The sequence below is a fragment of the Mchenga conophoros genome, linkage group LG15 (assembly GCF_057382185.1).
Source record: "Mchenga conophoros isolate Kocher_MC1m ecotype Shallow Benthic linkage group LG15, M_conophoros_male_GT1.1, whole genome shotgun sequence".
In the NCBI taxonomy this organism is placed as follows: Eukaryota; Metazoa; Chordata; class Actinopteri; order Cichliformes; family Cichlidae; genus Mchenga; species Mchenga conophoros.
The window spans coordinates 21,117,338-21,168,691 of NC_140540.1; the positions used below are offsets into that span (position 1 = coordinate 21,117,338).

At 44.7% G+C, this 51,354-nt stretch overlaps 2 protein-coding genes across 2 annotated transcripts in view; both read left to right on the forward strand.

Moving 5' to 3' along the window:
* Positions 1–7,699, forward strand: part of LOC146558244 (plasminogen-like) — a 13,517-nt gene extending 5,818 nt beyond the window's left edge. Inside the window, 9 exon segments of the mRNA XM_085247757.1 lie at positions 753–927; positions 1,544–1,665; positions 1,754–1,867; positions 3,847–3,946; positions 4,225–4,293; positions 4,393–4,533; positions 4,618–4,724; positions 5,272–5,408; positions 6,993–7,699. Of these exon segments, the coding sequence (XP_085103883.1) occupies positions 753–927; positions 1,544–1,665; positions 1,754–1,867; positions 3,847–3,946; positions 4,225–4,293; positions 4,393–4,533; positions 4,618–4,724; positions 5,272–5,408; positions 6,993–7,151 (1,124 nt within the window). The 3' untranslated portion in view covers positions 7,152–7,699.
* An 8,820-nt stretch (positions 7,700–16,519) lies between these two features.
* On the forward strand, positions 16,520–49,327 carry LOC146558245 (plasminogen-like). Its single transcript, XM_085245953.1, has 13 exons — positions 16,520–16,648; positions 16,841–16,961; positions 19,634–19,769; positions 38,452–38,558; positions 38,868–38,982; positions 39,067–39,206; positions 39,473–39,587; positions 39,672–39,811; positions 40,078–40,192; positions 40,277–40,416; positions 45,393–45,507; positions 45,592–45,731; positions 48,457–49,327. The coding sequence occupies exons 2-13, from the start codon at positions 16,913–16,915 to the stop codon at positions 48,459–48,461; spliced, it is 1,317 nt and encodes a 438-aa protein (XP_085102079.1). The 5' UTR covers positions 16,520–16,648; positions 16,841–16,912; the 3' UTR covers positions 48,462–49,327.
* The last annotated feature ends 2,027 nt before the right edge of the window (positions 49,328–51,354 follow it).

Here is a 51,354-nt window from a genome sequence, read left to right on the forward strand (position 1 = left end):
GTACTTTTGAGTTAAAATATATATTTATAATTTTAATAAATGACAAATTAAAAATGCATGAACATTTTTTTGTATCGAAAAAATATCGAACCGTGACACCAAAGTATTGAACTGAACCGAACTGTGAATTTTGTGTATCGTTGCACCCCTAATATATATATATATATATATATATATATATATATATATATATATATATATATATATATATATATGAAAAGGATCCACCATAAAAAAAATTTCCTACCATAAAAAGGAATTTACCATAAATTCCTTTTTATGGTAAAACCTGGTAAAATGGTAAGGGTAAAATCTGCAGCTTGTAGCCAAAATACAAGAACCAAGTTAAATGAATATCACCATCTTCCAGCACCTGCTACCTTTGAAAGGCATAAGTAAAAGGAAGTGTAACAATAAGCAATATATTTTATTTCTCTCACCCCAACCGGTCCCTGAGCCTGGTTCTGCCGGAGATTTCTTCCTGTTAAAAGGGAGTTTTTCCTTCCCACTGTCACCAAAGTCCTTGCTCATAGGGGGTCATTTGGGTTTTCCTCTGTATTTGTTATTGTAGTGTCTACCTTACAATATGAAGCACCTTGAGGCGACTGTTGTTGTGATTTGGCGCTGTATAAATAAAACTGAATTGAATTGAACAAAATGTTTGTAATAGGGTTTAATGGTCCATAAATATACATCCTTATATGTTTTACATAATATAATAAATATATGTTTGACTTGTTTTTTGTCCTCAGCTACTGAGCCTCCCACCTTCATCCCAGAGATGGATATAGGTGATATAGGCATCACTGATATAGGTGTAGCATACCGGGGAACAATTGCTGTAACTGTGACTAGCAAAACGTGCCAGAGATGGTCATCTCAGACGCCACATAAACACCACCAAATCCCAGAAAACTGCCCTTACAAGTAAGAGTTGTAACCAGACATCAGTGTCCACTCTCTGTGATATTAATGTTGTGAAGAAAATATTAGTGGGTATTTTCAATTTGTAGGTTTGATTAATAGTTTTCAGCTGCAACATGGGAATCACAGGAGAAAAACAAAGATATGATAATAAACCACAAGATTTAGAAACTTTTTTTCCCATAATGAACTCTGTCTATAGTGTTTAAGCCATTAGAAAGCAATGTCAAAGCAAAATCCCTGTAAGAGTTTGACATGAGAAACGTGAAGAATCGCTAAGAGTTATCTCTTGTTAAATGGTAGAACTAAAATAGTCCATGAGTTGTTGTTTCAGGGTCTATCCAGTTTATACAAGAGAAGATGTAAAAATTGAGTCAGTACCTTTAAGGTTATGAGGAGTGACTTCATCAGCAGTGGTGTCCTCTATCAGCCTGATATACATTTGTAAAGTCTCTTTTCACCATGTAGTCAACATTTTGGGGAAGTAATTTGTACAACTTAATTTCAATTTAAATAATCCATCAGGTTACTGTAGATTACTAAAACTTCATTAACATGCCTGCATTAAGTTTGTTTTCATTGCCTCATTGCTATGTTTTTCCATGCTCATCTTTGTCAGAGGTCTGGCTGCTAACTACTGTCGTAACCCTGACAATAAGTTGTTCCCCTGATGCTACACAACTGACCCTGACACTGATTGGAAGTTTTGCAACGTGCCACTGTGTGGGGAAGCACCTACTCCAGGTATAATATCAGTCAGCTTGTTTCCTCTTTCTTTTTCACACAAAAATGCATCCAGGAATTTTTTTTCTTTCCTTATCTCCTGCTGCGGATCCTCCAGTGACCCCCGCAGATGAGAAAGATTGCTATGAGGGGAACGGTTCCAGTTATTGGAGTATAACATCAGAGACCATCAGTGCTCCATTGGAAATGAGAACAGCGGGTATTGGAGAAGGGGGCATTTATAGTCTGAGGTCGTAAGGGGCGTGAACGAGGTGTGGTCCCGCTCCTGAAATTCAGATGATATTTTCCACAGAATGATAGATGTACATCTTAACTTGTTATACCAGAAATTAATATTACATTTTAAAAAAACTGTTTAGTAGGTGGATGTTCTGAAGTATCAGGTCTTTTTTTGCAACAGGGACCTCAGAGAGAATCTAAAAAAACATACTAGAAGACAACGTTAGAATAATAGCCACTAATGATTCCCTGATTCCATGATCCCATTCTGCTTTTTAAATATCCTAGGAACCACCGCCAGCAGTCTGAGAGTGAAGTGGTCTGTTGGGGTGATAGAACTAAAGAAGTTACTGAGATGAAAGGTGAAACATCTACAAGAAAAACTTAAAAGAAGTCCAGTCGCACCATCAAATATTCTCGAGAGAATGAATAGCTGTTCCATAAAAGGACGAATATTGCATCGTTCCTTCTGCATCTGATGTTTGACAAATGGATGAATTCCCCTTTCCACTACCCTGGCATAGATTTGGCCTGGGAGGCCCAGGAGTGGGATCTCCCTGTAGTTGGTTTGTTTCAGTTCCTGAAAGCAGACATTTTATCAGCCATTTGGGTTCTTTGTACTGTTTTTTGTTTTGTTTTGTTTTGGCTATTTACTTTGTTTTCTGTGTTATTTGCTGTGTTATTCTATGTTATTTGTGTTAATGCTTTCAGGAACAGAATTTTTTGATTGCGCCAATGGTTTAAAAGTTATGGTAATTTGACCTAAAAGTTTGACTGACAAACGGTGGAATGGGGTTTTAACAGGTTAATCATCCCAGTTATCTTGCTCCAGGTGATGAGCGAGTCATCACCGTTGTTTCCAGACTCTGCATCCTCTACAGAAAGCTTATCAGTGGGCTTCCAAAGGTACTTGAAGTATTCCTTCCAGGAAACGATTATATCCTCAGTTGAAGTCAGGTAGCACCTTACCTGCAACTTATAAATAGAACACCACTTTCCCTGCCTGAGTTGCTTTGCTTGACGGTTTGCCAGGATCACTACGAGGCAGACTGAAAGTCTTTTCCCATTGTTTAACCAAACTTACACCCAAGATTTTGCTTAAGCTCCCCCCAGAGCTCTGCTCCACTCAGCCCACAGACTAACCAACCGTGATAGGACTCAGCTTTATGGCTCCATTCACCTCCGATGTCCAATCGGGGACTTCCACCACGACAAGCACCAACCATATCGTAGCTAAAGCTCCTTAGAGCACCCTCAGCAATGGAGGTGCAAAATATGGTCCTCAATAATGATGGCGTGATGAAGCTCCATGAATGTGTTGAATCTTTCCGGCAAATTGCTTCCCCAAAAGGCAGATCACACGATGCCCTGTTTAACAGCTCATTTGGAAGTAATGTCATCTGCTGGTCATTCGATGTACAGCAGGCCTGCTGTGATAATACATGTGGGCTACATACCAGTGGATATGCAAACGTAATTATGTATCAATTACAGAATATCCCAGTGAGATCCTATATAATATAAATATATAAACACATACACACACACCCCTAATTAACCATCCTCTCTGAGACTGATTTAAGATCTTTGTTATTATTGGGCAATAGTATGTCAATTTATTTGCATTTCTGGTAGCTTCATAATGTCCTTAAAATCTCCATTCATGCTCTAGATGATCCTCAGAATCACCTCAGATCCAGGTCGTGCAAAAAACTTATTTCCAGTTTGATTCTGTGAATCAAATAAATAATAAACAAAGAGATGATAGATAAATGAATAAATTGAGTTACGTCTCAAAATAAGAGAATCTAATTTGGTCAATCCAACAATTTTTCTTGTGGCTTACAAGGCTGTAAAATCTTCTCTTTTATTAATTAACACCAATCCAAACTAACTTTCGTGCTTCACTCTTTTTGTGAGAATTCATGATAATAATAATGACTACTTTGCAGTTGAACTGAATTGCTATCAAACCAAAACGCTGCCTTCGTAGTATGGTGGTCAGTGGCTGTGTGTCAAAGCCTCACTCGTGGCCCTGGCAAACTGCCCTCCAGACCAAGTGAGTATATATGTTCAAAGACAACTTTCATTTGTAAAGGACTTTCAATTTCCTCAACAAAATGTGCAGATATTGAGAAATAAAATACTGTAACATGTCACTGCTGATAAACAGTTAATTTAAGTATTTTATTTAAGTGTTTATAGCTTTTACATTCAAACCTATTTACATGTCAATTGTCTGATTTTTCTTTATTTGTCAATTCACTTTTTGCCGATTTTCCCTTTTGTATATGCTGCACATCTTCTGAAATAAATCTCTGTTTCTCTTTCTACCAGTGAAAGAATCAACTGTGGAGGAACTCTGATCCACCCTCAGTGGGTCTTAACGTCTGCTTTGTGCTTGAGGTTAGAATAAAGTCATCGTTAACACCTGAAAATCAAATTCTGCAATTACTCAAAAATTGATTAATTACTCCCTTTGTTTCTACATATTATACACTGCAGCTCCAGTCAGCCTTCAGCCTTGAGGGTAGTGCTGGGTATGCACTCACTTAGAGCCACTGTGCCATCGAGACAAGTGAGGATGCTTGAGAAAATCATGACTGGACCAGATGGATCGAATATTGCTCTGCTCAAACTAGCAACGTCTGTATGGGCCTAATTATCCTAGGTGAAATCAGATTACACACACACCATTGATTTTGTGTGTGTGTGTGTGTGTGTTTTCAGACCTGCGGTGATAAACAACCAAGTGCAGCTGGCTTGTCTGCCAAAAAAGGACTATATAGTTCCTGGTGGAACAATGTGTTATGTTACTGGATGGGGTAGGACTCAAGGTACATTTGTGTGTGCTCTTGTGCGTCTTTGTAAAAATTCAGAGTTTCAGAGTGAGAAGAAATAAATCAGACTTTTTAGATATACAGTCAGGGAAAAATGATTTGAACCCCAGGCTATTTGGACTGGACTGGTTCCCCACCGTTCTCATTATCCTTGAAACTCCATGAGGTGAGATCTTGTGTGGAGATCCAGACGGAGGGAGATAGGCAGTTATTTTATGGTTCTTCCATTTCCGAATAAATGCACCAACTGTTGTCGCCTTCTCATTCACCTGCTTGGCGGTGGTCTTCTAGCCCATCTTTCACTTAACATTGCAACAGTTTAATCAGTTTAATCATTTGCAGAACATTTTTTTGTTAAACAGGTCTTTTTTTCTGACAAAATGTACTTTTGAGAGGCTCAAAAAATACCAGCATGCATTAGATATAAAACACAAAGAGCTGATAACAGCATTATTCATTACGCAAACAATTCCCACAGTAAAGATATCACAATACATTTTATCTAGATGATGAGGAGAATAATTGCAGAGGGCTGTGTCGACAGGTATTGGAGGTGGACGCGTCCTGGAAGAAACTGGTTTCCCTGTGATCGACAACAAGATCTGTAATCGCGACACTGATATAGTTGCAGACCACGAAATATGTCCTGGAAATACAGAGGGAGGAAAAGCAAGCTGCCAGGTATGACAAAGTAAAAGATATAAAAACTGGGCAAAGTTCTATAAAACTGTTTGTGCACTGTTGTCTGCCTCAGTGTGTACTCTGTTTTGATAACAGTATTGCCTCAGTTTAGTGACCTGATATTTTTAATAGTTTTCTAGAAAATAGATTTTTTTTTCTGTTATAGATTTTAAATAGATTTTACTATATATACACCAGTAGAAAATAGAAAATAGATTTTTTTTTCTGTTATAGATTTTAAATAGATTTTACTATATATACACCAGTAGAAAATAGAAAATAGATTTTTTTTTCTGTTATAGATTTTAAATAGATTTTACTATATATACACCAGTTTTTGAAAAAAAAAAATCCTCGGTGAAATTTAACTCAGTTGTCTCAAATATTACATTTCAGTCAAAATTCAAGGTATATATTTTATTTCATTTCATTTATAACTTGTGACTGTCTAACAGACAAATATTAATATACAGTGACCTCTGGCTGAAAGCTTTAGTTATATTTATGGAAAATATCCCAAAAATAAACTGAAAAGATTAGATCCTTTTCAGATAAAATGGGAGTCAAACTGATGCAGTAAATATTCTTTTATTGGAGAGAAAACTGTGCAGTATAATTTACTTAAGATGTTGAAGATATCAGAATATTAAACAGGCTATTGTTTGGATAAGAGGCTGTAACAGGAGAGAGATGATACAGAAACATGACATTCTTATAAAATCAGCTTCGTCAGAAACTAACCAAAGCACATGTTTTAAATGTTTGAAATAAAAATGAACTGAACTGAACTGAACATATGACCCGAGCCACGTTAAGTGGCGATATCACTAACGTCACGTAACTTAGCTGAAGGTTAGCTAAATTTAACTTTTTAAGACTTTTCACTATGCTAACATTTGTTCCGCTCAATATATTTATTGAGATAAAAACTCGGTACTTACTTTTAAAAGTTTGTTTCCACTTTGCTTCGACCGTCCGCCATTTTTTACACAAAATTTCCTTCAACCTTTGACTTGCAAAGAATCCTGGGATATGGTCAGCCACGAAGGATACACCCAACTCGTCCTTCACATCTGGAGAAAAGGTAGGGCCCCATTTGGAGGAGGCTTCGAATTTTGACAGCCTTTGTTGCGTCGCTGTGACATAATTGGCCTACAAATGCGGACTCCGAAGGATGCTGCCCCTGAATTTGGACACATACTTTGTCTGTCTTCGTATCACTCTCGCTCCCTCACTCTTTCGTGTCCCCGCTGTCAGGTCATCTGTTGTGTTCACGCCCTGTTTCCAGGTATCCACCCATCCATACCAGGATTTCATTTTCATGTTTAGTTTTTCCACTTTAGGTTTCTTTTGCACCTTTCTAACAGCCACAATGAACAGCTCCCTTTTCGTTAAAATCTAGTTATGTTCCACGCTTCATTTTGTCTGCGTTTGGGTCCGCTCTCCTCTCTCCACACGCAGACTCTGACACTTTCTTAGCTTGCTTTTAGCATCAGTTAACCTAAACACCATCAAAAAGATCTGTGTGAGTAAAATAGTAAAGTATCCACTATCTAATATCTATTTTGTGTTTCCTCCCTGTAGGGTGACAGAGGTGGTCCTCTGGTTTGTTATGAGCAGAACAGATTTGTCCTTCAGGGTGTCACAACATGGGCTGAGTGATGTACGTTGGGCAGGATGCCCAGTGTCTACGCTCGAGTTTCTAAGTTTGTGGACTGGATCGATGCAACCAAAGCCAACTAAAAGCTATCATCTGTAATGTGGTTGTTGAGGATGTCTTAACATCTATACTGTGTTCTGTAACAGCATGGCTCCAGTAAAACTGTGATTCTTCTTCCCTGATTAGCTGTTAACTCCTCCTATATTTAATGTTTTAGCAACTTTGATTTGCATTTTCTGTTAACACTAGAGGGCCATTTCTTTGATGTCCATCAGCGTAAATATTCTCCTCTGCCAAAACCTTTGCTGCAATCTTCTGCCATCTTCCCCGTCCATATCTGACAGAGAATGCTGACTGTTGTGTTGAGCTTCTTTGTTCAATCAAAATTAACCCACTACTTTCTGTAAGATGTAGATATCTACTCCTCTCTGTCCTGTAGCTCTGTTAAATGTGAGCACTGTTTGTAGTCAGTCCTGGAACTGTCATTAAAAAACGTGATGACTGATTTTGAGTTATGTACAATTCCAGTGACGGGTGGATGAAAACTGAATTTCACTGACTTTCGATGTCCAAAGTTAATAATATTTTGTATGAATGGCATAGTCTATTCTTTACTGTAACACCATATAACACCACCTGGCATTATTTTAGTAATAATAAAAATGTATTCAAAACAGTCATTGTTTCACTTTGGAGCAATCACTACTCAATGCCAGAAATGTGTACTTGATTAGACCTTTCACTCTTCTATCCATAGTACTGGGGACCTTGGCAATTGTGTAGTGGAGTGTAGTATTAGTAATTTGTGTTGTTTCACAGTTGCATTTGGAGACTTAAGGTCACCTAATGCTTGCATACCAACCTTTGTGGTTCTCTCTGTCCACAGGTTTCATCAAAATGTCAACAAGATCTGATGGTTAGTTTGTTAGTTTACTATTATTACAAAAGAGTATCAAGGTCTTGTATGAGTTGCATTTCAGTGCAGGTACAAACGCTATACATGTTCATTTACACTGGAGGACTAAATAACCAGGAACCGAGGAGACCAGATGCTAGGACACAGAGCCATTGCTAGGGGGTCTCCCAAAGTTCATTCTATTCATCTAAAAACTTGGTCCAGACGGACAGAATGAACTTTTGGAGATTTACTTACCTGGATGATTGAGCATGCATCAAGACATAGCTAGGGGGTGTGCAATATGAATAAAAAAAGAATGCTTGGACACTGCTAGCATAATGGACAGGTTTTTGACAGGGCTCCCACACAAACGCAAAGCAGAAGATGAAGCATCGCCAAATATGTTTCCAAACCAACTTCCTTCCAAGCCAAAGACTAGAAAATATAATGAAACGTATCTTGCACAACGGTGAGGCCAAGGTAGGCATCCCCAACAGAATTTGTTTCGCGTTGGGAGCACGCACAGTTGCTTCACAGTCCTGGGTCTCTTTGTTGTAGTTTTTATTTCATGATGTCCCAAATGTTTTCAACTGCTAAAAGCACTGCACTGGAGTCAGGCCAGTTCAGCAACTGGACTTTTCTACTCGACGGCTATGCTGTTGGAACAGCTGCAGTATGCTGCTTAGCATTGTCTCTCAGAAAAATGCAAGGCCAAGGTATGTTGCTATAAAATCAGTATAAACCTTTCATCACTGATGGTGCTTTTCCAGATGTGCATACTCATAAGCACAGATGCACCTCCATACGATCAGAGATGCAGACTTTTGAAAGTACCAGTACTAAGCCAGATGGTCCGTCTCTGCTTAATTCCAGATGACACAGCATCCATGTTTTCCACTGTGCTTGAGTGGATTTTAATGAGCTTTGACCCAGAGAATTCAATTCAATTCAGTTTTATTTCTATAATACCAAATTACAACAATAGTTTCATTGGGGCACTTTATGCATAAAGTAATAGTGATAAGTGATTATGCATAAAGGTAAAGGCCCTATCTTACAATTTAAAGCTGCAGTGATTGCAGCATTTCCAGATGTGTCGACTTTTGCATGACTCTGCCAGTACTGTAAACTGTAATTGTGGATGGTGTGATGAACTGTGCTCACAGACAATGATTTCTACAAGTGTTTGATAACCAGTGGAGTGATTTCAATGACAGAATCGTGCCTGTTTTGAATGCAGTGCTGCCTGGTAGCATTCTGATGCCACGATCCTATATGATGTTTTGCTTTGTCCCTTGCTCACAGAGATTTGTGCAGATTCTTGGACTCTTTTGATGATGCTATGTACAGTAGATGACGAGATATAAAGTAGACTGGCAATCAATTGCCCATCTTTACTTTAGAGGAACTCTAACTCTTTTTATACCCAACCATGTTACTGAGCTGTTACTTAACTAGTTACAAAATGTTCTTCCAGCTGTTTCTTTTACTTTTCCAGCATGGGTTCGGAGTTTATTTTAATAGTTATTGCTCATGAAACAGTAAAAGGACTCAGTTTAAACATTTGATATGTTTTTTTATACTCTGGATGTTAAGAAATTATGGGTCAATTTCATGATTTGAAATCGTTGAGTTCTGTTTTCATTTACAGTTTCCCAACCTTTTTGGAGTTAGGTTGGGAAACTGTAAGGTTGTGTGATTGCAGAAGTATCTCAATTCCAGATGTTTATGTATGTATTTGTTTTTTTTTACTTGTTCTCGGAACCATACCTAGAATTTGACTAAAATGCTCTAAAATATAACAATAATTATATTTTTTATCTTAATGAAGAAAAGTGAAAATTGAACACTATGGACTTGTCACTAGGGACTAAGATATCACAGAAGCGGGTCTGGATTCAGGCACAGGACCTCAGAAAAACATTTAACAGTTTATTTACAAGAGAAAAACACACCAAGGGCTATCTACAAAAATGTGGGGAGGGAGAAATCCAGGGGTCCTTTAGGGTGGAAAAATCACACATTAATCCTCTTCAGTCATACACAAGGATGTCCTCTTCAGCCACACACCACTCGAAACACTCACATCAAAACTTCTGGAAAAACACGGGCTGGGACAGGTCCAGGGGAATTTATAAACCAAAGGAGAGAACAAATCAATAGCCAGAAACAACAACTAGAAAAGGATAACTTAGCGAGAGTTGTGTTCTAAAGCCTAAGTTTGAGTATATTGCTAATCTAACCACATGTATGTCATGTATGCATAGGATAACCTATTACATGAATATATCTTTGTCTTTTGTGGCTAGCCTTGTATATCCTGACTCCCGTATTCTTTTGAATGAAGTTTGGCTGGCTGCTGAATTGTGTACCGACGCACACACACAAGAAGAGCAGTACGATAATTATAGATGACTTTAATTATTCAACTAAAAGTTATTACAGTAAGCCAAAGAGTAAAACTCAAATAGGGGAACAAAAGGGTAGTATTGTTGAGTAAATTAAAAATTGAAGTATAATTTCAGAAAATAAAAAATAACTTTGGCAATATTGTTTACTCATTAAACTAAAATAAATGTATTACAAATAATAATGGATTGCATTTATATAGCGCTTTTCGAGAACCTCAAAGCGCTTTACAATTCCACTATTCATTCACTCTCACATTCACACACTGGTGGAGGCAAGCTACAGTTGTAGCCACAGCTGCCCTGGGGCAGACTGACAGAAGTAAGGCTGCCATATCGCGCCATCGGCCCCTCTGGCCAACACCAGTAGGCAAGTAGGGTAAAGTGTCTTGCCCAAGGACACAACGACCCAGACAGAGAGCCCAGGGATCGAACCGGCGACCTTCCGGTTACAGATGCGATTTCCAACCCCCTGAGCCACGGTCGCCCTAATGTCTATGTTCTTCAATTGGCAAACACATCAAGCATGACATGGTAGTGAAGCTTAATTTAGAATGTGATGTCTAGTTATGTGTGAATGAAGGGCCTTCAGAAGGTGTTTAATTTTGCTCCTGACAAATACTTATTGATATTAACTTCATAAAAACATACAGATGAACTCAAACTAATACAAATGGAGATAAAAGTTAAAAAAAAGCAAAAATAAAAGTAAAAATTCTAAACCATTACAACTAAAATCCACTCTGTGAACTAATTGAAATTAAACTGAATTAAAACTGAATCTTTTGCTCATATTCAAAGCTTAAATAATGATATGCTTAAAACAAAGAGCATAATGGAATACAATAGAAGGCACAAACTCTCACATGATATCTAAAGAAGTCAGAGTTTAGGGGTAGTTTTTTAAACCTTATGTGATTGGCAGAAGGCTGATCATTACATCCAACAACAGATAAACCCTCCAAGTTCTCTCTCCACTCTCTAACCGATGTTGTTTAATAACTAAATAAAACTGGGAATTAAACAACACTTGGTACTGTCACGGCTGCCGAGGTGAGCCGTGTGGAGTTGGAAGAAGGACCCAAGATGCAGGCAGTGGATGAGATACCGGTGGTTTTATTTACAGAGGTGTAGTGGCAAACAAACAGTGGGGCATAACAAATAACTAAAGACACCTAAACTGGGAGAACTAAAAATAACAGACCTGAGAGCATATGACAACGGGATGAGAAGCAGAGAGACGCAGACGAGGAACAGGACACCGTGGAACACAGGGTAACAGACTGACACGGCGTTACACAGATGAACCGGCAACAGGCAGGAGAACACACAGGGCTTAAATACACACACCAGTAATCAGGGGATGAGAGGCAGGAGGGCAACACAGCTGGGAGGAATCTGAGCTGACGGGACAGGGGAAACGTAAACTGAGCACACTCACATATGACACAGACCTTCACAATAAAACAGGAAACTCAGACACATGGAACCAGACAAGACATTGAACTAAACAGACAGATTCACAAACAGATGGGGTGACACCATAGACAGACAGATACAGACGCGGACTCAGAGGCAGACTGAATATAACACATAGAACTTCAACAATCATCATCAAGAAAATGATAACGAACAAAAAGCGCTGGGTCACCAACCCAGGACCATGACAGTACCCCCCCCCCAAGGGCTGGCACCAGACAGCCCAGCAGAAACACAAACCAAAACAAAACAGAAAACGACCCGACCAGGGCGGGCGGAGGGGGCCCAGGACGGAGGGACAAAGTCCAAAAAGGCCCAGATGGTCAAGTTCAGGAGGCCGACCATGCGAACAGCAGCGGGGCAGGTCCGGATACCGGCCACGCAGTAGGCAGTGGCGTGGAAACAAGTCCGGGGGCCGACCGTGCGGATGGCAACAGCGGCGTGGAAACAAGTCCGGGGGCCGACCGTGCAGACGGCAACAGCGGCGTGGAAACAAGTCCGGGGGCCGACCGTGCAGACGGCAACAGCGGCGTGGAAACAAGTCCGGGGGCCGGCAACAGCGGCGACAATGCAAGTCCGGAGGCCGGCCACGGTGGCGAAGACGCCCAACATCAGCCCCAGCTGACGAGGCAGGACGCTGGACGGGCTCCTCAGGCCCCCCAGCAAAAACAGTCTCAGAACCAGTGGGCACTTGAGCCCCTGGCACACACAGAACAGAACCAGCAGGTGCGGAGACCTCTGGCAGGAACGCATCAGAACCAGCAGGCACACGGGCCTCTGGCAGGAACGCAACAGAACCAGCAGGCCCACGGGCCTCTGGCAGGAACGCAACAGAACCAGCAGGCACACGGGCCTCTGGCAGGGACAGAACAAGACCAGCAGGCACACGGGCCTCTGGCAGGGACAGAACAGAACCAGCAGGTGCGGAGACCTCTGGCAGGAACGCAACAGGACCAGCAGGCACACGGGCCTCTGGCAGGGACAGAACAGGACCAGCAGGCACACGGGCCTCTGGCAGGGACAGAACAGGACCAGCAGGCACACAGGCCTCTGGCAAACACATAGCGGCCTGCAGCTGCGCAGAGCATTGACCCTGCTCAGGCAGCGACAGCCGGGTGCAGTCCTCAGCTGGCTTCTTAAACTCCAGGGGTCCAGAGTCTTTTTTTTTTTTTTTTTTTGCCTGTCCCGTTTGGCTCTTTTGCCATCAGAATTGTTGTCTAAAGGCAAAGAAAGATGCCCAACGGATTTACTTTACCAAATTGACCATCCCAGCCTTGCCATAATGGTCCATTTGATTCACCTTTTATTGTTTATTTTATTTTCACTTACTGAACATGGGACAGACTTGACTGGGGGAAAGAAGGGGAGAAAGAAAGAGGGAAAGAGAAACAGCTGAGAAGAGGGACGGGGGAGAAGGGCAAAAACCAAAAACCAACAGAATGAGCAGAAAAAGAAAAAAAAGAAGAAAAAAAGAAAAAAAATGCATATATCAATCACCTGGGTCACCTGCTGAGAAAGAAAAAAGAAAACAAGCAGAAGAGAACAAGAGTAATAGAATAAACAACATCACAATGATATATGGGAATATGACAGTAAATACTAAATATTAAACATTATTGTGCAGCACATAAGATCAAAAGAACACAGTGTGCTTTGAGGTAGGAGCCAAAAAGGGTGTAGTTTGTGGGTGTGATCACCCGTGTGTACACCTGTGAGCATGGACGCGCTTGTTTTTTGTTTTTTAAAAGGTTCCTTCATGTAATGATCTGCTAGAGGGTGTGGGGGGGCCACAGCCCCGTCCTCCAGGGCATGAAGCAGGTATGGAGGAGATCAAAACTCCAGACATCCAGAGGCCCCCAGAACACAAGAGACCAAGGAAGACCAACAGAGGGGCAGCCGCGCCACTGTCCCAGAAAGAGCTGAGGAGAGTCCCAGATGAGGGCTCACTCAGCAGCCGCGGAGCAGAAGCCAGGGGGAGTTGCAGTGACGCGCCCGTGAGCTCCGCCGGCAGCCAGCCGTGCCTGAGTGACCGAGCCCCAGGCCGAGAGGCCGGGGGCACCCCACCTCCGAAGTGGCCCGAGCAAGCCCCAGGCTCCAGGCCCCGATAAGCGGCCGCCAAGGAGTGAGCCGGTGTGTACCTGGACGCCCATCCCCGGACACAAAGAACCACCAACACACCGACGTCTGAGGGAGTCCGCCACTGGCAGGGGAAGTGGTGGTAGGGGGAGATAGGCCTCCATACCTTGGAGGGCCTAAGATGTCCCCAGAGAGGTGGCGCCTGACACCCAACCTGACATATAGACACAGAAATACAGGCACACACATATACAAACATCCATTCCCACCCTCATGCTCTCATATACACTTACTCCACACTCAACCAACGTGGAGACAGACATAAAGAGACGCTGTACACACGATCACACTCCCCAAGCGTACTCTAAGCCCCGGGTCTAGGTACCCTTGCCCCTGGAGGGGGGGGAACTGCACCCAGACCCAGGTGGTGTTACCCTTTTCCCTGCGGTGGGGGGAGGCAGACCGCCCCGACTCCGCAGCAGCAGGGAGGCCCCACACTCCAGACCACAGTCGGACGGCCAACTCCTCCTCCTAGCCCCCCCGCTCCAGCAGGTCGCAGAGAATGGGGGTGAGAGAAGACTCCAAACCTCCCTCCACCCGCTCATTGTAGTGTTGATGCATGTGTGTTCTAAGGTGCATTTAAAACCCAGGAGGGCATGGAGCTACCTGCCAGAGAGCAGCAGGTAAGCACATGGTCCCTCCTGCTGGCCCTCAATGTCTACGTGTATTTATCATTGAGAGGTGGGCAATGACGCCAGGGGTGGGGTGTACACCCTGATGGTACTTTGGATTCCGTGTATCGTGCCCACCCCCAAGATCCTATATGTATGTGTAATGAGAGTGTGAGTAGGAACGCAACAGAACCAGCAGGCACACGGGCCTCTGGCAGGGACAGAACAAGACCAGCAGGCACACGGGCCTCTGGCAGGGACAGAACAGGACCAGCAGGCACACGGGCCTCTGGCAGGGACAGAACAGGACCAGCAGGCACACAGGCCTCTGGCAAACACATAGCGGCCTGCAGCTGCGCAGAGCATTGACCCTGCTCAGGCAGCAACAGCCGGGTGCAGTCCTCAGCTGGCTTCTTAAACTCCAGGAGTCCAGAGTCTGATGGGGACTGAAACCCAGCCTCTGGGGAGGCCCTGGAGTGCATCTCAGTCTCAGAACTGGCCAGCCTTTGAGGAATGTTGACATTATTATTAGATTTGTCTCTCTGCTTGGAATGGATGGGCGAGGAATAGTGTCTTTCGGGTAGAATTGACTTGTATTGTTTTACAGGTGAAGCAACTGACACAGGATGCAGGGCTGGTGGCTGCTGGACAGGAGGCTGAACTGAAGGTGACTGACATAATGGTTGTGATGACAACGGTGGTGAAGTTGGAGACTGAACGGAGGATAAAGCTGATGATTCTTCTGCCAACTGAGCTACAGTTGCTATGGATTGTAGCATGGTTTGTAATAAGTCCGCTGTGACTGTAATTGAGCTATGGACTGTGAGACTGAACGTGGTGGAGGTGGCGACTGAGCTTGAGGCCGGGCGGCTAACTGAGCTTGAGGCCGGGCGGCTAACTGAGCTTGAGGCCGGGCGGCTAACTGAGCTTGAGGCCGGGCGGCTAACTGAATAAACACAGCCCCGGAATTAACAGTCCCAAAGTCTGGTGAAACAGAAAGAATGTCTTTTTCACTCACCACAGCCGGCGGTTCTGAAGTCCCACCACCCGGCTGTGGGGTGAGACGCCTATGATGCGAACGTTGCTTCCTCCTCGGAGAACGCTCTGACAGGCCGGGTAACTTCACATCCGGCAGTTCGGACTGCATATCCTCCGGTGGGCTGAGCAGACGAATGGTAGGGGGGTGAAGGTGCAGCTCGTTCAGAAAGAAATTCTGAACAAGTGGGTGGAGTGAGCCGAACAGCCAGGGGAGACCGGAAACCAGTCGCTCCAATCGATTAGCTATGGCTTGGCGGAATCCCTTCTCCTCATGCCCCAGCCATAAATTAATTAAACAGTCCACAGAATAAATAATATCCTCCCGGAGCTCCTCGGGCGGGTTGGATGCTGCTGGGTCCATTGTGGCCGGTTCGTACTGTCACGGCTGCCGAGGCGAGCCGTGTGGAGTTGGAAGAAGGACCCAAGATGCAGGCAGTGGATGAGATACCGGTGGTTTTATTTACAGAGGTGTAGTGGCAAACAAACAGTGGGGCATAACAAATAACTAAAGACACCTAAACTGGGAGAACTAAAAATAACAGACCTGGGAGCATATGACAACGGGATGAGAAGCAGAGAGACGCAGACGAGGAACAGGACACCGTGGAACACAGGGTAACAGACTGACACGGCGTTACACAGACGAACCGGCAACAGGCAGGAGAACACACAGGGCTTAAATACACACACCAGTAATCAGGGGATGAGAGGCAGGAGGGCAACACAGCTGGGAGGAATCTGAGCTGACGGGACAGGGGAAACGTAAAGTGAGCACACTCACATATGACACAGACCTTCACAATAAAACAGGAAACTCAGACACATGGAACCAGACAAGACATTGAACTAAACAGACAGATTCACAAACAGATGGGGAGACACCATAGACAGACAGATACAGACGCGGACTCAGAGGCAGACTGAATATAACACATAGAACTTCAACAATCATCATCAAGAAAATGATAACGAACAAAAAGCGCTGGGTCACCGACCCAGGACCATGACAGGTACAGCTGAAAATATTTAACAATATGTCACACATAATTGAGAATGAAACGCTGTGCTTTTTTTTGTGATGCAATGATTTTGCTGGCGCTCATAAACAAGGATTTTGATTGGCAGTGCTTTTGCTGTCCTTGTTGGGACAATGATTAACACGTAAGTGAATTGCCCTATTTGTCCCCCCAACATGCTAAAAGAAGCCCAATAATATACCACAAGGTGTCTCTTTGAGTAAGTCGATGATGAACTGCTAGTTTTAGGGTCTCACCATGGGCCTGCACACAGCAGCTTTCATCCTGGGAGCCTTGATCTCCACTGGTAAGTAGTACAACTACTATAGGGCATGTAAAGATGATTTTTCTTCTTATTTGTTCAGCTGTTTTCTTACATTTAAAAAAGCAAACAAGGTGTGTGTGTGTGTGTGTGGGGGGGGGGGGGGGGGGGGTTGGCTTCTTTTTTTTAGCATTTAGTTTAAATGGTAATAATGGATGCGTTTCAAGTGCTAAATTCTTATAATGCAGAATACAACAATAACACTAACACTTTTCTTTTTTTTTACATTACATATGCTAGAAATAACTAAACAAAATAAGAAGCACAGAGACACATTTTTTCTCACAGTCTCAGGTCTAAATGGGTCATGACAGACCACATCAGCACATTCAAAGCTATACCTTTAGTCTAGATTTGAATAATTAATGGAATTTGATAAATGTAAGCTTACGTTAAAGTAATTTAGGATAATTCTGTGTAGTGTAGTTTATAAAGACCTAAAACAGTGTGTTGGATGATTTGGTAACCATGTTGGAGCCCGTATACTGGTTCCTTTTAGTCAGATGACGTAAAATGGATTGTTTGGCTACACGATTTCCCGATAAACCCTCTAATCAGCAACCTTGACTGACTGGACAAAACCTGCTTATTGACAAAGAATATATACTGTCTTTAAAAATGTAACATTTGGGTACATAACAAAAAGGACAGCGCTACAATATCTCCTCTGCTTTTAATAACTACTTTTACACACCGGCCTGTTGGGTTAAAACAAGTCGAAATTCTAATTACTTCCTTGAATATACATTGATATGCCTTCATATTGGATAACTGTTCAGTAAAATATTTTATTTACCTGCTGTCTTAACTTCTGTGCAAGGTGGCAAAGGAAAAAAAATCTTGATGGAAAAATAAGTCTTGACAGCATTTGTGTTTTGCTCTTATGAGAACTGCTAGACTTGTAATGAAATGTATCTAATAACAACAGATGAGAAATCCAACAGCACTCTTGATGTGGGAGTCTAAAAGTGTTTTATCTTGATCTAAAAAATAAGAATCTTTGAGCTTTTGAGGTGCTGGTTGTGATCCCTTCCACCCTTATGTTTCCCTGTGATACTGTTAATCCCCCAAATTTAGCAGTAGCAGATTTCTTAAAATATGTCCTGGAATTCCCTCCTGGATTGCCTAGACCTATACAAGATCAACAGGGCCCTAGGAGCCTTCATCAGGAACTCAATGGGAATGTAGAGGACAACACTAGAGGCCAACTACAAGCCCATAGCATAGGCCTGAACCCCCTCAGTGAGATCATTAACAAGACTGGCTACGGATACCGACTACAGAATGGAGCAGTTGTCAGCCATCTCCTGTACATGGATGACATCAAGCTGTATGTCAAGAGCGAAAGAGACATCGATTCACTGATCCACACCACCAGGATATACAGCAATGACATCGGAATGTCAGTCGGAATGGAGAAGTGTAGTCAGATGATAACGAAGAGAGGGAAGGTAGTCAGAACTGAGGGGATCAAACTACCAGAAGGCAACTTTGCAGATTTAGAGGACAGTTACAAGTACCTGGGGATCCCGCAGGCAAATGGGAACCATGAAGAGGCCGCTAGGAAAACTGCAACCACCAAGTACCTGCAGAGAAGTCAGCTCAATGGTAAGAACAAGATCCGCGTGTTCACTGAATACCTTGAGCACCGAAACCCAAGAAAGAAGAGGAAGAGAAGGGACCATAATAGAAGGACAGGCTCTTGCACTGTATGTACCACCAGCAGATAGAGGAGGTGGCTGACATCCAGAAATCCTACCAGTGGCTGGACAAAGAAAGACAGCACAGAGGCACTAATCATGGCTACGGATGGGTACCGGTGTTCTGACATAAACGGTAGTAACCAGACCGACAAGCAACGCACATTTCGGTGCTTTATTTCGGTGCTTTTTTTCCAGTCCTAGAAACAGCTAAGATACTGCGCAGGACTCTCAAGCTCCCAGGCTCTGATGGAGGACCTGAGCTTGAAGGATAGACCGTCCACAGGGGCGAAGGGGGAATTTTTATATAAATATATATATTTCAGACAAAATTCCTCCATATTATAAAAAAACAAAGACAAAACTCACAAATATAAGGACACTTATTGCAATGTTCATAAAAACTTGAACTACAGTTGTGTCGCCATGTGTTATAACTGTCACAGCTCTTACTATTGAATTTCTTGACTCATTCAAACAGCACATAAATTTGTACATATAGTTCCTCAGTAAGGCACGAAAAGCTGGGACGTTACTCACGACAAACACTTGACTTGCAGATGTCCATCTTGGAAGTTTAAGGAAAATTTTAAATGCATCCTGAAAAGCCACCAGCGGTTTTTTTTTCATTATGACTTTGATATAATTACACCACAAATGAGCCATAGGCACAATAGGCTTGAAAATGGCTCTTTTAACATGTAAAATTTAGGTGGCCTTATATTAGCTTGCATGTGCAACTTACAATGCTGGGGTTTCGCATCATCATCATCACAGAGATCATTTTTTAAGATATGACCTAAGTATTTCACTTTACTCCTCATATCCAATACTTGGTCTGCTAAATAAAAGATTAGAAAATTTAGCTTTTGGGTTCCCATTCATTTCCTATGGCAGTCACTTCTGACCAGGAAATACATGAAGTAATTGTTTTTTTTTGGATGTGACTGATTGCAGTTGGTGGCAATGACGTGGAGGGCTACTCCAAAACTGAAGGTGCATGGATTCTCTCACTGAACAAACGAACGTATTCAGTTAATACTGTGGCTGACTGTGCCACCAAATGTAACACTGAAACATCTTTCACATGCAAGTAAGTTCACATCTCACATTACGTTCTGTGAATCAAAATGTTGCATGTATATACAAACGGTATGTATATACAAATAAAAATGTTTCCATTTATAGCTCCTAGTCCTGCCATTATCCATAGGGCCGCATTTTACCCTCCACATCTGCTCCAGTTGTTCCTTTAGCTCCTGGTAGTTTTCTGTTTCCTTGTGCTCGTTCTTCCTGATGTTGCTCTGCACTGGGATTGCCACATCTATCACAATTGTTCCTTATCATCATCTATCTTCAGCTGTTTTTGTCGATGCTCCATGATTCAAATTGTGGCTCTGACACTAACTAACCCATACACTCTTTCCTTTCTTTCTTTATTGTTCACACTGGGAATCTGATGACCAGTAAGGCTTATGTATCAATAAGTGGGATCTTATTCCTACCATTATGCCTTGTATAGTCCAGGCACTCTAATATGGATGTGTGAAGAATTGAATTGTAGGTTGTCAAGGCGGTGCTCAGCGTGGTCTGCGTAGTTGTAAAGTCCTGTGTTGCAGCTCTATAAACAAGGAGCTGATGCTTTTGCTGTCTGTTGTATTTCCAATGCCTTTCTGAGCTATTCTTGTGTATTGACGCATGTTTCTACTCAGTATAGTTGCTATGCCACAGCAACCTTCCATAGAAAGTTGCTGTGGTCTGGTCTTATTCTAAGTCCACCAGCCACTTGGTATTGGTGTGGTGTGACACCTCTTTCTCACAGATGTTCTTTCAGTATTGTTCAGTTGTTTACATCTGCAAGCATCTCCTCTGATGGGACTGTTAGCCAGGAGACTCGTGCGTTTGCTTGGGTGGCTACCTTAGTTACATATTTTCTCAATTCAGTAGATGCATCTGCCATTGCAGGTGGCTGGGCAACATTTAGTTAGGATTCACTGCTCTCTTCTACGAGGGTTAGCTAAATATTTCCATACTGCTCACTGCTGTTCCCATTGTACTTTAGACTCTTGATCTCAAGCTTTGATAATAGCTTCTCTTGATGTTATTAACCCTTTAAAACCAGTCGGAACAGGCACGCTCCGTTTTGCGTAACTATTTTTAAATCCCTGTAGAACCGGAACCGCGTAAGCTAGCGCAATAATTTTTTTTGCATATGAAACCGGACGAGTTGTACTTACATCTTGTGCCATCAGCTTGTCGTAGGTCACGGTTTCCTTCCACATATAGCTTTGCAAAAATTGCTTAAAAAGCGCTTGCAGGAACAAAAACATAATATTCCAGAAACACGCTTTGCTGATCCGATCAGCTGTTCGTCACACTTCTCACATCGAAACAGACGTCAGCGCGAACGATCGCATGTCCGTAATTTCCTGCTCGAAACCGGAAGTGATGTCATTTTCGCGGAAAATTTAGTTTTTATTTGTAGGCCTTAAAAGCCTATACTGGAGTTATGTTTTATGCTTTTCTGAATAGTTTCTGGGATGCTTAGAACTCGAATTGCACTGCTGGAAATAGTTTATTTTGATGCACATGCTGTTTTCTTTGCAAATTTGCATCATAGGATTGTTTTTCGTTTTTCCTGCAGTATATAAAAATTGGTGTATCTCAAAAATAAAACTATGAAAACACTCAAATTAAATTTCCTGTTGTTGTAAACTATTTTTTGCAACTTTTTTGTATTTAAAGTTTTAAGCGATAAACCTCTTAAATTTCTTCAAGTAGAAATTTATGTAAAAAAAACAAAAACGATTTTCAATTTTTTGGGTTTATTGCACTTTTTTGCAATTAATGTAGTTACTATGGACTTAATGCATACATATTATTAAAATATGGGATATAACAGTTGTATTAATGTATAGCAACTTGAAATGCTCCCAAAAATGGCACTACAGCATGTAAAAATATAAAGTAAGCTCTGGCGGACCTGGTTCTATTGGAGGTCTTAAAGGGTTAAACTGAACAACTAGGTGCTTCTTGGTAACTGTGAATGTTGGCTTTCTCCTCATCTATAGTTCCCACATGAGCTGTATAATCCTGATGAGTACTTGATCATTAAGTGCCAGCCATTCTGGCTACCGAGGGAATTTACAGCAGTCATTATTACGGCTGTTTACATTCCCCCACAAAACGAGGCTGACTGGCCAATGATGGGACTGTACAGTGCGATTAGCAGCCAGAAAACCATGCACCCAGAGATGGCATTTATCACAACCGGGGACTTTAACAAAGAAAACCTGAAGAAAGTTTTACCAAAACTCCACCAACACATTTACTTCATAACACGAGGAGAGCGGCTGCTTGACCACTGTTACACCTCCTTCCTGGATGCGTACAAAGCCCTCCTACGCACCCCATTCGGCCAGTCGGGGTGTGTACTAAGCCCTCGCCTGTACTCACACTACACCTACAACTGCACGGCCACTAGCAAATGGTAAACGGCCTGCATTTGTATAGCGCTTTTCTAGTCCCTAAGGACCCCAAAGCGCTTCACACTACATTCAGTCATTCACCCATTCACACACTGGCGATGGCAAGCTACATTGTAGCCACAGCTGCCCTGGGGCGCACTGACAGAGGCGAGGCTGCCGGACACTGGCGCCACCAGGCCCTCTGGCCACCACCAGTAGGCAAACATGGGGTTAGTATCTTGCCCAAGGATATTTGGCATGCAGCCAGGAGACGGCCTGGGATCGAACCACCGACCTTCTGATTAGTGGCTGATCTGCTCTACCACCTGAGCTACAGCCACCCTCACCATACAGCAACTCCAACATCATTGTGAAATTTGTGGACGACACAACAGTGGTGGGTCTTATCACCAGAGGTGATGAGACGGCTTAGAGGAAGGAGATCAGCGCCCTGACACACTGGTGCCAAGACAAAGGAGTTGATAGTGGACTTCCTGAGGTGTAGAGAAGCACACACCCCCATCACCATCAACGGTGCAGCTGTGGAGAGAGTGAGCGGCTTCCGCTTCTTAGGTGTATATCTGGTGGAGGATCTCACATGGGCTGTTCACGCGAAAAAAATGTTGACATTTACGCACTCCATATTGTACATATATGCACTCCATATTGTACATACATGCCATTTCTTTTGCACAATATTCATACATATATATATATATATATATATACATATATATATACAGTATATATATATATATATATATATATACTGTATATATATATGTATATATATATATATATATATATATATATATATATATATATTTTTTTTTTTTTTTTAAATATATAACACCCAGCATGCCCCTGCGGGCGGTTTATCCTTCAAGCTCGGGTCCTCTACCAGAGGCCTGGGAGCTTGAGGGTCCTGCGCAGTATCTTAGCTGTTCCCAGGACTGCGCTCTTCTGGACAGAGATCTCCGATGTTGTTCCCGGGATCTGCTGGAGCCACTCGCCTAGCTTGGGAGTCACCGCACCTAGTGCTCCGATTACCACGGGCACCACCGTTACCTTCACCCTCCACATCCTCTCGAGCTCTTCTCTGAGCCCTTGGTATTTCTCCAGCTTCTCGTGTTCCTTCTTCCTGATATTGCTGTCATTCGGAACCACTACATCGATCACTACGGCCGTCTTCTTCTGTTTGTCTACCACCACTATGTCCGGTTGGTTAGCCACCACCATTTTGTCCGTCTGTATCTGGAAGTCCCACAGGATCTTAGCTCGGTCATTCTTCACCACCCTTGGGGGCATCTCCCATTTTGACCTCGGGACTTCCAGGTTATACTCGGCACAGATGTTCCTGTACACTATGCCAGCCACTTGGTTATGGCGTTCCATGTATGCCTTGCCTGCTAGCATCTTGCACCCTGCTGTTATGTGCTGGATTGTCTCTGGGGCATCTTTACACAGCCTGCACCTGGGGTCTTGCCTGGTGTGATAGACCCCAGCCTCTATGGATCTTGTACTCAGAGCTTGTTCTTGTGCTGCCATGATTAGTGCCTCTGTGCTGTCTTTCAGTCCAGCTTTGTCCAGCCACTGGTAGGATTTCTGGATATCAGCCACCTCCTCTATCTGCCGGTGGTACATACCGTGCAGGGGCCTGTCCTTCCATGATGGTTCCTTGTCTCCCTCCTCTTTCTTGGGTTTCTGCTGCCTGAGGTATTCACTGAGCACTCGGTCAGTTGGGGCCATCTTCCCAATGTATTCTTGGATGTTCGTTGTCTCATCCTGGACTGTGGTGCTGACACTCACCAGTCCCCGGCCCCCTTCCTTCCGCTTAGCGTACAGCCTCAGGGTGCTGGACTTGGGGTGAAACCCTCCATGCATGGTAAGGAGCTTTCTTGTCTTTATGTCAGTGGCTTCTATCTCCTCCTTTGGCCAGCCTATTACCCCAGCAGGGTACCTGATCACGGGCAGGGCGTACGTGTTGATGGCCCGGATCTTGTTCTTACCATTCAGCTGACTCCTCAGGACTTGCCTGACCCTCTGCAGGTACTTGGTGGTTGCAGCCTTTCTAGCGGCCTCTTCATGGTTCCCATTTGCCTGCGGGATCCCCAGGTACTTGTAACTGTCCTCTATGTCTGCAATGTTGCCTTCTGGTAGTTCAATCCCCTCAGTTCTGACTACCTTCCCTCTCTTTGATACCATCCGACTACACTTCTCCAGTCCGAACGACATTCCAATGTCATTGCTGTATAGCCTGGTAGTGTGGATCAGTGAATCGATGTCTCGTTCACTCTTGGCATACAGCTTGATGTCATCCATGTACAGGAGGTGGCTGACAACTGCTCCGTTCCGTAGTCGGTATCCGTAGCCAGTCTTGTTAATGATCTCACTGAGGGGGTTCAGGCCTATGCAGAACAGCAGTGGGGACAGAGCAACTTGTAGCCACCCACGCTGTGGGGAGTGGGTGGTTATATATATATATATATATATATATATATATATATATATATATATATATATATATATATATATATATATATATATATATATGTTAATGATCTCACTGAGGGGGTTCAGGCCTATGCAGAACAGCAGTGGGGACAGAGCATCTCCTTGGTAGATCCCGCACTTGATGGTAACTTGTGCTATGGGCTTGGAGTTGGCCTCTAATGTTGTACGCCACATCCCCATTGAGTTCCTGATGAAGGCTCTTAGGGTCCCATTGATCTTGTACAATTCTAGGCATTCCAGTATCCAGCTGTGGGGCATTGAGTCATAGGCCCGGAACGGAGCAGTTGTCAGCCACCTCCTGTACATGGATGACATCAAGCTGTATGCCAAGAGTGAACGAGACATCGATTCACTGATCCACACTACCAGGCTATACAGCAATGACATTGGAATGTCGTTCGGACTGGAGAAGTGTAGTCGGATGGTAACAAAGAGAGGGAAGGTAGTCAGAACTGAGGGGATTGAACTACCAGAAGGCAACATTGCAGACATAGAGGACAGTTACAAGTACCTGGGGATCCCGCAGGCAAATGGGAACCATGAAGAGGCCGCTAGAAAGGCTGCAACCACCAAGTACCTGCAGAGGGTCAGGCAAGTCCTGAGGAGTCAGCTGAATGGTAAGAACAAGATCCGGGCCATCAACACATACGCCCTGCCCGTGATCAGGTACCCTGCTGGGGTAATAGGCTGGCCAAAGGAGGAGATAGAAGCCACTGACATAAAGACAAGAAAGCTCCTGACCATGCATGGAGGGTTTCACCCCAAGTCCAGCACCCTGAGGCTGTACGCTAAGCGGAAGGAAGGGGGCCGGGGACTGGTGAGTGTCAGCACCACAGTCCAGGATGAGACAAGGAACATCCAAGAATACATTGGGAAGATGGCCCCAACTGACCGAGTGCTCAGTGAATACCTCAGGCAGCAGAAACCCAAGAAAGAGGAGGGAGACGAGGAACCATCATGGAAGGACAGGCCCCTGCACGGTATGTACCACCGGCAGATAGAGGAGGTGGCTGATATCCAGAAATCCTACCAGTGGCTGGACAAAGCTGGACTGAAAGACAGCACAGAGGCACTAATCATGGCAGCACAAGAACAAGCTCTGAGTACAAGATCCATAGAGGCTGGGGTCTATCACACCAGGCAAGACCCCAGGTGCAGGCTGTGTAAAGATGCCCCAGAGACAATCCAGCACATAACAGCAGGGTGCAAGATGCTAGCAGGCAAGGCATACATGGAACGCCATAACCAAGTGGCCGGCATAGTGTACAGGAACATCTGTGCCGAGTATAACCTAGAAGTCCCGAGGTCAAAATGGGAGATGCCCCCAAGGGTGGTGGAGAATGACCGAGCTAAGATCCTGTGGGACTTCCAGATACAGACGGACAAAATGGTGGTGGCTAACCAACCGGACATAGTGGTGGTAGACAAACAGAAGAAGACGGCCGTAGTGATCGATGTAGCGGTTCCGAATGACAGCAATATCAGGAAGAAGGAACACGAGAAGCTGGAGAAATACCAAGGGCTCAGAGAAGAGCTCGAGAGGATGTGGAGGGTGAAGGTAACGGTGGTCCCCGTGGTAATCGGAGCACTAGGTGCGGTGACTCCCAAGCTAGGCGAGTGGCTCCAGCAGATCCCGGGAATAACATCGGAGATCTCTGTCCAGAAGAGCGCAGTCCTGGGAACAGCTAAGATACTGCGCAGGACCCTCAAGCTCCCAGGCCTCTGGTAGAGGACCCGAGCTTGAAGGATAAACCGCCCGCAGGGGCGTGCTGGGTGTTTTTTTTTTTTTATGTATATATATATGTATATGTATATATATATATATATGTATATGTATATGTATGCATATACATATACATATACATATGTATATGTATGTATGTATGCATGTATGTATGCATGTATGTATGCATGCATATATATGTATGCATGTATTAATGCATACATATATGTATTAATGTATAGCAATGTATAGCAACTATATATATATATATATATATATATATATGCATGCATACATATACATATACATATATATATATATCACAGCTAGAGATTGACGAGGTACAACACTACAACACTAATTCTACGGCAAGGAGGAGTCAGGACGCCAGGTCAGGGGGGAGATATCATCACCCCCACCCGAGATTGGGTACATAGCCCCAAGTGCGATAGGAGAAGGATCGTTGAGTGCGAGAGGAACTGACCTGAAAAATAGGATCATGGCCAAGCTTGAAACCTGGATCCCCCGTAGCCGGTTACCAAGATTACGTAAAGTACCCTCAGAAGGTCTGCTAGATGATGTTAATCCAGCACTATGGACAATACCTACAACCACGATTACCGACACTAACAAGCTGATCTACAATACGGCAGCAGTGATCAGTGAGATGCTTGGCTACAAGTTGAACAGCTACAAGGGGCAGTACCCTCCATGGAGGAGGCTAGAGGGCAAGATCAAAGTAGCACGGAGGGAGGTTAGCAAACTAACGGAGTTGCAGAAAGGTGCGACAAAGAAGGTGCATAAGAAATACAGCAAGCTGTCCATACCTGAGGCCTTGGAAACTGCCAAGCAAAGACTCACAGCCTTGGCCAGCCGCTTGAGGAGGTACACCAGAGAGATAGAAGGCAGGAGAATAAACCAGCTGTTCTCCACAGAACCAGCAAAGGTGTACTCTCAGTGGCAAGGGAACAATAATAATAAGAGAACAGCACCACCAAGGCTGGAGACGGAGCAATACTGGAAGAGCATATAGGAGAAGGACGCAACCCATAACGGCAATGCTCAGTGGCTAGTTGATCTGAGGGCAGACCACAACAACCTCCCTCAACAGGGTCCAGTAACCATCACAGTGGCAGATATCCAAGAAAGGGTCTCCAGTATGAAGAGTTGGACAGCACCAGGGCCGGACATGGTTCACGCTGTGGAGCAGGGAAATTATTTTACTGCTATTGTTAAATAATCATCATCATTACCATTGCATTAATAATATAATCTGCAGCATCGATATTGTATTCAGAGGTTTAAACAGTGTGTGTGTCTTTCAGAAAGACTAAGTTGCAGGAGTTGACCGGAAGTTGCAGAGAGTTTGCAGAAGTGAAAGCAGAGTCTAAGTTATTCTGAGGAGCAGGTTAGACGAGGCTATTTGAATTACTAGGTTATTCAAATTGTCTGTTATACTTTTATATTCTTTTATTAAGCTCTTAGTAGAGGTTCTTGATTAAAACATTTATTCAACATAGTACATGTAGTTTCAGTTAGGTTATTACACATAAGGATGAGCCTCTGGTCTGGTAAAAGGTCAGAAGTGCAACGGGTGAATTGAGAGAGCATTTGAGGACGACATAGACACACACACACTCAGTTAGAGAGAATCATTTATAGGTGGAAGTTTAATCATGTTTTGCTTGGGGTTGCAAAAGAGCAGTTTGTCGCAGAACTGCTGCTGAGGTGTCAAGATGACAAGAGAGCATCCGGCAGTGACAGGAAGTACCGGCCATGAAGATAGAAGACAACGTTCTTTTAAACTGTGTTAAAAGTCATTGTGGTTTTGATTTGACGTATGTATATATTCTGTCTGTGACGTATGAAGGGGCGTCATTAATTCAAACCCTGATGCTATAAAAATCTGTGTATGCTTTGATTAAGTCGAAGATTAATTCCTGTCTGCGTACAGTGGTCTTCCCACGCGTGTATTCATTAAAATCAATTGTTTGACCAAGATCTTCTGGACCTGGTTGTTTGTACTCTCCTTCCTCAATTATGTGAACCTTAACAACGCCTACTGGCTAAAGAAGCTGACTGCACTCCACGAGCGTCTGGCAGCACAAATGAACCAGCTGCTAGTTAACGAGAGACACCCGGAATGACTAACCGAAGGTCGGACGGTCCTGATCCCCAAGGACCCCAAGAAGGGACCGGTCCCCTCCAACTACCGACCAATAACCTGCCTCAGTACTACATGGAAGTAGGGCTGGGCAAAACGATTATTTTCCTAATCGATGAATCTAGCGATTAATTTTTCGATGCATCGATTAATCTAACGATTCATTTTTCAATCCAATTCGATTTCGATTCGATTCGATTAACGATTTTTTTTCCCCATTATTTGACTTGTATAGCAATTTCACATTTACTAATTTATGTATATAAATGAAAAACACAAATTTATTCATTTGAAGACCTTTTAATAAAAAAAAATTGCAAAATAAAGTTGTAGAGGTCGTACAATCAATACAATAGAGATAGCATTTAACAAGAAATGAAATGTGCAAACATATATAAAATTAAGGAAAAGTTAACAAAACATTTCAAATATACATTTTCAAACCTATAAGATCAAGCTGGAGAAGCATTATGTATAAAAACAGCGTTCAAATAGGATGAAACACATTAAATTTGACAAATCAAGAGTTCATTGTCATTTTGCTTTTGCAAGCACTTTAACAATGTTGTAATAGTGTCCACGACGGCTACGTTTAGCAGGTGGTGCATTATCCTTGTTAACATTTCTCCTGCGGCCAATTCGCTGTCTCACATTTTTGTCTTTCGCCGATTCTGATAATCAGCCTGCATGCATTCCGACTCATTTTGCCAGCATGGGCCACAAACCAAAAAAACAATAACTTAAGGTTATGTATATAACCCCGGTTCTCTGAGTAGCATGAGTGAGTGTCTCACTATGGGAACGCCTCCTGCGTGACCTCATCAGAAGCTCAAATACCATTACGCCAGCCCTTACAGGCTGGCTAGGTGACGCCCATGTCAGGAGGGGCCAGTGCCTCCCTATATAATAGGCTGACATAGCGTCAGATGTCATTCAAAACAAGCCCACCACTTCCTCGCTTCCATAGCAAGGAGGGCGGTCTGGTAAGACACTCACTCATGCTACTCAGAGAACCGGGGTTATATACATAACCTTAAGTTCTCTTTCATAGCATTCGTTTCGTGTCTCACTATGGGAGAAATACTGACTCCCGGATTGCCAGACATGCCTGTTAAGAAGACAACTGTCCCCAACAGCACTTCACAGGGGAGAGGCCCCCACCCGGGAAGAACCTGCACTGAGGACTGAATGTGCTAGGTTAGGTGCTGTCACATCTAACCTGTAAAACCTAGCAAATGTATGAGGTGAGGTCCAGCATGCAGCTGCACACACCTCCTGAATAGAAACTCCCCTAAAGAGAGCCCATGAGGTCGCCAGACCTCTAGTGGAATGCGCACGTAAGCCAGCAGGGGGCTGAAGGCCCCTGCTAGTATAGGCCAAGGCAATTGCTCCTACTATCCAATGGGAGAGGCGCTGTTTAGACACAGGCTTTCCCATATGTGGTTTAGCCCAGGACACGAACAGCTGGTCACTTTGTCTGACACTCTGGGTTCGGTCCATGTAAATGCGCAGAGCACGGACTGGACACAAGGTATGCAGCCGCTGTTGCTCCTCTGAGGAGAAAGGCGGTGGGCAAAAGGCCCGCAGTTCTTTAGGGGAACATGTGCCGACAACCTTCGGGACAAAGGCAGGGTGAGCCGCATACTGACCCTCGTATTATCCGAGGAGAACTGAATGCATGACTGATGCACTGAGAGAGCGTGGATCTCTCCCACACGTTTAGCAGAAGCTAAAGCAATTAAAAGAGCCGTCTTCAAGGACAGAAATTTCAACTCAACCTGTTCCAGGGGTTCAAATGGGCAACAGGAGAGCGCAGCCAATACTGTGGGAAGGTCCCACGATGGAGCCAATGGCCTAGACGTAGGCAATTTACGCCGTGCACCCTTCATGAAACGGCATATTAAGGGATGCTGGCCAACAGTCTTTCCCTCAAAACCAATATGGCAGGCTGAAATTGCTGCCAAATACACCTTGATGGTGGAGAAGGCTTCACCCTTATCAATCAGGGCCTGAAGAAATGACAGAATCACAGCCACAGAGCACTGAAAATGGATGGCCTGTGATTCTAAGCACCAGCTTTCAAACACACGCCACTTATGCTCATATAGCGTCCGAGTAGACGATGCTCTAGAACACTGAATAGTGTCGATAACACTATGAGGGAGCCCCACCGTGTTCAGGTTAAACCACTCACGGGCCAAGCCCACAGAGCCAGCCTCTCTGGGTGGGGGTGGAATATTTCCCCCCGTGCCTGAGACAGGAGGTCTCTGCGTAGTGGTAACAGCCAAGGTGGGCCGCACAGCTGCTGAAAAATCTCCGCCAGCCAGTGTTTCCCTGGCCAGTGCGGGGCTATCAGGATCATATAGTGACTTCTCTCCCTCACTCTGGCCAGAGTTGGAGAAATGAGGGCCACTGGGGGAAAAGCATAGAGGAGGGTTCTCGGCCACTCGTGAGCTAGAGCATCCACCCCGAGTGGAGCTCTCTGATCGTTCAGCGAGTAAAACAGGGGACACTGAGCATTCTCCCTGGATGCATAAACGTCCACGGTCGCCAGACCGAATCGCAGCCAGATCTGCTTCACCACCTCCGGGTGAAGCTTCCAGTCCCCATACAGCGGGTTGCCCCTGGAGAGAAGATCTGCTCCAAAGTTCAAGATCCCCGGCACGTGAGTTGCTCTCAGTGACAGCAAGTGAACACTGCTCCAGACTATCAGTCTGTGTGCCAGCGTGTGTAACTTGGGGGACCCCTGTATGAGAGCATTTGTGTGACAAGTTGCTCCCTGGCGGGTTGGGGCTGCCACCAGCCAATCGTCGATGTACGTGGCCACCCGAATGCCCTTTTTCCTGAGCGGGGCCACTGCTGCCTCGGTGCATTTCACAAACACCCTTGGGCTCGTACAAACCGTAGCAGCGAGGCGTGCGTCAACATCCTGAACTTGTATGTCCTCAAATGCCGGTTCAGGGCACGGAGATCCAGAATGGCTCTCATCCCCCTCCCCCCTTTCTTTGGCACAAGGAAATACCTCGAATAAAATCCGCTGTGCATTTCCTCGGGAGGGACAATTCTTATAGCTCCTTTGTCTCTCAAGGTGGAAATTTCCTCCAGGAGAAAACTGGCAGACTCGCCCGGAGCACGAGAGTAAACAATTTCTTTGAATTGTGGTGGAGCGACACTGAATTGCAGCCTGTAGCCCTTTTTCAATGTCCTCAGCACCCATGCTGACTGAGTGCAGGTGGCCCAGTTCTTCATGTGGAGAGACAGAGGGCTCACTGGCCACTCCACCGAATATGGCGTTTTGGCGCCCCCTTGTGGTCGCAGCGCGAAACATACGCCATTTCGGCGTCCCGTCACCTCTGTCACAGGCGAGCGAGGTGACGGGCCCATCTGCATCATCACAGCCGTGGAAACGCGAGTCTCCACGGGCTGCGTTATGGCAGACAGTGCTCCGTTTTTCAGCATGTTTGATTTTCTCATGTGTTTTGCAACACTCGACAGCGCCCTCGGCAAACTGCCTGGATGCGCGTGTCAGGGCTTTTTTAATACAGAATGCATGGGAGAAGTGCTCGTGAAACAACACTGCGAACTTTGGCTCTCTTTCCCTCTGGCGGGTCCGGTGACAGGAACGCCGGCCCGAGTCAAGCACTCTGTGTGGAACATGTCCCGTTGAACTTGCTCTGGAACGGAGCTGGGAGGCGGGAGGGTGGCCCATGAAAGGGGGAAACTGGGTTCGCTCCCGCCTAGAGGAGAGGCTGTCAGGCCGGCCGCTTCTTCCTCCTCACGATCGCGGCAGCGGGGGGAGGAGGAGGGGCCGCTTGAGGTCTGGCCTGGGGAGACTGCTTCCAAGTCCATGGATTCTTAGGGGCCCCGGCAGCCTGGGGGGCTGCTTGCGTCTTAGGCACTTTGGGAATCCTGAAAGCGGGGACCGGGCGAGACGCTGCCTGCGCGAATGACTGGCGCTGCTGGGGTGGCGTGCTGGGCCCTCCTCGGCAGGCAGAGTTTCAGAGCCTCATCATCTCTCTTTTTCTCCTCACATCTCTTCTGCATGGATGTAACAGCCGCACCGAAGAGACCGTGAGGGACGACAGGGGTGTCGAGGAGTTCCTCTTTTTCCTTAGTCGTCAGGTTGGTGAGCCCGAGCCAGCGTGCTCGCTCCTGAAGAACCATGAGGCCCATGGCTCTCCCAGTAGCCTGTATGGCTACCTTGTAGAGGCGGAGGACGTGTTCAGTTATAACGCAGATTTCTTCGCACACTGTGGTATCTGTGTTAGCTGTCATGTCCTCTTCTAGCTCAGCTTGGTAAGCCATTAGCATAGAAGAGGCATTGTGGGCTCTTACTGACAGAGTCACTGCCTTGTAGCACTTATCTGTAAGGCTAGACTGGAAGCGGTCTGCTTTGGAGGGGAGAGATGGGGCCGATGAGGACAGAGACGTCTTCGGGTGAAGATGGCTCGCCACCAACGGCTCCACTTGTGGCATTCGGCGGAGGCCGATAGACTCCATCCCCTCACAATCCAGCAGGGAGCTCCCCACGATGGGGTGTTTCTCGCTGCAAGGTTTTGCTTTCCACGTCACCGCTATCTCATCGAGTAGCTCAGGGAAAACAGGCAACACATGCTTCCCCGTCTTTTTCGCCTTCGGCAATTTCTTACCGTCAAAACGAGACTTTACAACCTCTGTTTGTATGGCGGGCCACGGGATGTTGAGCCTAGCGGCTGCGCGCTTGCATGTCCTGCATGTCGAGATCCAGGGGAGACGGCGGTGTCGGTTTTTCAACCTCGCCGGTAGCCGAGGGCTTTGCAGCCCAGCTGATGCTAGCCAAGGAGGTGGAATCTTCCTCCTCGCCGTCGTCAGACAGCAGGAGCTCCGAGTCAGCCGATTCATCTCCGTCCTCGTTAGCATCTCCTCCCCAGGTGACTCCAGCATCGCGGAAAAACACACGATCTCCGTGTGCCTCCAGCGACGGGAAAGCGGTCGCGATGGGCTGAGGGTCTGCCTCTGCCCAGCTCGGCCCTGGCGTTGCGGCCAAATCATCGGGCATCTCAGTTTCTCCTTGCGCCGCAGCAGCCTCACACAGCAAAGGGTCGCCACCCGACAGGTTAGCCTGGCGAGCTAACCTGCGGCGGAGTAGTTTGCGTGGGAAAGCCGCGCAGTGGATACAGTCGTGTGCAGGTGTCAGGGCAGCCTGAGCGTGAGATAAACCCAGGCATGCCGCACACACGGGGTGTGTATCCCAGGCAGAAATCTTCTTGCCGCAAGGACAAAGTTTTGCAACTTCGTTGGCCGTTGTAGCCATGGTTAGCTAGAGGGTTGCGCACGTTAGCGAGACTGACACTGAGTGCGGAGATTATTGCTATTCCTCGCTAACGTGGGTTGAAAGGTGTTGTTACTTTTCTACAGGTATTGCTGCCTAATGTGTAAAACCGCTAGCGTCGAAGGGTATTGCTACCTGATGGTGAAGCTAGGGGTACCTTTATTAGCAAAGTGTTGCTACTTCGCTTTTGGAAAGTATTGCTACTTCCCTGGGTGAAAGTATTGCTACTTGGCACCAGCACTAGCTACAGAACAGTATTGCTACTGCTTGTATGCTAGTGGACAACTGAACAGCTGGGAACAAAGCGCCCGGCGACCGAGTTGTTCACTCGAATCTGTGGACAGTTTAGCTTTAGCACCCAATAGCACAGTTGTCTACAGACTTCTGTGAGAAGCGAGAAGAGGTTTTTGAATGACATCTGACGCTATGTCAGCCTATTATATAGGGAGGCACTGGCCCCTCCTGACATGGGCGTCACCTAGCCAGCCTGTAAGGGCTGGCGTAATGGTATTTGAGCTTCTGATGAGGTCACGCAGGAGGCGTTCCCATAGTGAGACACGAAACGAATGCTATGAAAGAGAACAACTAAACAGCAGCTGCTATATGTTACTGCTAAGCAGCTTAAATGAGTTTTGCATTTACGGAGGTTGGGTGTTTATCTCTGTGCCTATAAGTGAGTGTACGTCTACGTGGGGGGGTGTCTGGATGAATTAACGGGTAAAAACTAGCGTTAGTAAAAAAGTTGAAAACTTACGGTGGTTTGTCCTTTGCAGAAGCTGCTCCTGGATGCAGTCATTTGAGGTGCTGGTGCATAGCCGTCGTGCTTTTATGATAGGCCATTTCCACCTCACAAAGCCGGCAAACGACTGAATCACTTCCTTTTCTGTTAAAATATCCCCATACTGTAGAACTGCGTGTTCAGGTGGAGTGATTTAAGTTGACTGCAACTGCCTCACTCATGATTCCGCTACTCGCTGCCGCCATGTCTTTTTTTGAAAGTCACGACGCATCGACGCAGATTTTTTTACGTCGACGTATTTTTTGCGTCGACGTAATCGATTACGTCGACGCGTTGTCCCAGCCCTACATGGAAGCTCCTGTCAGGCATCATATCGGCTAAGATGAACAGGCACATGGGTCAATACATGAGCGGGACACAGAAAGGAATTGGCAAGAATACCAGAGGTGCAAAACACCAACTACTGGTAGACAGAACAGTCAGCCGAGACTGCAAGACCAGACTGACCAACCTGTGCACTGCCTGGATTGATTACAAGAAGGCCTATGACTCAATGCCCCACAGCTGGATACTGGAATGCCTAGAATTGTACAAGATCAATGGGACCCTAAGAGCCTTCATCAGGAACTCAATGGGGATGTGGCGTACAACATTAGAGGCCAACTCCAAGCCCATAGCACAAGTCACCATCAAGTGCGGGATCTACCAAGGAGATGCTCTGTCCCCACTGCTGTTCTGCATAGGCCTGAACCCCCTCAGTGAGATCATTAACAAGACTGGCTACGGATACCGACTACGGAACGGAGCAGTTTTCAGCCACCTCCTGTACATGGATGACATCAAGCTGTATGCCAAGAGTGAACGAGACATCGATTCACTGATCCACACTACCAGGCTATACAGCAATGACATTGGAATGTCGTTCGGACTGGAGAAGTGTAGTCTGATGGTAACAAAGAGAGGGAAGGTAGTCAGAACTGAGGGGATTGAACTACCAGAAGGCAACATTGCAGACATAGAGGACAGTTACAAGTACTTGGGGATCCCGCAGGCGAATGGGAACCATGAAGAGGCTGCTAGAAAAGCTGCAACCACCAAGTACCTGCAGAGGGTCAGGCAAGTCCTGAGGAGTCAGCTGAATGGTAAGAACAAGATCTGGGCCATCAACACGTACGCCCTGCCCGTGATCAGGTACCCTGCTGGGGTAATAGGCTGGCCAAAGGAGGAGATAGAAGCCACTGACATAAAGACAAGAAAGCTCCTTACCATGCATGGAGAGTTTCACCCCAAGTCCAGCACCCTGAGGCTGTACGCTAAGCGGAAGGAAGGGGGCCGGGGACTGGTGAGTGTCAGCATCACAGTCCAGGATGAGACAACGAACATCCAAGAATACATTGGGAAGATGGCCCCAACTGACCGAGTGCTCAGTGAATACCTCAGGCAGCAGAAACCCAAGAAAGAGGAGGGAGACGAGGAACCATCATGGAAGGACAGGCCCCTGCACGGTATGTACCACCGGCAGATAGAGGAGGTGGCTGATATCCAGAAATCCTACCAGTGGCTGGACAAAGCTGGACTGAAAGACAGCACAGAGGCACTAATCATGGCAGCACAAGAACAAGCTCTGAGTACAAGATCCATAGAGGCTGGGGTCTATCACACCAGGCAAGACCCCAGGTGCAGGCTGTGTAAAGATGCCCCAGAGACAATCCAGCACATAACAGCAGGGTGAAAGATGCTAGCAGGCAAGGCATACATGGAACGCCATAACCAAGTGGCCGGCATAGTGTACAGGAACATCTGTGCCAAGTATAACCTGGAAGTCCCGAGGTCAAAATGGGAGATGCCCCCAAGGGTGGTGGAGAATGACCGAGCTAAGATCCTGTGGGACTTCCAGATACAGACGGACAAAATGGTGGTGGCTAACCAACCGGACATAGTGGTGGTAGACAAACAGAAGAAGACGGCTGTAGTGATCGATGTAGCGGTTCCGAATGACAGCAATATGAGGAAGAAGGAACACGAGAAGCTGGAGAAATACCAAGGGCTCAGAGAAGAGCTCGAGAGGATGTGGAGGGTGAAGGTAACGGTGGTGCCCGTGGTAATCGGAGCACTAGGTGCGGTGAATCCCAAGCTAGGCGAGTGGCTCCAGCAGATCCCGGGAATAACATCGGAGATCTCTGTCCAGAAGAGCGCAGTCCTGGGAACAGCTAAGATACTGCGCAGGACCCTCAAGCTCCCAGGCCTCTGGTAGAGGACCCGAGCTTGAAGGATAAACTGCCCGCAGGGGCGTGCTGGGTGTTTTTATATATACATATATATATATATATATATATATATATATATATATATATATATATATATATATATATATATATATTAGGGGTACAACGATACACAAAATTCACGGTTCGGTTCGATACTTTGGTGACACGGTTCGATATTTTTTCGATACAAAAAAATGTTCATGCCTTTTTAATTTATCATTTATTACGATTATAAATATATATTTTAACTCAAAAGTACAGTTTTCAAATTTAATGTTGCCGAAACAACAAAATAAAAAAAATAAATCTATCTGATCGAGGAATCACTCATCTTTGGAAAAAAGAGTTTATTACAGAGAAATGGCTCTTTCCAAAATAAAAGCTATACTATACGCTTCTTCTGGGCTATATTCTCAGCAGCATATTAAACATATCAGGTCCCCATAAGGAGAATCATGTGCTAACGGCTGTCTAAATGATAAAGTTTGTAGCATGCGTGCTTGTTGTTTTTGTCTGCTTCTACTTGTCTTTGCACTAGGATGATGTCAGCATAAATGTGCAGTCGTTGTGTTCGTTGTCCATTCGTTGTGATCCCACTAGTGCTGTCAGTGTTAATCTCGTTAAAATTACATTAACGCCATAACGCGGCAAATCTCTGTTAACGAGTTACCGCGGATCGCCCCGTGCTTGGGGCTGGACGGCGTCAACACGTTAACAAGCTAACTGCGCTAACGCACTAGTTCCCACCAATGTAATTGAGCATTGCGTGGCACATCCAACATACTGTTTTACTTTTGTCCATCAGGGTCATGCTTCACATGAAAACCAAGATAGTTCCAAACGCCAGATCTGAATGAGGGTGGGGGAGGTTCAATTTCAGGTAGCGTTGAGGGAGTTGCCATGTTGCAACGAGCTTTGCTTCTGTCTTGCTAGCTTGCGCTGCGCTCAGTGGATCTGCACTCGACAGTGCAGCCTAGGCGGAGTAGTCGAACGCAGATCCACTGAGCGCTCAACACAGACAGCATCGTCAAAAAAAAAGTTGATAAAATAAATAAAAAATGTTGTATTTTTCGATACATATGCGTACCGAGCACTGTACTGTACTGTAAGCACCGTATCGAATGGTTCAATATCGATACTAGTATTGTTGCACCCCTAATACACACACACACACACACACATATATATATATATATATATATATATATGTATATATATGTGTGTGTGGTATAAATATTAATTAATGTGCATACATTCTTATATTTATACATATATTTATTCTCATAATTTTCACATTCCTGTTATATTTGGCTTGCATCCTGTCTCTTGTATTTTGCACACTACTGTTGTTTGTTAAACTTGCACACATGTGTTATAACAATAAAAGTGATTTGATTTTATCTCTTTTAGTGGGTTAGCTGGCATAGTAGCTTTCTATTAATACCAAATTATCAACCCTTGTCCATGTATGCGTTGTTCCATTGGCCACCTCAAAACCTAATGTGTAGATAACTTAGATTTGTATAGCACCTTTCAAGAAAGGAATCAACAATTTTTTAATTTTTCTTTTCTTTTTTTTTTTACACACAGGTCTTTTATCTATAATGAAAAGGACCAAGAGTGTTGGACAGCAGCGGTAAACTCCAAAACAAACAGTGTCTTTCGCAGAAGCACCATAGCTTTATATGAAAGAAATGGTAACGATCCTCATTTTTCTCTATGAATAATACAAACACTAAAGCCTATGTTTTCATGCTGTCCTTTCTGTCGGCTACAGTGGCCAGTCTTTTCTAGTTTACATGTTTTTTGTTTCCAATGTTTTTTGTTGACATTGTAGTTAATGTTTAGCATATGTGTCATGATGAGTGAGGTACTGTGTCTATAAACAGCTTAATTTAGTTTTGTAAAACATCACAGAACTCGGATCAGATAAATTATTTACTATAGGAAATGTGTGATAAACATCAATAAATCTATTTCTAGTCTTTTCTTTCCTTTTCTTTTAGCATATCTTCTGGAGTGTTTAAATGGAATAGGAAGAGATTACAGGGGAACAAAGTCCAGAACAAACTCAGGAAAGATCTGTCAAAGATGGGACTCAAGCTACCCACACAGGCCAAAGTATGTGTTTGCATTTGATTTTGCATCATCATTTCATATCCTTTTATGTCTTAGTGAAAGTTTTTCGAAATGTTTCTGCTGCAGTTTCAAGCCGCAGAGCCACCCACAAGCAGAGCTTTACTCCAACTTCTGCAGAAACCCTGATGGGGACAGCAATGGACCGTGGTGTTACACTACTGATCCTAACACCCGCTGGGAGTACTGCAACGTACCCAGCTGCTTTGGTAAGTTATAATGCATGGCCATGATATTTGAGATAAATCAGTGTTTTCCTTCACAGAGGAATGACTGGTCTGAAATAATGAGAATTACAGAGGAAAAATCTTCACCACTGAAAACAGCTTCACCTGAAAGTTAAACACTGCTGTAATTTAATTTAGTTTCATAAAACATCACAGAACTCGCACCGGATAAATAATTTATATTATGAAATTTGTGATAAACATCAATAAATCTATTTCTAGTGATTTTCTTTTCTTTTCTTTTCTAGCATATCTTCTGGAGTGTGTAAATGGAATAGGAAGAGATTACAGAGGAACAAAGTCCAGAACAAACTCAGGAAAGATCTGTCAAAGATGGGACTCAAGCTACCCACACAGGCCAAAGTATGTGTTTGCATTTGATTTTGCATCATCATTTCATATCCTTTTATGTCTTAGTGAAAGTTTTTCGAAATGTTTCTGCTGCAGTTTCAAGCCGCAGAGCCACCCACAAGCAGAGCTTTACTCCAACTTCTGCAGAAACCCTGATGGGGACAGCAATGGACCGTGGTGTTACACTACTGATCCTAACACCCGCTGGGAGTACTGCAACGTACCCAGCTGCTTTGGTAAGTTATAATGCATGGCCATGATATTTGAGATAAATCAGTGTTTTCCTTCACAGAGGAATGGCTGGTCTGAAATAATGAGAATTACAGAGGAAAAATCTTCACCACTGAAAACAGCTTCACCTGAAAGTTAAACACTGCTGTAATTTAATTTAGTTTCATAAAACATCACAGAACTCGCACCGGATAAATAATTTATATTATGAAATTTGTGATAAACATCAATAAATCTATTTCTAGTGATTTTCTTTTCTTTTCTTTTCTAGCATATCTTCTGGAGTGTGTAAATGGAATAGGAAGAGATTACAGAGGAACAAAGTCCAGAACAAACTCAGGAAAGATCTGTCAAAGATGGGACTCAAGCTACCCACACAGGCCAAAGTATGTGTTTGCCTTTGATTTTACATCATCACTTCATATCCTTTTATGCCTTTGTTAAAACGTTTCATAATGTTTCTGCTGCAGTTTCATGCCGCAGAGCCACCCACAAGCAGATCTAGAGTCCAACTTCTGCAGAAACCCTGATGGGGACAGAAATGGACCGTGGTGTTACACTACTGATCCTAACACCCGCTGGGAGCACTGCAACGTACCCAGCTGCTTTGGTAAGATTCATACATGTTATTGTGTTTGTTTTGTTTTGTTCAGCTGACATACATGTCTAATTGTCCTCTAGCAGCCATTTCTCTTTCAACAATTGCCATTTGGTTTGGTATTTAATGTAGCTAATATGTGAAATATAGGCACTACACAATGTTCTGAAAAACTGAACTTAAAAGGCTGCAAGGCCAGATACCACTGGGTAATCTGGGCGTTGGCATCCTTCATGCAGTGGAGCCACTGCAGCAGGGCATGGTCTGAGCAGAGGGTGAATGGGCATCCCGGGAGCTGGTAATGAAGGGAGTCAACCGCCCACCCGATCGCTAGGCACTCCCTTCCCACAGTGCTGTACCAGGTTTCTCGGTCCATTAGCTTCCAGCTGATGTACCAACCGGTCGGTCGACTCCCCCGACCTGCTGGGACAAAACGGCCCCCAGCCCTCTGTTTGAGGCATCTGTCTGCAGGAGAAAAGGGAGAGAGAAATTAAGTGTGTATAGCAGCAGCTCCCCACAGAGAGCCTGTTTCACCCACACAAACGCTGCCTGGCACTGCCCTGTCCACTGGACCAGATCTGAGGCACTCTTTCGATCAAGGGGCTGGTCAGGTCCGCAAACCCTGGCACAAATTGGCCATAATAGCCGGCCAGCCCCAGGAACCGTCTCACCTCCATTTTGGTCTAGGGGCGCAGGCAGGATGCGATCGCTGCTGTCTTCTCCACCTGAGGACGAACCTGCCCGCCCCCCAAGTGGTACCCCACATACTTCTACCTCCCTCTGTCCAACCGCACTCTTCTTCGGGTTGGCTGTGAGCCCCGCATGTCTCAGGAACTCCAGGACCGCGGCCACCCGCTGCACATAGTTCGTCCAGGTGTCCCTGAAGATGATAACATCATCCAAGTGGGCGGCAGCATTCGCAGTGTGTGGTCTCAGCACCCAGTCCATGAGGAGCTGGAAGGTACTGGTACAACCCGTATGGAGTAGAGAAAGCCGTCTTTTCCCTGGACTCTCCAGAAAAGGGAATTTGCCAGTAGCCCTCAGTCAAATCCAGCGTCGTGAAGAAACAGGCATTGCCTAACCGGTCCAGGAGCTCGTCGACCCGGGGCATGGGGTAAGCATCAAACTGTGACACCTCATTCACCTTGCGATAGTCAACACAGAACCATATAGACCCGTCTTTTGTCACCACAAGAACGATGGGGCTATATCATAATTCTTCTATTACTCCCAGCTTTAGCATCTAAGCAATTACCTCTGAACAATTTTTATGTTCGGGTAGCCTGTAGGGCCATGAACACACCATATGCCAGGCTGCACCAGGCTGTTGCAATGCAGCATCAACTGCTCTCTGGGCCTGTGTGAGATAGTTATCACAATGAAGGGAGGCAGGAGTAGTGGAATTTGGTACCTCCGGCCTCAACTCATCTCGTTCCTTAACCAGGCTCACCGGAGAAGCGGTTTTAGCAGTCCAGCACGTACTGAATTTCATTTTTTGCGGGGCTCGGACTTTTCTCCTGCCTGCGGCTTCCTGCCGTACAGTAATTCAAAGGTAAAAAATCCCGTGGAGGCCTGGGGAACTCCCCGCACTGCAAACAACAGAGGGTCTAACTAGCGATCCCAATTGTGTTCAACCTCATGAATGAACTTACGAATCATGGACTTCAAAGTCTTATTCAGCCGCTCCACGTCAGTCTGAGGGTGGTAGATGCTGGTCCAAACGGATTTAATGCCCTGTAATTCATACAGCTCTTTGAGTATGCGAGACAAGAACGACGTGCCCTGGTCAGTCAGTATTTCTTTCGGAATACCAACTCGAGAGATGACCTGAAACAGTGCCTGAGCCAGGCTCTTTACAGAAATGGTGCGCAGCGGCACTGCTTCCGGGTATCACGTTTCATAGTCCACCAGAGCTAATACAAAGTGATAGCCGCGTGCACTCTGGTGGAATGGCCCAATGAGGTCCACACCAATGCGTTCGAATGGGACCTCCATTAAGGGTAATGGATGCAAAAGCGCTTTTGGAACGGCTGGCTGGCTCACCATCTGGCAATCCGGGCATGACACGCACCATCGGCGCACGTCTGCCCAGCCAATAAAATCGGGCCATTACTTGTTCCTGAGTTTTCTTGCATCCCATGTGCCCTGCCATGGGGTTGCAATAAGCCGCCCGGGAAATCATTTTCAGCCGGCTCCGTGGCACCAACAACTGGGTGTGTATTTCGTTAGTGTGAGTGTCGCAACTCACTCAATACAGCCTACTGTTCCGCAATTGGAAGTGCGGGTAAGTCTGCATGGCTTCAGGGCACACCAGGTGACCATCAATATCTATCACTTGGTCATAGGCTGAGTGTAGGGTGTCATCACAAGACTGCTCCAGTGGAAAATCTTCCATAGGGCATGACACAGAAGACAGAAGGACCTCCGTAGAAGGACCCACTTCTTCTTCCCCACAAAAGTCAGCATCGGACGACCCCGTGTCACCACTGAGCACCATGCAGACATTACACGCATCTACCAGTCATAATCGCATCCCCATGTACTGCTCCAACAAGCTATGAAACCCCAGCCAATTTGTACCCAAAATCAGGGGACGCGACAGGCGCGGGCTAACCGCAGCCTTTTCCCTATGCATTTTGCCCCGGAATTTTAGCAGCAGCAGTACTATGGAATACCTGTGAACATCCCCATGCACACATTTTACCTCCACCCACTCCGCCTCCAACAATGAGCCGGGGCAAACCAAGCTTCAGTGGACGAGGGTCTGGGTGCAGCCCCCAAGGCCGGAGCCCCAGCGAAGCGGAACACCTGGTCCACCTCCATCAACGGACACTCCCGCCGTAGGTACCCCAGCCACCCGCACTTTCAGCACTCCGGCCCCAGGGTCTGTTCAGCCGCCCATGGCTCAGAGGCGGCGACGAACATTTCTGGGTCTCTGGCAGGAAGCAGGGGTGCAAACAGGTTCTTGGGGCTCCACACCGGTGCTCACTCCGTCCTGTCCATGCTGAGGTCCCTTCTTCAATGTCGCCGGCATCCTGTAGGCTGGCTGCTCAGATGCGTGTACTCCTGGCCAGTGGCCAGATGGTCCTCCACCAGTTTGACTGCCACGTTCTGATCGATGGGGCTGTGGTAGCGATCCCAATGTGTGGTGGCGTCGGGCAACCCCTTCACAAATTGCTCCATGACCACCAAGTCCAGCATACGGGCGTCTTCCTACATGCGCCCTGGACACAGCCACCTCGCCTCGTCTTCGAGCTGCCTTGCCCATGCTATCAGCCGCTCCCCTCCCGGCATCTGACCAGCGTGGAACTGCTGCTGGTAATCCTCCGGGGAAAGACCAAGGTGATCCAATTCCGCCTGACAGACATCTTAATACACTCCATGGGACGCCGGAGGCAGGCTCAGGGCAGCTGTCTGGGCTTCACCCGACAACAGAGGCAACAGCCGTGGTGCCCACTCTTCCTCCGGACAGCAGCACCCCAGCATTGTGGCGTGAAAAGTCTCTATAAATACCAACGGTAGAATTGAGATCACGATTCTCTCACGATTTTCTTTTCCAGTATAAATATTTATTGCACTTATTAACTGCACATCAACTTCGTAACAGTTGAGACTGAACATAAAAACAATAAATAAACATAAAAACAACAAATGTCTCACGTTTTGTTGTTGCTGCAAAATGTTGTACTGCTTGAAATTCCGTCTCCACCGTTGCTCGACACTGCGTGTGTAGAGCAGGTAGTGCAACAATAGAAAAAATAGTTGCGGGACGGCACTGTGTAGCATTTGTCTAGGGTGTTGATCATTTTCCTAAATCCCTCGTTTTGCACAGTGTTGATGGGAGCCATATGTTTGGTCAGGTGATAAGTGATAGCCCCCGTAATTTCTTTGTGCCTGCGGGAGTTCGACGTGTATAGGGAAGCGCTGTATAAGGTTCCCGTTATTGATGTTTGGGTGGTTGACCGGGACGGATTTTCTACTGTCACTTTCTCATCATCCCTGACGTGCTCTCCGTTGTTTTTTTCCCTGCTAATTTTAGCATCACACGGCACAGCTTCTGTATCACGTGGTATAAGGCTCCGCCCTTGTCATTTGTTGAGCAGGAAGAGAGAGCGCTTGTTTTCATGCAGATTACGTCCCGGACCAAAATGCGGTACAATCGTCGTCGTCGTCTTTTTTAAAAAATCTTTTAAATCGTTGTCATTTGGAAATGAGATCGCACATAAGTATGAATCGAGATCGCGATTTTCTAATGATTAATCGTGCAGCCCTAACCAACGGTACCATCCGGTGAAGTGCCACTGACAGCGTGGGGGCGGGGGGGATGACACGCTGGCACAGCTGCAGCCCCCATCAGCCGCTCCAGTACAGCGGTGTCCCACTCCAAGTGGTCCCGCAATACCCCCAGCTGCTCCTCCTGCGCAGCCGCCTGCTGTGCAGACATCACCTGGCCCACAATCTGGAGCGGGCAGAGTGACTGGGGGTCCGACATAGCACCAAGATTTCAGCACCACTGTGGTAAGGACCCCACGCACACACACAGTTGGCAGTTTACTCTGTTATCTTTTATTATCTGTGGGCAGCAGATGCTGTTGTTTCGGTGCTCTGCACGCTGGAACAGTCTCTCCAAGGCTGCTGCCACACACACGTCCTTCTGCTCCACTGTCACTGGAAAACCCCCAAAAGATAGCAGTGTCATTTAACCTGACCCAGCATACCTGTTTCAAACACACCCCCGTGCCGCTCCTGCGAGCTCACTGTGCTACCCCTCCTCTACAGCAGGCCAGAGACCACTGTATGGTCTGCAGTGGTGAGAATTACAGAGGAAGAATCTCCACCACTGAAAACAGCTTCACCTGAAAGTTAAACACTGCTGTAATTTAATTTAGTTTCATAAAACATCACAGAACTCAGATCAGATAAATAATTTACATTAAGAAATTTGTGATAAACATCAGTCAATCTATTTCTTTTCTTTTCTTTTCTAGACTATCTTCTTGAGTGTGTAAATGGAATAGGAAGAGATTATAGAGGAACAAAGTCCAGAACAAACTCAGGAAAGATCTGTCAAAGATGGGACTCAAGCTACCCACACAGGCCAAAGTATGTGTTTGCATTTGATTTTGCATCATCATTTCATATCCTTTTATGCCTTTGTGAGATTTGTTCTTAATGTTTCTGCTGCAGTTTCACGCCGCAGAGCCACCCACAAGCAGAGCTTTACTCCAACTTCTGCAGAAACCCTGATGGGGACAGCAATGGACCGTGGTGTTACACTACGGATCCTAATGCCCGCTGGGAGCACTGCAACGTACCTAGTTGCTCTGGTAGGATTCATAATTCATTTAATTATGGCCGTTGTCAACAACCCATATGCATACATTTCTTTTCTCTTTACTACTCTTGTGTTTTTCTGAACCAATGGCCAAACAATCCCTCTCTTTCTTCTCCAAAGTTTAACCGTTTCTATCCTTGTAAATAATCTCAAAAGAAATATAGCTCGCATTGTTCACGTCAAAGAACCGGCTCTAAGAGCCATTTCGTTCGCGACCGACCCACCACTATTCCTCATTATGATGATTGTAATTTCATGTCTTTAGTGTGGGAGTCTGTCATGTCCCCTGTGTTTAAGTCCCCGTCGCCCTTTGTGCGTCTCTGTGATGCCTTTGTCTCCCTTTGCGTTGCTCTCATTCCCTCTCTTTCCCGTGTGCCCAGTCTTGTCTCCTCCTCGTTTACGTTTCCCCTTGTATCTCATTCCTTGTCTCCCCCTCGCTGTCATGTTCTGTATTTGTTTCTTATACCCGTGTCCCATCTCCTGTTCCCTGATGTCATGTCAAGGTCGTGTGTCTTAAGTCTGCACCTCTGTATTTTCTATTTTGACAGTCTAATTTGTTTAATTTTTCTTCCCCTGTGGCGTCATGTTCATCTGTTTCAGCTGTGTTCCCCGTGTGTTTCCATTTGCCTTGTCACCCTTGTGTGTATTTATTAGGGGTACAACGATATTCGTATCGATATTGAACCGTTCGATACAGCGCTTTCGGTTCGGTACGCATATGTATCGAACAATACAACATTTGTAATTTATTTTATCAACTTTCCTTCTGACGATGCTGTCTGTGTGGAGCGCTCAGTGAATCTGCGTTCGACTACTCCGCCTAGGCTGCACTGTCGAGCGCAGATCCACTGAGCGCTCCACACAGACAGCATAGTCAGAAGGAAGAGCGCAGGGCAAGCTAGCGAGACAGAAGTTAAGCTCTCCTTGCAACATGGCAAATTGAACCTCCCCCACCCTCATTCAGATCTGGCGTTTGGAATTATTTTGGTTTTCATGTGACGTATGACCCTGAAGGTAAGCGCGTCATGGACTAAAGTAAAACAGTATGTTGGATGTGCCACGCAATGCTCAATTACATGGGTGGGAGCTAGTGTGTTAGCGCAGTTAGCTCGTTAACGTGTTGGCCGTCTAGCCCCATGCACGGGGCTATCAGGGGTAGCTCGTTAACGGAGATTTGCCGTGTTGTGGCGTTAAGGTCATTTTAACGAGGTTAACCTGAAAGCACTAGTGGGAACACAACGAATATGACTGCACATTTACGCCGACATCATCCTAGTGCAAAGACAAAAACAACAAGCATGCATGCTACAAACTTTACCCGAGTCATTTAGACAGCCGTTAGCACATGAGTCTCCTTATGGGGACCTGATATGTTTAATATGCTGCTGAGAATATAGCCCAGAAGAAGCGGATAGTATAGCTTTTATTTTGGAAAGAGACATTTCTCTGTAATAAACTCTCTTTTCCAAAGATGAGTGATTTCTCAATCAGATACAGGGCTCGCAAAATCGCTAGCCCGATGTTCCGGGGCTAGCGATTTTTCCAGTCGGGCTACCAAAATCTATCTCTGCCCTGCCCGTCCGGCTATTGTAGGAAGGAAAAATATATTTCAATGCTTTTGCATTCTTTCGGAAATGTAGCTGGGTAATTATGTCATTGGCATCGGTGAGCCACTGTCAATATGTGACATATTGAAATCGCGTTTGAATTTGCGCTTGTTTTTTTGCTTTCACTTTGCAATCGCGTGAACTGTGTATAGAGAGCGACAGTACTGATTGGTGAGTGATGATAATTTGTGCACCAATTCCTCTGACATCATCTTATCAATCGTTAGCTTACTATGCAAACATGACAAGTGAAATCTCCCGCAGCAAGCTTAAACATGTGAGAGGTTGATCGCGCAGAGAATCGCTGAGCTTATGTGAGTGCGTCTGTAAAAGCAGCAGGATATATATTTCAGTTCTGCTGAGCCAAATAAGACAGGTCAGGGTGAAGAAGTGACAGCCAAAGAAAAGCTTACCGCAAAACGGAAAAGTTATGACAAATCAGACTATAAGGCAAAAAGAAAGTGCAGCTTTATGGTTTCATGGACAAAAGAATTTCTGTGGCTGCAATATGACGAGCTAAATAACCAGGGGTGCACATAAGTGGTCCGCAGGTGCGCATTCGCTGTCAAAATAAAAAACACGCACAAGGGTTAGGGTTAAATTTAAAAACTGTACTTTTGAGTTAAAATATATATATTTATAATTTTAATAAATGACAAATTAAAAAGGCATGAACATTTTATTTTGTATTGAAAAAATATCGAACCGTGACACCAAAGTATCGAACCGAACCGTGAATTTTGTGTATCGTTGCACCCCTAGTATTTATGTGATCTGTTGTCATGCATCCATTGTTAGGTTGTCTGTTGTGTTCACGCCCTGTTTCCAGGTATCCACCCTTCCACACCAGGTTTTCATGTTTATGTTTGGTTTTTCCACTTTAGGTTTGTTTTGCACCTTTCTAACAGCCACAATGAACAGCTCCCTTTTCGTTAAAATCTAGTTATGTTCCACGCTTCATTTTGTCTGAATTTGGGTCCGCTCTCCTCTCTCCACACGCAGACTCTGACACTTTCTTAGCTTGCTTTTAGCATCAGTCAAAAACAGCTGTGTGAGTAAAATAGTAAAGTATCCACTATCTAATATCTATTTTGTGTTTCCTACCTGTAGGGTGACAGAGGTGGTCCTCCGGTTTGTTATGAGCAGAACAGATTTGTCCTTCAGGGTGTCGCAACATGGACTGAGTGATGTACGTTGGGCAGGACGGCCAGTGTTTACACTCAAGTTTCTAAGTTTGTGGACTGGATCAATGCAACCATCAAAGCCAACTAAAAGCTATCATCCGTAATGCGGTTGTTGAGGATGTCTTAACATGTATACGTTGTTCTGCTCTGACATGAACGTTTTTATAAAGTATTTTTTATTAAGTATGGATACACATTAAGTAGTGCATGAAAATCACAAATTCTGCCAGAGAAGAAAAATACAAGTTAAACAAAATCAGAAAATCACACTTTATACAAGATGTTCTGATTTAAAAAATATTCTATTTATTATGTTATATTATAATATTTGGTGATTGACAAAAACTGAGTTTTGAAGAGAAATGTAGGAAAAGTGTTCCTAAGAAAATGAATAAGAACGAGCACGTTGAAATGGATGTTCATGTGGGATTGAACTAATGACAAATGTATGTGAACTAAAATAGCAAAAACTTAATGTTAACTTAAAGTGTATTCATATGTGGCTGAATGTTTATCTGTGTTGGAATTAGTGACAAATTAAGTACAAGATAGAAGAGAAGAAAATGTAATGTAAGTCAATTTAAAGTGTAAACTTTGTTTTACATTATGAAAAAGCCAAAGAAAGGAATGATGATATGATGTTACTGGACATCAGGTGATGGTATGTCAACAATGGAGACTGCTTTCTTTGCAAAAGAAAACAGCATGTGCATCAAAATAAACTATTTAAAGCAGTGAATTTTGAGTTCTAAGCATCCCAGCAACTATTCAGAAAAGCATTTCTATTTTCAATAAAATTGAAATGGTTACAGATTTTTCTTCTTTTCTTGGTGTCACTCATTTTCCTTAACATAACTTTCTAATGTAATGATGTTGTCTCTTGTTGTTTCTGTCATTCTCTCTCTCTCCCTCCTGGTCTTTTCGTGTGCTACTGCTGTTGCGATGTAACTACCGCCCCTGTCCCCTCGGGCACAAACACAAGGCTCTGTTTGTGTCTCCCGTCTCTGCTCAGCCCAAACACAAGGCTAACGTGCAGCATGAAGCAAAAAAAAAAAAGTGAGAGAGCGAGAGAGCAAGAGAAAGAGGAAAAAACCCATGGCTCCTAATAAGGACCCGGCTCTAAGAGCCATTTCATTCACGACCGACCCATCACTAACCTGTACACTCAGATTTACATATGAGACAACATTACGACAACAGTCGTAACAAAGTCCTCCGTCTCCCTTTGTTCATTGTTGCATCGTCTGTGTTACCTACCCCACATCCAGTTTAATTTTGTCAAGTCATAGTGAAAGTCTTATTTATAGTTTCCTAGTTTAAGTTTAGATTTTCCCTCACACCCCCAGATGGAGAAACCTTTTAAACTTAAACGCGCTCACGCATACAGGTGTACACACAGGCGCTCACATACACAAACCTATCTTCCTTGGCTGCTAACTTAAAGCATATTGTGCACTGTCGGTCCTCCATGCCACTTAGTAACATTCAATATTTAGTATTTACTGTTACTTACATGTATCTAGGTTGTTGTCTCTATCATGTTGTGCTGTTTGTTTTCTCTTTTCTTCTTTTGACGGGTGATCAAACGGATTTTCGCAGTGTCTTCTTTTACCGTCTCCCCTACCCCTTTGCTTCCTTTCTCCCTTTCCATATGTCTGTCCAATTTGTAATAACTTAAAAAAATAACATAAATAAAGAATGATAATACAGACTAATCAAGTGGAACAACATGGCATTGGCATATTTTCTCCACTTGAAAAAATAAATTCGTTGGGCTCTTTCCTGTCCTTCAGACAACAAGCGTGATTGCTAAAGTACCGAACGGGACAGGCAAAGACAAAATAAAGAAAGAAAGATGTTCCCTCATTTTGCCTTGCTTCTTGTCTGTGAGTGTTAGCCCCAAAATAAAGGCTTGTTTTTCATTAACCTCCTAGGACCTGGCGTCCACATACGTGGACATCACATTTTGGGTTATTTAGACCAAAATACTGAATTTTGCTCTACAAGGGCCTGATATCCACTTACAAGGACATTATACTGCTACTGTTTTATGGAAAATGTAAACAGATATCCTCATATGTGGCTCTCATTTTTCTTAGAAACAAAAATTAGGTAAAAAAAAAAAATCTGGTAATTCTTTATTTTTACATTCATCGGGTCCCAATGAGCCCAAATATCAAAGAGAAATTTAAAATGCATGCCGTGGATAAGTTCGGGTCTTAGGAGGTTAAGGTCAGTATGCACCTGGGTCCACCTCACTCACTCCACTCGGTCTGCTCCGCAGGACGTGACAAAGAGTGAATCTGTCTTCAACCATCTCGATGAAAATACTTTGTGTGAACAGGTATCATTAGTCTGTTAATTCTTTTCAGTGATAATTATTCATGTTTGGGGTTTTTTTGTTGTTGTGAATCTGGCTGTTTAAGCCACGCTTGCTAGCTTGTTAGTGCAACAATATAGCACAATGCTAACACAAGCTGTGTTAGTTAGCACATGCTAGCTAACACAAGCATGATAGCCTAAAATGAAAGACATAGCTAATTCAAATATATATAGTGTTCATAATTTAACCTCTGCACATAAGCTAGTTGGGATCTATCACAGAAACAGCATGTCGTGATAAATATGCATTTTATGTATGGTTTGAAATTTGTAAGTTAAGGAATTGCTGTAACTGTATATTTGCATTCTTCTCTACTTTGTAGTTCAACTGTTGCACAGTAGTTTACCTAAGCATTTGATGTATGTTTTTGGTACACATGGACAGATTTTCTATTTGTCATTATTTTTTTAAGTACATATTTATCGACTTAAAACACTTGGA

What these genes read in the sequence shown, in the direction of transcription:
- LOC146558245 (XM_085245953.1), top strand. Translation starts at nt 16,913, where the DNA reads ATGGGCCTGCACACAGCAGCTTTCATCCTGGGAGCCTTGATCTCCACT. An exon ending in AGCTACCCACACAGGCCAAA is followed by an intron (nt 40,193 to 40,276) that starts GTATGTGTTTGC and finishes TTTCTGCTGCAG; the next exon opens with TTTCATGCCGCAGAGCCACC. An exon ending in CAACGTACCCAGCTGCTTTG is followed by an intron (nt 40,417 to 45,392) that starts GTAAGATTCATA and finishes TTTCTTTTCTAG; the next exon opens with ACTATCTTCTTGAGTGTGTA.